The sequence below is a fragment of the Ipomoea nil genome, unplaced genomic scaffold (genome assembly GCF_001879475.1).
Source record: "Ipomoea nil cultivar Tokyo-kokei standard unplaced genomic scaffold, Asagao_1.1 scaffold2653, whole genome shotgun sequence".
NCBI classification, from domain to species: domain Eukaryota; kingdom Viridiplantae; phylum Streptophyta; class Magnoliopsida; order Solanales; family Convolvulaceae; genus Ipomoea; species Ipomoea nil.
The window spans coordinates 1,435,215-1,507,303 of NW_017619081.1; the positions used below are offsets into that span (position 1 = coordinate 1,435,215).

At 39.3% G+C, this 72,089-nt stretch overlaps 5 protein-coding genes across 8 annotated transcripts; 4 read left to right on the forward strand and 1 right to left on the reverse strand.

The window, feature by feature from the left end:
• The first annotated feature begins 16,934 nt into the window (after positions 1–16,934).
• On the forward strand, positions 16,935–24,897 carry LOC109154653 (WAT1-related protein At1g70260-like). Of its 2 annotated transcripts, XM_019302387.1 has the most exons (8): positions 16,966–16,984; positions 17,091–17,341; positions 17,431–17,493; positions 18,072–18,188; positions 21,903–22,152; positions 23,314–23,472; positions 24,224–24,375; positions 24,480–24,711. In XM_019302387.1, the coding sequence occupies exons 2-8, from the start codon at positions 17,127–17,129 to the stop codon at positions 24,634–24,636; spliced, it is 1,113 nt and encodes a 370-aa protein (XP_019157932.1). In that variant the 5' UTR covers positions 16,966–16,984; positions 17,091–17,126; the 3' UTR covers positions 24,637–24,711. The 2 variants fall into 2 exon arrangements, with proteins under 2 accessions (XP_019157933.1, XP_019157932.1); XM_019302388.1 differs by having other exon boundaries at positions 16,935–17,341; positions 24,480–24,897.
• Positions 24,898–29,313: 4,416 nt separating this feature from the next.
• On the forward strand, positions 29,314–30,974 carry LOC109154699. Its single transcript, XM_019302433.1, has 2 exons — positions 29,314–29,863; positions 29,980–30,974. Exons 1-2 carry the CDS (start codon positions 29,314–29,316, stop codon positions 30,972–30,974), a joined length of 1,545 nt encoding a protein of 514 aa, XP_019157978.1.
• Positions 30,975–36,431: 5,457 nt separating this feature from the next.
• Positions 36,432–39,483, forward strand: LOC109154831 (phosphoribosylglycinamide formyltransferase, chloroplastic). The gene is made up of 5 exons (XM_019302576.1): positions 36,432–36,994; positions 37,836–37,947; positions 38,228–38,404; positions 38,604–38,730; positions 39,089–39,483. The coding sequence occupies exons 1-5, from the start codon at positions 36,619–36,621 to the stop codon at positions 39,200–39,202; spliced, it is 906 nt and encodes a 301-aa protein (XP_019158121.1). The 5' UTR covers positions 36,432–36,618; the 3' UTR covers positions 39,203–39,483.
• A 339-nt stretch (positions 39,484–39,822) lies between these two features.
• LOC109154830 lies at positions 39,823–42,932 on the reverse strand. Of its 3 annotated transcripts, none has more exons than XM_019302573.1 (3): positions 42,137–42,932; positions 40,651–40,948; positions 39,823–40,480 (listed from the first exon to the last, which is right to left on the reverse strand). In XM_019302573.1, exons 1-2 carry the CDS (start codon positions 42,817–42,819, stop codon positions 40,684–40,686), a joined length of 948 nt encoding a protein of 315 aa, XP_019158118.1. In that variant the 5' UTR covers positions 42,820–42,932; the 3' UTR covers positions 39,823–40,480; positions 40,651–40,683. The 3 variants fall into 3 exon arrangements, with proteins under 3 accessions (XP_019158118.1, XP_019158120.1, XP_019158119.1); XM_019302575.1 differs by having other exon boundaries at positions 39,823–40,479; positions 40,648–40,948; XM_019302574.1 differs by having other exon boundaries at positions 39,823–40,482; positions 40,644–40,948.
• A 13,566-nt stretch (positions 42,933–56,498) lies between these two features.
• Positions 56,499–59,686, forward strand: LOC109154639 (protein LSM12 homolog). The gene is made up of 5 exons (XM_019302374.1): positions 56,499–56,699; positions 56,842–57,007; positions 57,360–57,440; positions 58,919–59,042; positions 59,146–59,686. Exons 1-5 carry the CDS (start codon positions 56,576–56,578, stop codon positions 59,185–59,187), a joined length of 537 nt encoding a protein of 178 aa, XP_019157919.1. The 5' UTR covers positions 56,499–56,575; the 3' UTR covers positions 59,188–59,686.
• The last annotated feature ends 12,403 nt before the right edge of the window (positions 59,687–72,089 follow it).

The following is a 72,089-nucleotide window of genomic DNA, read 5'->3' on the forward strand; positions in this document are numbered from 1 at the left end:
ATTCAAGGCACACAGGCCATAGCAACTATGACTAGAGCTAACTAATGCTAAATCAGCGGGTCCGTCTAGCGCACTCTGAAGCTACTGATCAGTACCTGAAAAACCTACGGTGTAACAACCGTCAGCGAATAATGCTAGTAACCCACTCCCACGCGTTAAGTACAAAACAGGTATATATAAGAAAATCATTTTGAAACCGGAATACATATATAACCTAAGCAACTCTAGCTTTAAACCAAGATCAAGACTCAAGACACAACAACAGACTTGACACAATATAACAATCATAAAGGCTAGCATGCATCCTAAGAACACGTTACAAGACATAATAGACAAATAAGCTCATAAATAGCAAATAGACACAACAATGGCATTCAAAGACAATCAATTAACAAGTAATCATCAAGGCACACAATCCATCTTCCAACCTTATACCAAGTTCCAACCTTGTGGCTCCCCTTCGTCCTTATATCAGTTCCAACTTATACCTCCAGGCCACCATTATATCTCCTCCCTTATTCCTCCGGGCAACTACATGCCCCCACCGACAAACCACCTATAAACCACCAACATATCAAGATAGCGCCGCAGTGCCATTCGCATGATCCGCACCTCTAGTGCCAATATCAAGGGGTCAGCGCATATAGCCCCGACATGACACCGCAGCACTTATAATCTGACCCATGCTCAACGGCAAGCTAGTCGAAGGTGCGCTTGTACCTTTAGCACAGTAACCGCTAGGCCTGTACCTTTAGTACAATAACCGGGCACTCGTTGTGCCAACCGCCAACAATTCATTTCCACCAATCACAATCTCAAAATCATTATAATCTATCACACCGGCCATTGCGCAATGACCACGATACCCATCATCATTCAATCAATCAACACATAATCAATCAATAACAATCAAGACATAACAATAACGACACGTACTACACATAAACTCCTAGAACCGTATTCAAAGCATCAAACGAGACTCATACCTGACAAACGGGGTACAACGGGACTCAACGGGACACGGGGAAACATCAAACGGGAAAAAGCATCACTGTAACACCCCGTGTTACGGCCTCTAAAACCAATTAATTATTTAATCATTTATCCAAAAGAAAGAATTAAATTTCATTAATTAATTAGGAAAGGTCAACCATAGTCCATGGGCCCTTATCCCTAAAGACCAATCCCTTAGTCCTATAGGAAATAGAATTAGCAAAGCCATACCACTTAGACCCTAATTGGGACTCTTAGATATACAAATAGGGACATAGGAGGCACCTAGAACTCACACCACAATAACTTTCACCACACAAGAATGCCCCAAGAATTCCCATAGGAGAAATCAAGAAAGAAGAAATCTTAAAGAAAGACCCTTCATAGCCAAGGAAATTAATTAAGGCTAAGAGGTAACCCTTGTCTCAACAAAACCTATTTTCTTTGCTATGATCTCCTTCTTTGGCTCCCTCTATATACTTGTGTCTTGATGAATTTCTTTATGATATTTGCGATATAATCTTGATTGATTGATGTGATGATTTTATGAGTGAACTTGATGATCTTGATGTTAAAAAGAGGTTCTTGATATTTATGTGATGATTCTTGATAAATCTTGATGGTTCTTGATGATGAAAATAAAATATGATTTTGATGGCTTGGGAGGGATTAGAGCCCTAGGTTGGATTGGGAATTTGTATTGAGATGTTCTTGATTTATATTTGGGCGGGGATTCGCATGTTCGGGTGTTGTTCATGTTTAGAAGTCATGTTAGGATGTGTTCAATATGATTCTTGCTTTTGATCCATTAATTGCCTACGTGGTGTCGTTATTTACGTTTAAAAGTGTCTAAACATGGTTTAGGGTTCCACGGAGGATCCCGGGACGTTTGTTGTGTTAAGGAGTCAGTGGGGGGTAGGGGAACCCGCCACCTACCCGCTGCCCCAAAGAGCATCACCGGCAGCGGGCAACCGGCGGGCAGGCGACTGCCCGCCGGGCACCCGCTGCCCGGAAACTCGTCGCCGGCGTGCAGCTAGCAGGTGGCCCTCCACCCACCGGCTACCCGCTAGTTTGTCACCCACCCCGGATCTTTTGCTTCCCCGTTCGATGTTCCTCATTCACCGCGGTGTCCCAACGGACCCCGTTTGTCGTGCTTGAGTCTAGTTTGATGTTTCGGATACCATTCGTAGGATAAAAGAGTCTTAGGAATTGCATGTTAGTTGAATCGGTAACCCGTTGACCCAGGTAGAAGTTGTATGAACCCCTTAGGACTACCCTTAGTATGTGAATGATCACATGTAAGTTGTTTATGCACCTCCCCCTTCCCAATGTGCTATTATGTGCTATAATGTGTTATGTGATGCATGATTCCCCAATTTGGTTGCGATCAAATTGGCTATACGGGCAGTTAGATGGGTTGAGAACCATACCAACTGTTAACCAGGCCGGTTGCGATCAGTCAGGTATATAAATATTATATAGGGCTGCGGTCCACTGTTTGGTTGCGATCAAACTGGTTACTTATGAGCTGCGATACATTCTCCTGGCTGTGGTCAGTGATTCACTTCTTGGGCTGCGGTCCACATGGGCCTCGTGTGCTATGACCCACCGAACTGGATGCGCCAGGCGGTGTGTAGGGCCAATAAGCCCGAGGAAGGCTGTAGTCCACCGAATGAGCAATCAGGCGGTGTGTAGGGCTACGGCTGGCTACGATCCACCGAGTGATGGGCCAGCGGTGTGTAGGGTCGTAGTCTCCGAGGATCATCGCCCACCGACTGAGTCCCTCAGCGGTGCGTAGGGCTTGATCCACTACGATCCACCGACTGTGCTCGTCAACGGTGTGTAGGATCGTAGTCCCCCCTTGTAAAGAGGATCACAGTCCACCGACTGAGCGCGTCAGCGGTGTGTAGGACTGTGGTCCGCCGCTGAGTTCGTCAGCGGTCTATAGGGTTGGTTGCGATCAACTCCCTTCATGTTATGGTATGAGGTAGGGTGCTGCGGGGCCGTGTTAGTGCTTTATACACTAACCCTCATGTTCGGGGCATGCGATTGGTCTCGTGGCGCCACCAAAGTATGCTTGTGTGATTTGGAATGATTGATTGAATGATTTTGTGAATGATTTGAAAGTGAACGGTGACCTTTGATACATGCTCTTTATGAGATGATCTCTATATAACTGTTTATCCTCATCTCATGTGTTTATCCTTATCTGTCGAGTCTATCCCTGGTTTTAAAGCTAGAGTCTCCTAAGTATATATCTTCTTGCTTCAAAATGGTTTTCATATAATCTATCTATATGTATTTCAACGCGTTGGAGTGGGTTACCAATCATTCGCTGAACAGATATATTTGGCCTTCAGGCACAGATGAGTAGACCCCGGAGCGCGCTAGAGATCCGAAGCATAGATTAGTTAGTTTCCCTTTCGGCCTGCGTGTCATGATCATGTATTGCATTGAGGATAGTTAGTTAGTTAGCCTGTGCATCTGGGTTCTCCAGCTCAGATGTGGCATAGCACCCCGCACTCTTATGTTTGAGGGGATTTAATGTGAATCCACCTTTATTATATAAGCTTTAAAAGTTTTAAAATTTCGGGGTGTTACAGTTGGTATCAGAGCCTAAGTTTGACCCTAGGATAAGACTCTTAAGAACAGACTTTAAGACATTAGGCTTAAACTCTAGGAGTTCAGGAACATAGGATTTAGGGATCGTAGGACTCGCAGTGAGATTGTGAAACCCCTAAACTTTCCCTCACCCTAATTCGCACTTAATTTAAAAGACCCCCCCCCCCCCCCCCCTACACTCATAGCATCAAGGTAAGGATGCAAAAAAAATAATAATATCGGCCTATGAACCCTCAGGATAGCGCCGACAAGGAAACAGGCAAAAGCACCGGAACTCTCCACACAAGAATCCTTGATTCAGAATCTACAACGTCTGGCCCAAGTTGCCCAGACACTAAGCAACACAGTCCTCCAACCTTCACCACCAAACAGAAACTTGGAAATCCACCACCAAATCTCATAACACCGACCGCCTACCTTCTCGGGGGATGATAACCCCACAATTCTCGAAGAATGGATCGGAACCTTTGACAAAATATTCAGAGCAACAGGATGCCCGGAAAACCACCAAGTAGAAGCGGCCTCCTTCTACTTCAGGCACGAAGCCGACATCTGGTGGGTCCACGAGAAACCCAGTTGCGAACGAAGCCCGGGATTCAACTGGGAGGCCCTAAAAACACGATTACAAGAACGATTCTACCCCAGTCACGTGAAAACAACCATATACGAAGAGTTCCTCCATCTAAAACAAGGAGCAACCCCAATTGCATAATACTACCAGCAGTTTCTCAAGCTAGCTCGCCTCACACCCGAACTTTTACCTACAGAGTCAATCAAAATCGAGAAATTTATAACGGGCCTCAACCTCGAGAACCAGAAGGCCCTAACCATACGAAAACCAAGAACTCTCAAAGAAGCCTATGCCAAGGCATTCCAACTATAACAAACACCAAGCAAGCCACAGGAAACGCACCTGGGACACAAAAGAAAAATCGAAGGAAACCACACAAACCCCCTCCGGGAGCCAAAAACCGCCAGAACCACCTCACCCCATGAAGCCATAACACCAACCCCCACAAGGCAGGTGGGAGCCACTCAAGGAAGGATCCTTACCATAAGCAAAGCCAAAATCGGAGATAGCAACATAGTCTCCGGAACCTTCCTCATACACGCCACTCCCGCCACCGTACTATTTGACTCAGGAGCTACCAACTCATTTATAGCAGCCGAATTCGCCACGCAACTCGGCCTGAACACCAACACAAGGGTACAACTACAAGTCAAGGTGGCGTCCGGCGAAATCATAAAATGTGACCGCATGTACAAGGATATAATGATCACCATCGAAGGAGTGGAATTCCCTAGCAACCTAATACAATTCAGACTAGATGGGATACAAGTGATCTTGGGTATGGACTGACTAGGGAAATACCACGCACAAATCCTATGCAGCGAACAGAAAGTGGTCTTGCGGGGACCAAACGGCAAACGAGTATCCTACCACGGAACCCACAAGAATCCGAAAATCAAATTAGTAAACATGATGAAAATGAAGAAATATCTTACCCAAGGGAACGAGGCCTTCCTATGCTCAGTCAAAGATCTCGACACCAAAATAGCCGAGCCCCAGACCATCCCAGTGGTAAATGAGTTCACCGATGTCTTTCCAGACGAGATCCCCGGGGCACCCCCAACCAGAGAAGTTGAATTCACCATAGATTTGATGCCTGGTGCTGCCCCAATCTCGAAGCCACCCTACAGACTGGCACCAAAAGAAATGAAGGAACTGAAAACACAGCTTCAGGAGTTACTAAATAAAGGATACATACGCATCCAGGAAACTCAAAACCCATGAGGAAAACTACCCCACACACGACCTCGAGCTAGCTGCCATCGTGTTCGCCCTTAAAATTTGGAGGCATTACCTATACGGAGTACAGTGCAAGATTTATACAGATCATAAAAGCCTAAAGTACATCTTCACCCAGAAGGATCTAAACGTGCGTCAACGAAGATGGTTGGAACTTATAAAAGATTATGACCTAGATATTCAGTACCACGAGGGGAAAGCTAACGTCGTGGTAGACGCCCTAAGCCGAAAGAATAACCACTCCCTCAACACTACCTGGACCCTGTCAGACGAGCTATGCAAGGACTTCCAAAAGTTGAATTTGGAGGTAGTGGAGCAAGGACAAACAAATTCTGAGATCCACCTATTCAATGTCAGGATCATACCCACACTACTCGAAGAAATCAAAGCCGGGCAGCAACAAGACCCCGAACTAGATAAAATCCGGCTCGACCTAACTCAAGGAAAGGACGGACCATTCGAAATATGCGAAAATGGTAGCCTCCGCTATCAAGGAAGATGGTGCGTACCCACGACACACCCCCACCTAAAACAACAAATCTTGGAAGAAGGGCACAACTCACCATACTCGGTGCACCCCGGAGGCGACAAACTATACCAAGATGTGAAAAAGATGTTTTGGTGGCCCAACATGAAAAAAGAAATCGCAGACTTCATGGGCAAATGTCTAAACTGCCAAAGGGTAAAAGCTGAACAATGCAAGCCCAAAGGACTCGTACAACCCCTTGAGATACCACAAGGAAAATGGGACTCCATATCCATGGACTTCGTCGGAGGATTACCCACGACACCAACATGCAAAGATAAAATCTGGGTGATAGTGGACCGGCTAACCAAGACAACACGGTTCATCGCCATGAAAGAAACGTGGACAATGACACAACTAGCCAAAGGCCTACCTAAACCGAGTAGTGAAGTACCACGGAATCCCCCGGAACATTGTGTCCGATAGGGATCCCAGATTCCTCTCACAATTCTGGAAGTCTCTACAAACAGCCATGGGGACACAGCTGACCCTGAGCACTGCCTTCCACCCCACTACTGACGGTCAAACCGAGAGAACCATTCAGACTCTCGAAGATATGCTAAGAGCCTGCATGTTAGACTTCCACATGGGAAGAACACCTAGACCTCATCGAATTCTCTTACAACAACAGCTATCACGCAAGTATGCGCATGGCTCCCTACGAAGCACTGTACGGTCAAAAATGCAGAACGCCCTTATGTTGGGAAGACATGGTCAGCCCAGTGGTACTGGGACCCCAATACCTACAAGACACCATAACTAAATTCAAACACATACAAGAAAGAATGAAAGCCGCCCAAGACCGCCAAAAATCTTACGCCGACCTAGGAAGAAAGCAAGTCGAGTTCACCACCGGGGAAAAGGTCTGGCTAAGAATCTCACCCACACGAGGGGTGATGAGGTTCGGAAGAAAAGGGAAACTCAGCCCCCGGTTTATCGGCCCCTACGAAATCTTAGGAAAAGTCAGAAACCTGGCCTACCGCCTCGCCCTACCATCGAACTGGAGCGAGTACACAACGTATTCCACATATCCCAACTAAAGAAATATATACATGATCCAAGCCACGTGTTATAACCCGATACCGTGGACCTGGACGACACACTAACTTACGAAGAGAAACCCGTAAGGATCCTGGACACCAAAACAAGAACCACTCGCCAGCGAACCACAGAAATGGTAAAAATCCTCTGGACCAACCACGGGGCCGAAGAGGCAACATGGGAACTCAAAGACACAATGAAGGAACGCTACCCCGAAATCTTCACACAAGGTAACCAAGGCGAAGGCGTAGGATAAGGGAAGAGGTCAACTCAGCGAAAACCAAAGCTTCGGGGACGAAACTTCCCATTAAGGGGGGGGGGGGGAGAGTGTAACACCCCGTATTACGGCCTCTAAAACCAATTAATTATTTAATCATTTACCCAAAAGAAAGAATTAAATTTCATTAATTAATTAGGAAAGGTCCACCATAGTCCATGGGCTCTTATCCCTAAAGACCAATCCCTTAGTCCTATAGGAAATAGAATTAGCAAAGCCATACCACTTAGACCCTAATTGGGACTCTTAGATATACAAATAGGGACATAGGAGGCACCTAGAACTCACACCACAATAACTTTCACCACACAAGAATTCCCCAAGAATTCCCATAGGAGAAATCAAGAAAGAAGAAATCTTAAAGAAAGACCCTTCATAGCCAAGGAAATTAATTAAGGCTAAGAGGTAACCCTTGTCTCAACAAAACCTATTTTCTTTGCTATGATCTCCTTCTTTGGCTCCCTCTATATACTTGTGTCTTGATGAATTTCTTTATGATATTTGCGATATAATCTTGATTGATTGATGTGATGATTTTATGAGTGAACTTGATGATCTTGATGTTAAAAAGAGGTTCTTGATATTTATGTGATGATTCTTGATAAATCTTGATGGTTCTTGATGATGAAAATAAAATATGATTTTGATGGCTTGGGTGGGATTAGAGCCCTAGGTTGGATTGGGAATTTGTATTGAGATGTTCTTGATTTATATTTGGGCGGGGATTCGCATGTTCGGGTGTTGTTCATGTTTAGAAGTCATGTTAGGATGTGTTCAATATGATTCTTGCTTTTGATCCATTAATTGCCTACGTGGTGTCGTTATTTACGTTTAAAAGTGTCTAAACATGGTTTAAGGTTCCACGGAGGATCCCGGGACGTTTGTTGTGTTAAGAAGTCAGTGGGGGGTAGGGGAACCCGCCACCTACCCGCTGCCCCAAAGAGCATCACCGGCAGCGGGCAGCCGGCGGGAAGGCGACTGCCCGCCGGGCACCCGCTGCCCGGAAACTCATCGCCGGCGGGTGGCCCTCCACCCACCGGCTCCCGTTGGTTTGTCACCCACCCCGGGTCTTTGGCTTCCCCGTTCGATGTTCCCCATTCCCCGTGGTATCCCAACGAACCCCGTTTGTCGTGCTTGAGTCAAGTTTGATGTTTCGGGTACCATTCGTAGGATAAAAGAGTCTTAGGAATTGCATGCTAATTGAATCGGTAACCCATTGACCTAGGTAGAAGTTGTATGAACCCCTTAGGACTACCCTTAGTATGTGAATGATCACATGTAAGTTGTTTATGCACCTCCCCCTTCCCAATTTGCTATTATGTGTTACAATGTGTTATGTGATGCATGATTCTCCAATTTGGTTGCGATCAAATTGGCTATACGGGTAGTTGGATGGGTTGAGAACCATACCAACTGTTAACCAGGCCGGTTGCGATCGGTCAGGTATATAAATATTATATAGGGCTACGGTCCACTGTTTGGTTGCGATCAAACTGGTTACTTATGAGCTGCGGTACATTTTCCTGGCTGCGGTCAGTGATTCACTTCTTGGGTTGCAGTCCACATGGGCCTCGTGTGCTATGACTCACCGAACTGGACGCGCCAGGCGGTTTGTAGGGCCAATAAGCCCGAGGAAAGCTGTAGTCCACCGAATAAGCAATCAGGGGGTGTGTAGGGCTACGGCTGGCTGCGATCCCCCGAGTGATGGGCCAGCGGTGTGTAGGGTCGTAGTCTCCGAGGATCATCGCCCACCGACTGAGTCCCTCAGCGGTGCGTAGGGCTTGATCCGCTACAATCCACGGACTGTGCTCGTCAACGGTGTGTAGGATCATAGTCCCCCCTTGTAAAGAGGATCACAGTCCACCGACTGAGCGCGTCAGCGGTGTGTAGGACTGTGGTCCGTCGCTGAGTTCGTCAGCGGTCTATAGGGTTGGTTGCGATCAACTCCCTTCATGCTGCGGTATGAGGTAGGGTGCTACGGGGCCGTTTTAGTGCTATATACACTAACCCTCATGTTCAGGGCATGCGATTGGTCCCGTGGCACCACCAAAGTATGCTTGTGTGATTTGGACTGATTGATTGAATGATTATGTGAATGATTTGAAAGTGAACGGTGACCTTAGATACATGCTCTTTATGATATGATCTCTATGTAATTGTTTATCCTCACCTAATGTGCTTATCCTTATCTGTCGAGTCTATCCCTGGTTTTAAAGCTAGAGTCTCCTAAGTATATATCTTCCTGCTTCAAAATGGTTTTCATATAATCTATATATATATATATATATATATATATATATATATATATATATATATATATATATATATATATATATATATGTATGTATTTCAACGCGTTGGAGTGGGTTACCAGCATCATTCGCTGAACAGATATATTTGGCCTTCAGGCACAGATGAGTAGACCCCGGAGCGCGCTAGAGATCCGAAGCATAGATTAGTTAGTTTCCCTTTTGACCTGCGTGCCATGATCATGTATTGCATTGAGGATAGTTAGTTAGTTAGCCTGTGCATCTGGGTTCTCCAGCTCAGATGTGGCATAGCACCCCGCACTCTTATGTTTGATTTTGGGATTTAATGAGAATCCACCTTTATTATATAAGCTTTAAAAGTTTTAAAATTTCGGGGTGTTACAATCACGACCCACAACAATTTTCCAGCGGGTGGGCGGTATGTGGTCCTCCACCAAGGGGTCAGCGCAGCACTTATAACCAAGGGGTCAGCGCATATAACCCTGACATAGCACCGCAGCACTTATAAGTTATAACTTGACCCATGCTCAACGGCAAGCAATTCGAATGTGGGTTTGTGCCTTTAGCAGAGTAACCGCTAGGCCTGTACCTTTAGTACAATGACCGGGCACTCGTTGTGCCAACTGCCAACAATTTATTTCCACCCATCACAATCTCAAAATCATTATCATCTGTCACATCGGCCATTGCGCAATGACCACGATACCCATCATCATTCAATCAATCAACACATAATCAATCAATAACAATCAAAACATAACAATAACCGACATGTACTACACATAAACTCCTAGAACGGTATTCAAAACATCAAACGAGACTTGTACACGACAAACGGGGTACAACGGGACTCAACGGGACACGGGGAAACATCAAACGGGGAAAAACATCACGACCCACAACATTTTTCCAGTGGGTGGGCGGCGGGTGGTCCTCCACCAAGGGGTCAGCGCAGCACTTATAACCAAGGGGTCAGCGCATATAACCCCGACATGGCACCGCAGCACTTATAACTTGACCCATGCTCAACGGCAAGCAATTCGAAGGTGGGTTTGTGCCTTTAGCACAGTAACCGCTAGGCCTGTACCTTTAGTACAATGATTGGGCACTCGTTGTGCCAACTGCCAACAATTTATTTCCACACATCACAATCTCAAAATCATTATCATCTGTCACACCAGCCATTGCGCAATGACCACGATACCCATCATCATTCAATCAATCAACACATAATCAATCAATAACAATCAAGACATAACAATAACGACATGTACTACACAAACTACTAGAATGGTATTCAAAACATCAAACGAGACTCGTACACGACAAACGGGGTACAACGGGACTCAACGGGACACGGGGAAACATCAAACGGGGAAAACATCACGACCCACAACAATTTTCCAGCGGGTGGGCGGCAGGTGGAGGACCACCCGCCAGCGGCGGCCTTCCATTCCAGCGGGTGCCAGGCGGGCAGTCGCCTGCCCGCCAGTTTCCCGCTGGAACAGTGTTCTCGGGCAGCGGGTAGGTGGCGGGTACCCGTGCCCACACCTACCCCCACTGATACTCAGGCAACTTTTCGGTCCCGGGATCTCTCATGGAATCCAAAACCATGTCCAGACACGTTCAAACACATAACGACAGCACCACGGATTCAATTAACGGAGTTAAATCAAGAATCATACCGAATACATTCTAACACGATTTTCCTAAACATGCCACGACTCAACATGAATCACATAACGGTTCAGGAGCATCCGGAACCTCAAGAAATCTATATGCAAAGCCCTAAAGACCAATCCTAGGCTAAACTCAACACCCGATCATGCACAAACCCACCCAAATATATCGAGAACATCACAACAACGAGATTCACAATATAAACCCTAGGGACAAGCTCTAGACATAATTAAAATACAGGATCACACATATAATCAATTCACAATATCAAGATCATCAAGATTATCAAATAAACACAATATAAATCCTAGGCAAGGCTCTATCAAGACTCAATCACAGAATCACATATATAATTATCAAAGGAGCCAACGAATAAGATATAGCAAGGAAAATAGGTTTTGTAAGACATGGGTTACCTGGTAGTTTTAATTAAAACTCCTTACAACTTTCTAAGGTCTTTCCTCAATCGATCCTCCCTAAGCTTGGTGATGGGGAACTCCTTGGCCTGGAGGGGATTTCGTGTGGGGAGAGGGAGATATGGGTGATAGGGTTCTAATGCCTTCTAATCCCTCCTTTATATAGGTTAGGATCCCTAATACGAATCTAACTGGGTAAGAGGTTTAGGATTCCTAATTAGAATCTGATTAATAATGGGCCCTCTTTCTTTATTCCTAACAGATATAGAGGTCTAGGATTCCTAATTAGAATCTGAGTAGTAAAAGGTCTACTTTCTTTATTCCTAACATGATTAAAGACTTAATTAGAGATAAGGGTCCATGGTCCATTGTGGACCACATTAATTAATCTAGGGAATTCTAACTAACTTAAATTCTTTTTAACTATTTGTTAACGAAATTAATTCCATAATTAATCTTGATTTGAAGGCCGTAACATGGGATGTTACAATTAGAGCCCATGAGGACTAAGTTATATATGCCAACTTTTTGAAAATATTTTTCTAACTAAACAAGAAGGTGTTCAAACACCTTCCGATAAATAGCCACAATCTAGGAGGTGAACCTCACTTCTCGGATGTGGAATCTGAGAGATGAACCTCACTTCTTGAATGTGCTTTCGAATTTGTAATCTGAGAGGTGGACTTCTTGTATTGCGAGAAGTGAATTCTTAGTGCATTTCAAGAGTCACTTCTCGGTTTGGCAACGAGAGGTAGTTCTCGGTTTCAACCAAGAATATAATTTCACATTTAGTGTTAACCTTCCAAGTTTCACCTTTTGGGTGTACCATTTTGGAAGGTGTTAATTATGATCTTTAATAATAAATTTTGAATTAATTTCAATTTTAATTTAAAGAATTAAAATTTCTAACCGCCTTGTTAATTTTTATATTAAATTGTCTGTTATGAAGGTTACAAATTGATTTTTAAATCAGTGTAAATAACATGATTGAACGCTATTTGACTACCCGGGTTGGACTTCCATTTGAAAGGTTGTAAGTTCGAGCCTCAGTGGAGGCGTTATTGGCTCTTTGTGTTTCAGTAGGTTGAGAAAGTATATGAACAGATACTACAATGTAATAGAGCTAGTAGCATCCAAAAAAAAAACATGATTGAACGCTATTTGACTACCTCTCTTATATATAACGTTGTTGATGAGAAAGAGATTTTACACACACCAAAAAAAAAAAAGAAGCCTCTGAAACTTTGTCTTTCAAAAATTATGATCTTCCTTCTCTAAATTATTGTGTTCTTCCTTTGTTATTGTTTGTCGAATTTAATCGTTGAGTGTTCAATTTTTAAATTGAAATTCGTTCTATCCTGAAAAATCTAGATTATAATGTTCCTAGCTCTTTGGAAGGTAGTAGAAAATTGTGTTTTAGGGAAAGCGTGAGTGTCACACGACTCAAATTTGAACCCGTAACATTTCATTTTTTTACTTGTCGTATTTCAGAATTATTTCGATAATATTCATATAAATTCTGCATTGAGCTTAATCATAAATGATTTTAAAAAATGCGATGACTTTTTCTTCATATAATTCCTCTCATGTGAAATGGTTTTCAAATCGACTTGTCCACACATAAACTAAAAAAAAAAAAAAAAAAAAAAAAAAAAAAAAAAATTGTTAGACCACAAAGTACATTGAGTAAGTCCTAACTATATGAGACACATTTAAGTTCATACTATACATCATTACACACACCAACAAAATTGGTTAGTGGTGAAATCTTTACAATAGTCTTTTTAGTGTATTATACTCCGTATTGTATATATTTCATTTTGATTAAAAAATAAAAATATCCGTAGTACTTATAATTATATTAGCCATGAGCCCATGAGTGATGACAAACTCCCTCAACCCCACCCCCTCTAGCAGTTCAAACGTCACCTATATATCCACGCAGCCGCATTCATTCTCCACCTAGTAATCCCTAGTATGTATATCATAGCGACCAATAAGTGGGAAGTATTTGATTTCTAATACATCATTATCGTATTCTAGCTAACCTTGATTAAAACACTAACCAAGGTTTAGAAGGATGGAGTGAGTAATGATATGTCCTTTAGTGGGAGTGAGTGATCTTCTTGGGTTTTACGTAAGCATTTGGGTCCCAACAACTTTATTTAGATATCATTTCATGCAGGGCCATCCACAATCACAACCACAATTTTAGTTCCTTGATGTGATCTTGGATCCATATATATTTATATAATACTACAAAACCTAATTATATGTTAAATTCTTACATTTGTCATGTACTCATAATATCAAGTTAAGCAAAGTATTAAAAAACAAAGAGAGAGATAAGAAAAGTTAAAGTTGATCTACGCAATGGGTTGGTACATGTCACTTTATAGAAGTATGATGATCGGTGAAGAGTAAAAATATCTAATAGTTGCAAATGAAAAATAAAACCACTATGAAGATATTTTTTTGGGTCTACACAAGATTTTTCACCGTTTTTGAGTGGGACAAATGGCTTAGAGATCCCATCTTTAAATTGTAGACACTTCTTTTAGGTGGAACAACTAGCCTGGAGATTCAAGGCTGCTCCATATTTAAAGTCAATAATCGAACCTTTGAGCTTTGGTTAATGATGAATGAATTCCTTCCACTCAACCACACCATCCAAGTTCGGACTAGGAAGAATGGAAGATACTGTGCAACGAACTAGATCAAAATAGTGTTGGTAAGAATTGAACTTGTGAGTTTTAGATGCAATAATTATATCTACTCACTTGGCCACCTTTTTTAAGCTAAGTTACTGCTTATTATAAATAGTGAATTGATTAAGATGCAATGTTATATGCATTGTTGCAGTAGGCGCTAGTCGGGCGGCCGGGCAGTGCCTAGCGCCTAAGCGGTCTAGGCGGAATCTAGGCGGCGCTAGGCGGGCACCAAAAAAATTAAATAAAATAGTGACAGACTTGTAGTTTGACAATTTTAATGAGCTTGTTTTCAACCTTCAATCAAATAACACATCTAAATAAATGAAATAATGATAATTTATAAGTCATAACGTCATAATAATATTAAAATCAATAATTAATGAAAGACGACATCGGTGAAAATTGAACAAAATCGGTCAAAATCAGACAAAATCAGTCAAAATTGGACGAAATCAGTCAAAAACAGACAAAATCAAACAAAATTGGTCGACTCGGCCGAGTTGACCGACTCGACCGAGTTGGCCAAGTTTGGCCGCCTTTAGGCCAAAACGGCAAGGCTCGGTGCCGCCTAGCGCCTAGGCGGCCGAGTTTTGCAACCCTGGTTATATGACATTGTAGAAATTTTTAATAAATTAGTGTTTGAATTATATCATTAAACTTTAACAAAATATTTATTTGTCCTCACAAGTGCATATATTTTGTGAAACATACTTTAATTAGTATATGTTTAAGTGTTTTTGCATGAGGGAGATTAGATTCTTCCACACCTTGCGTGAGACGGATGTAAGGTGCATGATTTTTGTGAGTAAGGTGCAGTGATGCATCTGATTAGTGGTGTTGTGATGTATATTTACTAGGTCAAAAAAAGTATAAATCACAAAATCAAGCAAAATCAACAGTACAGTGCACAATGGTACACAAATTCACATGTTAGCAAAGATTCTCATTTGAAACTAAATACACGCGCGCGCACACACACACACACAGACACACACACACACACACACACACACACACACACACACACACACACACACACACACACACACACACACACACACACACACATATATATATATATATATATATGTAGAAAGGGGTTCCTGTGTGGTTGAGGGTGCCAAGTGCGGTTGTGCGGTGAAAGGAGAACCATTGGTTTTGCTTAAATCAACATTTATATTACTAAAATTAAATAAAAAAAATGCAATGGCATTTTGGTACTTTTTTACATTTAGGTCAAATGTATGATGCATTATTTTTGTGAGTAAGGTGCGTGAGTTTTGTATATAAGGTGTGTGAGTTTGTGCTTAAGGTACGTGAGATTTGTGCTTAAGGTGCGTGAGATTTGTGCTTAAGGTGCGTGGGGTTGTGTACTTAATGGTAGTAGTTGTTGAAATTTAAGGTGCGTGAGTTTTATGCTTAAGGTGCGTGAGTTTTATGCTTAAGGTGCGTGAGTTTTGTGTTTAAAGTGCGTGAGTTTTGTGCTTAAGGTGCGTGATTTGTATGCTTAAAGTGCGTCAATTATGTGAAACTTAAAGTGGACCGTTTTTAAAACCTTATATGCGTGATTTGTGTTCTTAAGGTGCTTTGTTATGTGGGCTTAAGATGCGTGGTTGGTGTTCTTAAGGTGCGTGATTTGTGTTCTTAAAGTGTTTTATTTATGTGTTTAATGTGCGTGTGCATCAGTTTAATGCTTAATGTGTGTCCAACCACACAAACGCACGGGAAGCTATTCCTGCACATAATCCCTTTGATACATATATATATATATATATATATATATATATATATATATATATATATATATATATATATATATATATATATATATATATATAGAAAAACGCTCATATGTGGTTATGCCGTTAGGTGTGGTCGTGTGGTCGTATCTGTGTCGTTGAATCAGTTTAATCTAAAGGCTGTGGTAATTCTGAGGATTTTCGCGCGTTTTAGTAAGTGGGGGTGTTATGGTAATTACAGTGACCATTTATAGCGGGCGGGTTCCAGAATACACCAACAGTGTTGACAACACACACCAATAGTGTAATAAAACACACCACAGTGAAACACACCAATGGTGTATTCCCGTGTTATGGTAATTACATTGGCCATTTATAGCAGTCGAGTTCCAGAATACACCAACAATGTTGACAACATGCACCAATAGTGTAATAAAACACACAACAATGTGATTTTCCTTATTCTGGTGTTTTATGACAAGTTTACCCTTACAGTTCGCTTGGTAGAAGAATGTGCGCGAAAATACTGAAAAAATCTTGATTAATATGATTCATTAGATCTATCTAATCTAATGGTCTATAATTGACCATATGACCACACCTAACAACATGGCCACATGTGATCACTCCTATATATATATATATATATATATATATATATATATATATATATATATATATATATATATATATGCCTTTTTGGAAATTTAATAACAAATTAAATGAAAAATGAAAGGAATACGTGTCTGCTTCTCATTTTTGTTTTAGATTATTAAAAATATTTCCTAGAATATTTAATGCAATAAACAATTATCGTATGGTTCCCCTTCCACTACATGCTTGGGACGTACACTCGAGTTGCTCATTCCCTTCCCAAGTAGCTTCACCTTTCGTGAAAGGTTACGCTCTATTCATTCTCTTTTTCCTTCTATTTTTTTATTCTTTTTAACCTTAAAATGCCATCATAAATGGTGGAAACGTCCGGCGGCAAAGCAGCACCAGAAGCGCAACCAGTGATCTAGCCGCCGCCCGCCGGAAAAAATGTTGGCAGCTATGGAGGTTAAGGCCGCGTTTGGCGAAGTGGTGCCTTGCATGGCCATGGTTATGGTAGAAGCTTGCACTATCTTCTTGACTATCATGGCTAGCACTGCCATGGCCAAATTTGGGACCAACCCTTTCGTCTTCGTGGTCTACACTAATGCCCTTGCCTCCATCTTCCTTGTTCCTTACTCAATCATATATCATCGGAGAGACAAGTACGAGATTAACATATGTACTATGTAGTATATATATATCCTTGTTTTTATCTATAACATCCTAAGGTAAGTACAAATTCCTTTTGCAGGGCTCAAGAACAATTGTTCACCTTTCCTCTTCTCTTGCGCTTATTCTTCCTTGGCCTAATAGGGTTAGTGATCTCTCTTCTTCTCACATCTATCACTTGTTTAAATTTATAAATAAAATGTTTTAAGTGCATATTCTTTGAATGTATTATCATATATAGTGTGTAGAGAATTATATATATTTTTAGCTATATCATTATAATTATTGTTAGGCGGAGGCTAGTGAAGGACCAAGTCCAGCACCAGTGGGTAGGGGATTGTTGGGCCGAGGGCTAAAGGGTCAAGTCCAGCATCCTGCCTCTAAAAAATGTGGTGGCAGTAATAATAAGCCCTTGGTCTAAGAAGTGGTATCAGGTCACTGTGCAGCTAAGGCTAGCAGGTGTTGGGGGGATTGTTGGGCAAAGTCCGGAGTTCACTATTGGCTATAGTTTTTGAGGTAGTTAAGGCGGAAAGGTATTAGGGGATATATTATTAGGCAGAGGGCCGGTCGGAGAAGGCCGGGTTCCCTACTAGCTAGCGACAATTTTTGGTGCAGTTAAGGTTGTCAAATATTAGGGGATTGTTGGACAAAGCTAAGGCCGGTGATGAGTTTAGTACTATTGGTTATAGTTATATCTAACAATTATTGTTTGAATTTTTGCAGTGTAACGATAAGTCAGAACCTTGCATTTGTTGGTCTAAGTTACAGTTCTCCGATCGCTGCTTGTGGAACAGCCAATATAGTTCCGGCGTTGTCATTTATTCTGGCCATCATTCTCAGGTTATTTATTTATTTATTTATTTTTACATGCATGGAAATTTATCTTTGAGTACAGTTTCTAGCTTTTAGCATTTTAGTTGGGATGCTCAATGTTGTTGCACCTAAAACAATAATTAAATGGCATAATAATAATATACTAAAAGAGAAAGATTGGTGTCTCTTTAAGTTTTCAGTAGGGCAAACTATGATAAGCCTAAGTGCTTGAATGAATAATGGTGAGACCTTGTTAATATTAAATTGTCAAATTCAAATTCTACTTTAGTTAGATGGTTAATCTATGTTCAATTTGCTTTAATCATGTGATCAACAGTAGTAGATTAATTTCTAGTTAAAATTATATATAGATTATTTAATTTGTGCATAATTACTTTATCATCAACAACTGCCAAAGACCTTGTGGTCAAACAGCATAATTGTGACTTTTCCAAATAGGAGGTCACAGGTTCGAATTGGGGGTTATAGGTTCAAACTCCATTTTCAATTTGCATGGGTGTTGTATTGTACATGAAACAAACACGGGTGGTTACAGATGTGTGACTGTATCATGTACAATAAGGGCAACCACTAGTTTTTGGGTGATTTTTGAGGTTGTAATGCTTATGTGGAGGAGAGAGGAGAGATGAGACGGAGTGTTTTGAGTTCTTGCACAAAGATCAAGGTTTTTGTCTCCTTGAGTGGACCCCATAAAAAAATTATTTTTTCTTCGCCTGAAGTGCACAGAAGTGCCCAGCCGGATGGGTGAACTACACGTGCCCGTTGGGCACTTTAACAATAGTTTTTTTTTCTTGACAACTTTTTTTTTTTTTTTTGCATCCCTCCTTCCCTCCTAGTTGATCCCTAAAAATTTAACAAATGAGAATGCTCCAAGACACCGCTACTCACTGCTGGAAATTATGGAATTTCCAACCACCTGAAAGTGATCTTAATTCAAGTCGAAAGCCTTGTTCCGACCATTTTTGGTATCCGGAAAAACCTTTCTTGCTATTTCCGACCACTTTTTATTTTCGAATTGATTTAAAATCACTTTCACGTGGTCGGAAATTCCATAATTTCCAGCAGTGACTATTTGACACGTTGAAGTTGTTCGTATATATCTATTTTATAAAAACCCACAAAACAGTTAAAAGAAAGGTTAACTTGATCATAAGGTCTTGAGCTGCAAAATTAACTTCTTAAAAACACAAAACAAAACTACTAATTATGTGTGGAAGAAACATTGTATTTTCCAAATCAATTAAGGTGGTGAAGAGAAGAAAGTTATGGGTTATGGTGATGTTGGGAGTGGAGGGTAAGAATTGAAGTTGGTTTAAAATATAAATATATAATCAATCAAGATCAAATTTAATGACCACGACTATATGGTCTAATGGTACTCGGGTTGGACTTCCATTTGGAAGTTTGTGAGTTCGAGCTTCAGTGGAGACGTAGGTTGAGAAAGTATATGAACAAAAGATCAAATTTAATGGTTATTGTCTAAATTTCAAAATACATACAATGAACTTTGATGGGGCACACCACTTTGGACCAAAGTTATTTTAATCCACAGATAATTTCAGACTTTGGACCTACTCACAGCTACTATTGTACCACAAATCGATTCCTCTTTTCTTTTCTTTTCTTTTTCTTCCTTTTTTTTTAAAAAAAAAAGTATATATTTTTATTATTGTATTTTGACCCTATAGTGACGATTTTTTTTTTTCAAGGTGAAATTTTTGAATTTTTGAACTAATGGAAACGATTAATCTAATTCTGTCAAATGATCGATAAGCATCAACCTGATCGACTTATACCCACATAAAATTCTGTTTTACATTAACAAAATAAATGACGGAACAACCTTGTCAATTCAGGACCAAATTTGTTACTTTGCAAAAAAATAAAGGTTGAAAAATGATTGCACTTAAAATAAAAGGCTATAGAAATGATATCACCAAAATACAATAATCAAAATCATGAATTATTATTATTATTATTATTATTATTATTATTATTATTATTATTATTATTATTATTATTATTATTATTATTATACACAAAAAGATGAATGAAAATTAATAACAAAATCACGAATACAAAGGTTCAACTTGTGCAGCTGCTAGGTGTTAAAATGGACAGAGGAGAGGAGAATAGACCCAACCAAAACTTGTGTCCACTACCTCTTTCACCACTGCTGCCACCCTACCGACACCACACTGCACCCATTAACTTCAATTCCCTTACAATGAAATCATCTATTAATAAATGCAATGTATTATATATAACATATGTATTTAAGTAATTATATATATATATATATATATATATATATATATATATATATATATAGGCACGTTCAGGCGAAACGGATGTCCAAGAAAGAACTGAGAACCAATCGCAATCGTCCACGTATCCAAATTTAACGGATCAGATGTAATTAAAAAAAAAAAAAAAAAAAAAAAAGGTGCAGTGGCATTTTCGTAAATAATTTGAACTTAAATAACATGTGTTAAAAATGCAAGTAAAATCACTTAATAGTGCAAGTAATTTACCTTTATAACATTGGTGCACTTAATGATAACGTCTTTCACATTAGTGCACTTAATGATAACGTTTCGTGCAACTAATGATAACGTTATGTGCACTTAATAATGATGCTCAGTGTACATTATTTGTTGCACTTTTAATACATTTTACTTGGCACTTTTAATACATTTTACTTGCACTTAGGTGCATTATATGTTTAATACATTTTACTTGCACTTAGGTGCATTATATGAAATTGTTACTTACATTTTTAATACAATTTACTTGCACTTCAAAGTTCAATTATTTACGAAAATGCAACCACGCTTAAAAAAAAAAACAGTGTTTTTGATAATACGTTAGATCTGAACACATGAACGGTTGCAATTGATTCTCAGTTCTCTCATAAGCATGTGGTTCTCACCTGATCCGTCTCCTATACCATTTTATACCTGCTCGTGCAATAACATGTACATAATATGCCTAATATATATTAATATATCATGTATTAATATTGAGACCAAATAGTAGTTACTATAATTCAAATAACATAGTGACTGTACTTATACAAAAAGAGCCATGCTATTACCACTGGTGTGTGTGTGTATATATATATATATATATATATATATATATATATATATATATTAAAGATAGATCCGACTCGGGAAAAAGTAGAGGCGACCCGGACTAGGGGTGGCCCCCAACCCGGGGCAGCCTCGGCCTAAGGCGGCTTCGGTCGACCTCGGCAGAAAGTAGCCTTGCAGTGGCCTCGGGGTGGTCTCCGGTGAGAGGTGGCCTAGGAGTGGACTCGGTGAGAGGTGGCCTCGGGGTGGCCTCAACCGGGGTGCCCGCCTTGTGCACTACATGCGCGGGCGTGGTCAAGGAGGATCCAACCGTCCATTCTATTCTCATGGAGTGGTTAGGAGGAAGCTTAGTATAAAAATGCTCATTATTGTCTTGGTTAGAACATCTATTCACATGTTCAATCATTACATCTACTTGTAATCTTCCTACAATACTACTATTAATACAAGAATTGTCTCGCGCGACATATATTCATTGTCTTTTAATTTCCCTTTTTATTATCCATTTATTTATTTCCTTTTATTAATCAGGTTTATTTCCATCAATATATATATATATATATATATATATTATTTTCTTTGTATATATATGGCTAATATAAGCAGAATTAATATATATATGCAGGAGAACAAAAATTGATTGGGAGAGTGGAGGAAGCCAGGCAAGAATGATTGGGGCCTTGATATGTACAGTGGGAACAATATCACTTATTTTTTACAGGGGACCAGTGGTGAACAACTATTCCCCAACATTCCTACACCTATCCACCACTCAATTTGTATTCTCCTCATCAACAAACCAACAAAATTGGGTTCTGGGTTGCCTCTGCTTCATAGCTGCTTCATTAACTCTTTCTATATGGAATATAATTCAGGTAATTTCTACTTTATTTCATCACAATCAATTACTTAAGCCCATACTCACCAAAAAAAATTACTTAAGGCCATCTCCAACCAGGCGCCAAATCACCAAAGTTGGAGGAAAAAATAGCGTAGTAGTGCTCCAACTAAGACGTCATTGCACTAAATTTTTGGTGTAGCATGAATAATGTATGGCGCTGCACTATTCATCCTAAGCTATTTTTGGTGTAGATTTATTTTTCCATTTGCGTTTGCTTTTTTTTAATCTTTTTTTTTTTATAACTCTTTTGTATCCTTTTTGTTATATATATATATATATATATATATATATATATATATATATATATATATATATATATATATATATATACATATTTTGTTAAATATTTAAACATATATTATATATATTATTAAAAAAATTTATATCATTTGAAAGATCTCATCAAGACAATTAAAACAAGACTAATATTAAATATAATTTAATAAAAAATTAAATTACATAAAACATAATTAAAGTTTAATTTATTAAATTACAACTATATGTTATATTAAAATAATAAAAGTATAAATAAAAACTTTTAATTTATATAAATTATTTTAGTGTAGGAATAAAAATGGGTGTAAATGGGCTGGAGATAGAAAAAAATTTGGTGTAAGAATATGCTGGGAATATTTCTTTTGGTGTAAAATTTAGTGCAGAATTTGGTGTTTTATGTAGAAGATGGTCTAATACTCCATTTAATGTAATAATATGCCAAAATTATATCCTACTATTTTTAATTATCTCATGAAAAAACAGACTTTTTATCCCTTAATTATTTTGCGTGTTGAAACTGATATTTATTTGAGTTACTTTTATTTTCTATGTGCGATGCGCAAAAATAAGTGCCCAATATTAGTTCTTTATATTAAAATCTTAGATTTATTTAGATTTTAGATATTTATATTATTGTAAACAATAATAATAATAATAATAATAATAATAATAATAATAATAATAATAATAATAATAATAATAATAATAATGTAAAACATTTTTATAAAATTAATTACTTTCATATATATTGATAATTTATATTTCGTTACAAATTAAAGGCTATGTTATAATAATTTCAATATATATAACTTGCATAATAATTATTTTTGGAATTATTATTTTTCTTTTTTGGGGTCAGGTGGGAACAATCAGAATATACCCACAAGTAATGAAAATAATGTGTGTATATAGCTTATTTGGGACGGTCCAATCTGGAGCACTCTCTTTGTTCATAGTAAGAGATCTCAATGCTTGGAGGCTAGGCCTCAATTTCCAACTCATCGTCATTCTTCTAACTGTAAGTATATTAGCTTGGAATATACAAATTTGCTTTAATTAGTTTTTTCTCTGACGGGTATCAACAACTCAATTGGTCACAAAAATAAAGTTTAAAAATAATAACTTGGGATCAAGTTTTATCAACAACAATTCATTTGAGTTATCATAATTTATTTACATCCCTTTCCACATGCTCTGTTAGGCCGACACTTTTTCTCCCTGAAAAAGTGGCTCAAATCCCCCACCCCTCCTCCAATACGTTAAATGGGCATTTGTACTCTTAAAAATAAAGGTAAAATAGGTATTCTAACTTACGTTCATTCTCCACTAAATTATTGCTTATATATAGGATTCATAATAAATGCGGAATTTTAAGATAATATCAGTAACATAACTAGCTAAGACTTACCACAAAATCAACATTAATCAATATTAGCTTACAATCATAATTATAAGATTTACAAATGGTGTAGGTTCTTTTTTCGCATTCCACATATAAGCAATAATTTATTAGAGAAGAAATACTAAATGAAAGACCTATTTTACCTTTATTTTTAAGAGTACAAATATCTATTTATATATTTAACATAAAGGTGAAAAAATAGTCACTTTTAAAATGACACACGGATAATGTGAATGCATAAATAATTTATTTTAAAAAGAGTGTTATAAACATATAATTCAGAAGAAAAAAAGGATCATTTTTCAGTTTTTTTTTAATAAAACTCGTAACTTATAATTAATGTATTTAATATTATAATATATTGTAGGCCATTTTTGGGAGTATAATTCGTAGCAGTGTGCAGTTATGGTGCATGCGCATGAAAGGTCCATCTTTTCCACTCATTTTCAAGCCTGTAGGGATTGTTGTTGCCAGCTCTTGTGGCTGCTTATTCTTTGCTGATACTTTTCACTATGGAAGGTACAATTTTTATTTCTTACAATACCATGAATTAAACTTACTGCATATATAAATTGTGCCTTTTTTATGTTTTACTAATTAACTGAAAATAATGAAATGTGCAGCATGTTTAGTGCGTTTATATGTGGAATGGGTTACTACACTACGATTTGGGGGCAATTAAAAGATGAAGAAATACAACAGATCAAGGGCAGTTCTGTTTCTTTACCTGATGAAAAAGTCCCACTTCTCCAGCAGTCGCAAGATGATTCACCGGTTTAAGGTTGTATGATCCTCAAAACGTTAAATTGTGATTTTTTTTTTTTGTATATAAATTAGGAAATGGGTGTGATTTTCAAAGCCCTAAATCCCATGCATGTTGAACAATATAATATATAAGTATAGAAGAGGTTGTTCAACTATGTTCTGTGTCTAGATTTTGGTTAGTGTTAGTTTGTGGATGTTCCTCTTGTAATTAAAGCACTGTTGAGTTGAGAGTAAAAAAACAGGTCTTTGTAATTAAGCATCGAGTATATTTGGGTTGGTTGAGAGTAAAAAAACATGGTCTTTGTAATTAAGCATTGAGTATATTTGGATTTAAAATTATTGTTACATTGTGTTATTTTGAGGCAAATTATGCAGTGCATCCGTATGCACCATGCATGGTGCATACGGATGCAAAAACGACATCGTTTTAATAAAACGCGCGTCTCCCTTTAAAAAAAAAATCAGGTTCGATTCCCAGCAACAACATATGAACTAAAATTCCATAATCAATGAACTATAATTCCATAATCGATGAACTACAATTCCATAATCGATGAACTATAATTCCATAATCTAATCTATGAACTAAAAATTCCAGAATGAATGAACTAAAATTCCATAATCTATAAACTAAAATTTCAGAATCGATGAACTACAATTCCATAATCGATGAACTATAATTCCATAATCAATGAACTATAATTCCATAATCTATGAACTAAAATTCTAGAATGAATGAACAATATAATGTTATTGCTGGGAATCGAACCTGAATTTTTTTAAAAGGGGAGACGCGCGTTTTTTAATAAAACAACGTCGTTTTGACATCCGTATGCACCATGCATGGTGCATACGGATGCACAGCATAACGATTGAAGCTGCCAAACAGGCCAACCTGACCTCCGGAAACGGGTCGGACCGTTTTTTACACGGGTTGAGTTTTTTTCAATCCAATTCGCGTTGGGCGAGTTGACGGGCTAAACGAAGTATCCTGTTTATTTATTTTATAATTTATATTGTTAATTTTTTTTTTTTGTATAACTAAGAAAATCGCCATAAAATTTTGAAGTTGATAGTGAACGATGTAAGCTTTTGTCCACTATCCGTTCCCCCTAGAACATAAATGAATGAAAAAGCGTGAGGATAATTCTAAACTTGAGATGGACCCATACGAAGTCGCGAACGCTTTACATGATATCTTTGTTTCTGTGGCTCTCCAGGCGCCACAGTCAATTATAATTTTATCAAGTTTTCGCATGAGCCGCATGATGGGACGCTTAACCCCTGTGAATTTACAATAGAGGGCCCATGAGGTGATCTTTTTTTTTCTTAAGCACTGTGGGGTTGAGAGTAAAGAAAAAGGTCTTTGTAATTATGGAATGAGTATATTTGGCCATTTGGGTTTATAATTATTGTTAAATTCTGTTATTTAGAGCTGTCAAAACGGACCAGGTCAATTTCCAGAGAAACAGGCTGGGACGATTTTTTCACGGATTGAGATTTTTTTAAACCAACCCACATTTGGCGGGTTGATGGGCCAACCCTTTTATTTATTTTATAGTTTATATTGTTAATAAAATTTTTTATTTTTGTATAACTTAGGCTCTGTTTGGCAGAGCTTATTTAGGAGCTTATAGCTTATTTTAAGCTACTAATGAGCTATAAGCTCTGTTTGGTAATGTTCCCAAAATAAGCTCCTAGCTTAAAATAAGAGCTTATTTTGGAACGCTACCTTAAGTAGCGTTTCAAAATAAGCTCCTAGCTTCCTAAGTTTTTTTCCATCTTTATCCTTATTATTTTAAAGAAATGACATAATTTACCCTTCCCAATTAAAACATTTTTTCTCTTCTCCTTTATTCGCAACTTTCACCACTTTCACCGCAAATATTATAATAATAATAATAATAATAATAATAATAATAATAATTATTATTATTATTATTATTATTATTATTATTATTATTATTATTATTATTATTATTATTATTATTATTATGAGATTTGCAACAATATTGCTACTTCATTATGAGATGCTAGATCATGATTATGCTAATAGTTTTATTTTAAAATGTTGATTTTTTAAAAAGACAAAATGTTAAATTTTAATATGTAAACAAACTAATTTAAATTTTATGAAGATGTCCTTTTTAGTCTTTTTACGTTTATCAGCTTATCCAAAAGCTAATTTTACCATCAGCTTATCCAAAAGCTAATTTTACCAAACACTTTCAATCATAACAGCTAGCTTAACAGCTCTTCAGTTTTCAGCTCCGAGCTTATAGCTTTTCAGCTAGGTTTGCCAAACAGAGCCTTAATAATCAAACCCCAACTTCCAAATTAAATCAACACTATTTCCAACCAAACACATTAAGCTTTTTGAACAAATACCATGTATATGTATACACACACATATATAAAATTAGATTTTTTATTTTTAATATATAATTATTATTTATTTAATTTATATTTAATACTAATATATATAGTTTACATGTAATTTTTTTATTTTGTAATTATAATATTATTAAGTTATAAAATATATAATTTATAACTTTATATAATTTATATAATAATAAACTTTATAATAATATTTATATAAAGATACAATTAATTGTATTAATTAATACTAGTAATAAATATAATATAAATAAATTATATATATAATGCTTGTGTGAATGAATAAATATATAATTATATAAAAATATAATGCTTGGTCCACCGTTGGGGTGATTGTTGTTGTAATATCCTTCAATGCGGTTCTAAAATGTGTCACCCTTTTGCTCATTGCCCTTACTTGAATCTTGTCTGATTTTGGTGTAAGCACGTGTCAACATTTTGTCATCCTCGACATTCCATACTTGTCGACGACTCTCTGAATTTTTTGGTGGTGGATTAATTGTTACTTCATTTTCGCTTTGTGTAGGAAAAGGCGAAAATTGAGTAAATTGTATATTACCCGGAATTTGGCCACTTGGTATGTTGATAGGAAATTGAGAAGACTCCGCAAATTGAGAGTTTTGAAATATAGGCGGAAATAAAGAAAATTGAATATTACCCGGAAGTTGGGCATTTTGTGGAAATTGAGAGTTTTGTAAAAATTGAAAATTTGGTGAAAATTGAACATTTGTTTGAAATTGAGAATTTTGGGAAGATGGTTGAGAAAAAGGAAAATTGGATTGTGAATTTTAATTGGAAGTATTATCTTTTTCCATTATGATAAAAGAAATTGAGTAGAAATTGAGAGAATAATAGAAATGAATTGAGAGTGGATAAAATGTAAAAAAAAAAAAAAAAAAAAAAAAAAAAAAAAATTGTGAAGACAAGTGGTATTTATAGATACATATATATTATATATATATTTTTTAAAGTATCCGTTACCAGCAACGACCCGAAATGTGACCGTTGCTGGCAACGGATAAATTCTGGTCGTTGCTCGGCCAGCAACGGCCAGAATTGTATTCAATTGAGAGTGGCCGCCAGCTCTCAATCGCCCAGCCGCGACACGCGCCCACTGGGTGGTCAGTGAGACGCAGTTGCGTCTCACTGCTTTGTTTTTTTTTTTTTTTTTAAATTTCTGACATGCTGGTCCGCAGTAAAATTTGTCATTACGGCCAACCCGCTAAAATCCCCATAACCATATTAAAATAGAGCAATATTGCAAAATGAAACTAAAATGTAATTAAAATGCTGGTCCACAATAAAATTTGTCATATACAGCCAACCCGTTCCCCACACCTGTTATACAGGTTGGGTTGAAAGCGGGTTGTTTTTGAAAATTCTCTAATCCAGTTTGTCTAAAATACGAGTTAAATAGGTCAAACTCTACGAGCTGGACCCGTCTAAAATATGAGTTAAATAGGCCAAACTCTACGATCCGGACCCGTTTAAACATTCTCTAATCCAATTCGTCTAAAATACGAGTTAAATAGGCCAAACTCTACGAGTTGGACCCGTTTAAACATTCTCTAATCCAATTCGTCTAAAATACGAGTTAAATAGGCCAAACTCTACGAGCTGGACCCGTTTAAACAGCTATAGTGTTATTTCAAATTAATTAATATTATATATTGAAGATAGCATCAGCCCTCAAGTGAATTTGAAAAGTACATATAACTTGTTCATTTAGCTTTTTGCAAAGAACAACATAACATATATATTTAACTTCAAAGGTACAATCTAGTTCCTTTACAAATGAAATAATATGAGCCTATAAAGAAACAACAATCTTAACTATTCAATTCGTTTCAACTTGACCCTTTTTTTGTCTAAGAAATAATATAATTGGGATAATAGTCATACATCAATAAAATATTTAAGATGTCTAGAGTGATCAAGATGAGATCCCCCTTGTGAGGAGGGTCCGTTCGTTAGAGTATATTCCGAGTTCCCCTCCTTCATGATTTAAAAACTATTAATATTAGAGAACAAAGCAGAAGCAGACGAGCAAAGAGAAGGAAGGAGATAGCCAAGTCTGTTCAGGGGTGTTGTTGACCTTTTTTACTCTTCTGGATTCAGTTGTAACCACCCCTTCCCGCCATTGTCTTCTATATATATATATATATATATATATATATATATATATATATATATATATATATATATATATATATATTTGGTTGTAACCTTCCAAGAAAGTAATGAGAAAATATCTTCCCTTTCAATACATGCCTTTCGTTTCTTCATACTCTGAACATGTCTTCGCCGGCTTCCGTCATGGTATTAGAGCCACAGCGAGGTAGTTACGCCGCCGTCGTCACCGATTCCGGCGAATCCAGTCAGGGGACTCATCCTGCGTCTCCGATCAATAGATCGCCTACGCGACCGTCTCCGATGAACAATCCGCAGAGGAATAATGACACGGAGAACATCGAGAATCTGTTGTTCTTGAGCGCCAATGAGAGTCTGAACACCATCCTCGTGAGTCCACCGCTTAGCGGCACTGCGAATTATGGAACATGGAGTATTTCCATGCGTGTCGCACTGGAGGTGAAGAATAAATGGACGATCGTGGACGGGAGCTACGAAGCACCAGACAGAGCTCAGCCACAGTTTGCAGCTTGGAGAAGGTGCAATCTCATCATATGTGCATGGATCCTCAAATCAGTTCACTCGTCCATCGCACAGAGCCTCATGTACATAGACAAGGCAGAGCAAATGTGGAATGATATGAGGAAGAGGTTCTCACAACGAGATCCTCACCGAATTTCATCTCTACAGAACGAGATATACTCGTTGAAGCAAGGTAGTTTATTAGTGAATGACTATTACACTCGATGCAGGATCCTTTGGGAACAGATGAATGAATTGAGGAAATCCGAACTGAGCATGAAATTGACCAGATAATCAGGTTCCTACAAGGTCTCAATGAAGGATATAACTCTCTGAAGTCTAGTGTTCTGGTGTTAGATCCCTTACCTGACATGCACAAGATATTTGTCATGGCTGAAAAATTTGAGAGACAATTAAACATTGCAAATATGAATCTTACTGGAATAGAACTCAATCACGCAAATGTTGTCCAAACTAATCAGTTTGCCTTAGAAGATGTGGTGGCCGCTGTTAATCAATACAATAACCGGAAGAATTTCAGTAATGGTGGTGGAAACAAATCTGCTAAGTGCACTTTTTTGCGCATGACCGATCACACAATAGAGAAATGTTACAAAAAGCATGGCTACCCACCCGGTTGGGTACCAGGCTATAAATCCAAGGGAAAACAGCAAGCAATAGCAGCTACTGCTAGCCAAGAAGCTAGTATCACTCATGAACAACTTCAGAAGTTAATGTCCATGTTGCAAAATCAGATGGGAAACAACCTGCCCTCCCCTACAACTGCTGCTGTTACCCTCATTCCAAAATTCAATGAAGCAGAATCCCAGAAGGAAGGAAAGTATTATCCTACTACTCATATAAACTCAGTTTCTTTACATTCTTTCTCTTGGATTTTGGACTCTGGTGCGACTGATCATATAGCATGTTCTCTGGATTCTTTTGATGATTATTATGTGGTTGAAGGAACTATGGTTAATCTGCCAAATGGGAAACACATTAGGGTTGAACATATGGGGAACATAACACTTGGGGATGGCATATGCTTGAGAAATGTGTTACATATTCCCTCCTTTAAGTTCAACATCATATCTGTTAGCAAATTGCTCAATAATTCTCCTCACCTCCTAACTTTTACCAATGATCAGTGCCTTCTTCGGGGGAGCCATGGGAGGACAGTTGGTTTTGCTAAAGAAGAAAATGGTCTGTATCTACTGCTTGAACCACCTCAGATTACTGTTAATTCATGTAAACTTTCTATACTGCCAAAACTTGGCACCAAAGGCTTGGACATTTTCCCATGAATAAAATGAGCCTTCTATGTGATATTTCTATTCCTCACAATAAGAATTTTGCATGTGATGTTTGCCACTATGCGAAGCATAAAAGGTCCCCATTTCCCTTAAGTAATACAGTATCAGATATTTGCTTTGAACTGGTGCATGTTGATATTTGGGGCCCTTTCTTGGTTCATTCCTTGGGAGGGGAACGTTACTTCTTAACCATGGTAGATGACCACTCAAGATATACATGGATACACCTAATGAAGCACAAGTCTGAAACACAGTCCTTGATCAAGAAGTTTCATAAATATGTTCATACTCAATTTGGATTGCCTATCAAGACTATACGCAGTGATAACGGTTTGAAGTTTAACATGGTGGAGTTCTTTGCTGAGCATGGTATAATACATCAAAGGTCTTGTGTGAACACCCCACAACAAAACGCAGTAATGGAACGTAAACATCAACATATTTTGAATGTAGCTAGAGCCTTGCGTTTTCAAGCTAATCTCCCATTATTTTTTTGGGGGCAATGTGTGTTGCATGCAGCTTTTCTTATTAACAGACTTCCTTCACCAGTTATAAGATGGTCCAGCCCCTATCAAAGATTATATGGGAAGCCACCAGATATCAGCAATTTAAAGGTGTTTGGATGCCTATGCTATGCGTCTACATTGCCTCAATCTCGCCACAAGATGGCAGCTCGCAGCAGAAAGTGTATTTTTGTGGGAGTTCCAGCAGATATTAAAGGTTACTTGATGTTTGATCTTCAAGAAAACTCTACTTTTATCTCAAGAGATGTGACATTTTATGAGGAACAATTTCCCTATGCTGAAGGATACAAGAACAAAGATGAGATTGAGCCTGGTCCCCCCCTGCCTATTATTCCCATTTCTGGTTGTGAAGAGTTCAATTTTCAGGACCATTCTGGTGTCCAACCACAGTCCTCAACCACACATATTAATGAAGAAGGATCAGTTCAGATAGTTGTTGATACCAGTAGTCCCTCAGCTGTTCCAATTGACAACACTAGCAGTTTCCCATGTCAAATTCTGAGCATAACGAAGCAGGCAACATAGATGCAGATAACACGAGCACAACTTGCTCAAACCCTCCCATGCAGCCTCGAAGATCAGCCAGGGAACGTCATATGCCCAATAAACTACAAGATTATTACTGTGACATAGTTGCTACAATTGGAACATCACCACATCCTCTATCAAAGGTGATATCCTATAATGATCTTGAGCCCATGCACAGAGTTTTTTCCATGGCAGTAATCAACAATAGCGAGCCAAGAACTTACAGCCAAGCCATCAAACATGATTGCTGGAAGAAAGCAATGGAAGCGGAGATTGATACCATCAAAAAGAATCAAACATGGGAACTGACACAACTCCCCCCCCCCCCCCCCCCCCCGGGAAAGTTCCTATAGGTTGTAAATGGGTATATAAAGTGAAGCTCAAGGCTGATGGTAGTGTGGAAAGATACAAAGCAAGGCTCGTGGCGAAAGGCTATACGCAACAACTAGGCATAGACTACCTCGAGACGTTCTCTCCAGTAGCAAGGATAACTACCATCCGAACTTTCCTTGCAGTGGCAGTTTCCAAAGCCTGGCACATCCACCAAATGGTTATAAACAATGCCTTTTTACATGGTGATCTAAATGAAGAAGTATACATGGTGCTACCACCTGGATTTCAAAGTGAGAAACCGAATCAAGTTTGCAAACTACTACGATCCCTATATGGCCTCAAGCAAGCGAGCAGGCAGGGGAACGCTAAATTGAGCATGTCTCTGATTCAAAATGGTTTCAAACAGTCAAGCTCTGACCCCTCTGTTTACAAAAGGAGCTGGGGAAAATTTTATTGCTCTACTAGTTTATGTTGACGACATAATTGTGGCTTGTGCTAACATGGAACCAATTCGTCAACTAAAGCTATTTCTGGATAGCACTTTCAAGATAAAGGATCTGGGAACTCTAGGATATTTTCTGGGGATCGAGGCTAAGGCAGAGGCAGATGGATTAAATATTTGTCAACGCAAGTATGCATTAGACATACTGGAAGAGACTGGTTTTCTTGGTTGCAAGCCTGCAAATACACCAATGGTGCAAGGCCTTAAATTAAGTCATGGTGATGGCATACCTCTTGAAGATATCAATAGCTATAGAAGGTTGATTGGGAGATTGCTATATCTCACGGCAACAAGGCCTGATCTCACCTTTGCCATCCAACAACTCAGTCAATTCATTGATGCTCCTACAGACAAACATATGTCTGCTGCTCATCGTGTGCTCATGTATATCAAAAAATCTCCAGGCCAGGGACTTTTCTATCCTGCCAACATGAACATAGAGCTCAAAGTCTTCTCCGACTCAGATTGGGCAGCCTGCTGTGACACACGAAAATCAGTAACTGGCTACTGCATATTCCTAGGTCCTGCACTGATTTAATGGCGTGCCAAGAAACAAGTCACTATATCTCGCTCATCCTCCGAAGCCGAATATCGTGCATTGGTTGCTGCCGTATGTGAGGTTCAATGGCTCACACTTACATTCTACGTGACTTACAAGCTGCATTAACCAGACCAGCGACAGTGTTTTGCGATAACAAGTTGGCTATTGCCATTGGTGAAAACCACGTCTTTCATGAGCATACCAAACACATTGACATTGACTGTCATATAGTACGCGAGAAGCTGAGCCAAGGATTAATTAAACTGCTGTCTGTTCCGACAACCAGCCAGGTTGCTGATGGCTTTACAAAGCCTCTACCAGTAGCTCAATTCCAACATTTCATCTCTAAGCTGGGCATACAAGACCTGCATGCGCCAGCTTACAGGGGGTATTAGAGAACAAAGCAGAAGCAGACGAGCAAAGAGAAGGAAAGAGATAGCCAAGTTTGTTCAGGGGTGTTGTTGACCTTTTTTACTCTTCTGGATTCAGTTGTAACCACCCCTTCCTGCCACTGTCTTCTATATATATATTTGGTTGTAATCTTCCCAGAAAGTAATGAGAAAATATCTTCCCTTTCAATACATGCCTTTCGTTTCTTCATACTCTGAACATGTCTTCGCCGGCTTCCGTCAATTAACTTTGTTAATGTGTTTATTCTTCTTCTTCTTTTTTAATTAAAATTAAAATTAAAAAAATCCTAAAGTATATCATTTTAATCCAAAAAATTGATGATATTAATGCAAATTAGTACGCAATAATTAAAGGAAATAAAGAGTAAAACAAGAATGGTTATTGAATGGAATGAACTGAGTTCAAAAAGTGAATAAATGTCTAAATATTATAACTTATGAACTATTTAATACTAAACAAATACGGAGTAATGAACAACTAAATAGATCACTAAGTAATCAATGATCTTGTAGTCTAGTGGCATAGAGTGATGAAGTGACTCTCACAAATAGGAAGTTATGGATTTGAACCCTAGTGGAGGCTTATATAAACCATGAATACAATATACATTTTTAATATACTAATTATTTGTGTATTGAATGTACATTATTTGATAGTATACAAACAATACACTTTCAATATTTAAATAATGTACTTTACGTACACAAATAATGTATTTTTGGTATATTAAAAATGTACTTTTTATTTATAGTTCATGCAACTGTATAGACCATGGTCTATGGAATAATGATTCATTATTGCATGGACCACTGTCCAAAAATGATGTCGTTTTCTGTAATTTTTCTTTTATCACGCGACCCATTGCAACATACATTTTTATAACTCATAATGTACATTATTATAAAGCATAACGTATATTATTTTAACTCATAAAGTACATTATTTTATCCTAGAAGTTTCATTATTCAACACATAATGTACATTATTCTAACACATAATGTATATTAGTCTAACATATAATGTACGTTACTCTAACACATAAAGTACATTATTCTAACTCATAATATACATTATTTTAACTCATAAAATTCAACGACGTAATTTTGGACCGCGGTCCACACAACTATGTGAACCATGGTCCACACAATAATTTGTCATGCAATAACTATTAGCAATTATATCGTGGACCATGGTTCAAAAACAACGTCGTTTTTTTAAGTAAAGAAACAGCTGCCGTTAAAGCTTAACGGTGCCCGTATTTTTGGTGTGTTAATTACAAAATGAAACTACATTGTATCTAAAATGAAACTGTCTCACATATTGTTTTTATATTATCAAATGAAATTGTAGTTGTGTTGAAATGAAACTTTAGTGTATATAAAATGAAACAGGATAATAGTTTCACATATTTGAATGTATATTATCCATGAAACTGTATTATATCGAAATAATATTGTAGTTGTGTTGTAATGAAATTGCAGTGTAGATAAAAAACTTAATATGTTATACAACAAAACTAATTTATGTAGATCGGCGCGAAACAAATGTCGTTTCTTTTCATCGTTTTTTTTACCATGGACCACAATGTATTGTGGATCGCGATCCACACTAAAATTTGCCAATAACTATTGGATTGATGAGCATCAGTCATTCTTCCAAAAGGCTGAACCCCAACCCTAAGGCCCCCCACACCCCGGCCCGACAGAGCATTTGGGAGGATGTAAATCATGGTGACTCAACTGAACATTAATCACAGAGGCTAGACCGGTGCTCACTGCGCACAAGGAACCCCCCTCACTTCCCCCCTCACTTTGAGAGGTAGGCTAGACCGGTGCTCACTGCGCACAAGGAACCCCCCTCACTTTGAGAGGTTGCTACCACACTGCCGCTGGTGAAACTCGATCCCTGGTCATTCTTCCAAAGTTTCACCTCTATGACCAGTTGAGCTACCCATGCGGGCTGATGAGCATCAGTCATTATATCGTGGACCGCAGTGCATAATCGATTATGCACCGCGCATCAAAATAGCGTCGTTTCTTTAAGTAAAGAAACGACGCGTTGTTAGTGTTAACAGAGTGACACTACAATGTATCTAAACCGACACTGCCTCACCTATTATTTTTATATTATCAAATGAAACTGCAGTTATATCAAAATGATACTGTAGTTGTGGTGAAAAATGAAACTTCAGTATATATAAAATGAAACTGAATAACATTTCACATATTTGAGTGTATATTGTATAATGAAGCTGTAATTATATCGAAAGATCATGTAGCTGTGTTTTAATGAAACTATAGTGTATATAAAATAAAATTAAAATAAATAACATTTCACATATTTTGGTGTATAAATATTGGATGAAACTATAATTATATCGAAATGAAACTGTAGTTGTGTTGAACTGAAACTGCAGTGTATATAAAATAAAACTGAAGAACAGAGTTATTTTTTGCGGAACGGTGCGGAACAACGTGAAACGGATTTCATTTCTTTTCATTAAATAAAACGGGACGTCGTTTTGATACGCGGTGCATAATTGATTATGCACCGGTGCACGATATAATTTGCCTATGAGCATCCAAGAATTACGAAACTTTTCGAGTTTTGGTCACAGCCCATCTCGTCTAGCCCAGCCCACTCGCCAACATCCCTAGCCATGGCAGCTTGCCAGCTTCAGAGAAATCAAACATCATTGTTTCTCGCCATAAACCTTTAATCCGATTAAACCCTTTCTCTTTGGGCGAATTTTTTACCTGTATCCGATTAAACCCTTTAATCCTAGCAAGCTTTTGAATGGAAGCTCAGAGCAGGGTTTTTAGGCTCTCTTCGCCATCACCTGCAAAAAACCCAAAACTTCCATTATTGCATACCCATAACTCTTCTTATATTCCATCAAATATTCAATCTCCTAAATGGGTCTCCCTCAAAACCCAATTTTCTCCCGCTTCACTTTCTTCCTCGCCCAAGAAAGGCTCCTCTACCAGTTGCGTAAAAGCACTGGAAACAGAAACTCTATCCACTCCTCGAAATGATTCGAACGCAACAATCAGGAAGAAGAACTTGGCGGTTTTCGTTTCTGGTGGAGGCTCAAACTTCAGGTCAATCCATGAGGCTGCCGCTCAAGGGACCGTTCATGGAGAGGTGGTTGTTTTGGTCACCAATAAACCTGGTACCCACTATTCCGTTCTCATTTCTTTACTGTATATGTTTGAATTTTATTTATTTGTTCGGAAAAAAAGTGTCTGATAGGTCATGAAATTATGGTTTTTGTGCAATTAGGTCATTGAACAAGCAAAATATGTGTAATAAGACATTTTTTGGATTTCTTTTAATGCAATTTGAGTTGAGAACATTTCGATTTTTCCTTGGTAATGGCAAAGGAAAGGGGGATTCTTAATATATATACCATGTAAGTAATATGATTTGGATTTTACCGGAAAAAAATGAAAAAAAATAAAATAAAAATGTCCCAATGCATATATTTTCCTTGTTTGATTTATTTGACATTTTTTCCTATTTATTTTGTAGTTTGTAGCCTTGTGACAATGCTAGTTATGTTATAGATTTGCAAAGTTCATAACTTTACTACAGAATTATTTTAAAAGAAAAAAAATTGGTTCAATTAGTTTGTTTTTATGTTTTGTTTTATTGTTTATGCAAAATTCTGTAACTTTACTATTGTAATGGAATGGAGTATGCTTCATGAGCCCGATACCTCTTAATGGGATATTTGAGATCATATATTCCTAATGTATTTTGTTCAAGCATATCTTATGACTAGTAAAGTCTTAATATATGAAGTTATTAAGTGAAATATTCAAAAGTTATTTTTGTTAGGAATAAGTCTCCTGGTCTTTTGGAATTTCCTCGAAAAGGATCCGTAGTTTTTGTTTAGTAGTTTATGATGTTGTTAATGTGCAATTATCTCTTCAATCTTTCGGCATTTGCCAGCTGAAAAGACCTCATTGCTCATTATGCATTATTGTCATTTATCTGGATATGCAATGCAGATTGTGGAGGTGCGGACTATGCCAGAGATAGAGGAATACCTGTGATTGTGTTTCCGAAACCAAAGAATTCAGATGAGGGGTTTTCTCCCGAAGATCTTGTAGCTGCTCTAAGGTGTAGGTTTTTTTTTTCCCCTGAAAGAATAACGTAGATCTTTTTGTACTGTGTGGAAAGCATTAAAATATCTTTTCGTTACCAATTTCTGCTATAGAATTGGCAAGAGGAGGGGAAACACTCAAACACACACACACGCACGCACGCATATTTCCTTTGAACAAGTTTTAGTCAAATTCTTTTTCTTTGTATTGTGTCATCATTAGAGACTATAGAATTCTGTCATTTTCTTAATTCTATATCTTCTAATATAAATTACCTATCCTTATGTTTCATGTAGAACGTACAATGTCGACTTCATTCTTTTAGCTGGGTACTTAAAGCTTATACCTCCTAAGTTGATTCGAGCTTATCCGAGGTCAATATTGAATATTCACCCTTCACTTCTCCCAGCTTTTGGAGGCAAAGGTTATTACGGGATGAAGGTGCACAAAGCAGTGATTGCTTCTGGAGCTAGGTAAAGCCCGTACCACTAACTAATCCATGTTCGCACCAGGCAGGGATAAAGTACTGGCCATATACAAGAGGGGGTTTGAACTCCCGACCTCTCTTAAGTGATAAGAGTGCATGGCCACTCACGCCAACCAAGCTGGTTTGGATACCCCTTCTTTAATCCTTATATCAGCATGTATTAAGCTATAGTGGCCAATACGCAGATATTCCGGTCCCACAATCCATTATGTTGACGAGGAGTATGACACGGGACGTATCCTTGCTCAAAGGGTTGTCCCTGTGCTTGCCAATGACACAGCAGAAGATCTGGCTGCAAGGGTTCTCCATGAGGTTAGGCACTTACGAAATTTTACTTTTGCAGTTCTTACAATTCATATTTTCTGTGAGGATTTCGATTTGACATCAATATTCTCAATCATACTTTCGAGATCCACATTGTCTTTTTCTAGAATGTCAGCCTCCTTTAAAGATACATCTCTCGGTCATCATCTAATCACGCCTCTTGCTCCTTAAAGTGATACTTATGACAAACGATATATACAACATGAAAAGGAAAGCAAACCCGAAGTATCTAGACTTGGATACAGTGAATTGCTAAGGGAACATTTTGAAACCTATCAGATATTTACTTGCTTGATTTTTGCATCGTGTATATATCGTTAACACGTATACTTTGTATGTATAGCAGGAGCATAAATTATATGTAGAAGTAGCAGCAGCACTATGCGAAGAAAGAATACTTTGGCGGGATGATGGCGTCCCTCTCATCCAGAGTAAAGAAAATCCAAACCAGTACACATAACCCAAGTTTCCTTTTAGCTGCTCGGTGCCTAACATGGTTTCATGCTAACCAACAATTTCTGTAAGAATCACTGCTGTAGTTCATGTTTTATGTATCTGCAACAATCATCCTACACTTGTATAATTGACTTGTTCCGATTTTTTTCTTGTTTTTTGAGAGTTGGATTGAAGCATATAAGCCCAGTCATATATACTGGACAATTCTTGTGATGCAAGATTTATCTCTTGATATAGTAAAATCTTGAGGGATGGATTAAGAATGCCCTTTCTTTCCTAAGTTAATTTCAATTTTAGTCCATCAATTGTTGTTTTTTCTTACTTTAAACTTTTGATTTTCAAAATTTGAGTGGAAAGCTTTCTTCTCAAATTCACAGAACCACTTATTGTGCAGAGTACTTGTACTCAACAAAAATCAAATTGTAGAGGCAACTTCAACTAAGTTTACTTGGTTAGGCTGTTGGTTTGATAATTACAAGGTTTTAATTCCGATTACTAGTAGGAGTAGCCTATTGGTTATCTTGCTTTGAACTGGTTAGTTAGGGAGTTTATCCCGTGCACACCTTTAGGTAATGGCTGTGGGTTTGGAACAACGTTTCAGTCTATCAATGGTTTTCTTAGAGGTTTATGAATATGAAACAACCTTAAAATCATTGTTTACAAGTCAGATGGCAGACATGGAAAAGTCACCAAAAGAGTTGCTTCAACCAAATGGGAAGCCCTGAACACAATAGAAACTAGAAAACTCAAGAATGTCTTGGCATAAAACATTGGTATCATTCAAGTGCTTACACACATCATAATCTCTAATTCCAACCTTTTAGTAAAGGGAAAAAAAATGGCATGAAATACAATAGAGATTTCTTAGGAATCATGATTTAACAGAAATTTGGAATTCTGATTCTATTTCAACTCGACTTCTCTCACTAAACAGGACTTCAGTTCCAGAATATGATCAAAGGTCTCAAAAACAGGCATTTGGAGTACTCATAAGGAGAGTCGTCGTCGTCGTTCATTTTGGTAGTCACAGTGCGGAACAAGCAGCAGAGATGCAACTCTGAGGATCAAGATCGATCCTCGTATACTTCTCTGCTTCTCGATTTTTTGCTTTCACCTTTATATTTCGCAATGCTATCATCTCTAGTTTCAGATTCATATTTCTGATTTTCAGAATTGTATGCAGGTTCTGCAAGTGTTAGTGTATTACCAATCAAATTGCATGCTTCCTTTCAGGGATATATAAACCCGAGTAATGTCGATAAATTGATGACTTGAATCCATCTGCGAAAGCACACCACAACTCGTCAGTTACAGGTGAGTGATAAAATGGATGAAGTGACAAATTCTTCTTGGCAAACAAAAATTTGGTCGAGTTTATATTTGAGAGGTATGTACGCCACAAAGATTATTGATAGGCCATAATATAATAGAAAGTAATGAAGAACTTACCCACCCCATCGCTTGTTTCTGTTTTCACATGAAGATTCATAGTGTGAGTTGGTCTACGGGTGTTTCAACTTCCGAGGGGCTTTCGATGTCTTGAAGATATTTGCACATCAAGTGTTTACGCCTCTGCAACGTGAGCAGGACCAAGATACTATCGGTCTTTACAATGCTATAACCTGCCTTGGTATACATGTTGTATGGTCCTGCATCGATCATTCGACAGTGCAAGTAGACCGTTTTCGAGGCACTCATTTTAGAAATTAGTTCCTCGCTTGCTTTCAACAGGTGCCAACCTATGCCCCTCCTGGGAAAAATATATATATATATTGATGCAACATAAAAAATCAATCTTACACAAACCAAACATAACAGATTACAGGTACAGACCTTTCATCACATCACTAATCAAGCTCCTCTAACTAGTTTGAACATCTTTGGCCATTGCTAAACAATATATGGTTCCAATCATCATCTTACTAATACAGTAATACAGTATAGTAACATATGCTCATTTGAGAAAAATCTCAAAATAGATTATTGTATATTTGTCGATTACCACTATGCCAAAAACTATAATGGTCTTTTTCGAAAGGCAAGATGCTGGACAATCCCCCTAGTCATATGGTGTTGGGACTTGGTCTAGCACCTGTTAGTAGCCACTTGGTGCGCTAGCACCTCCCTGCCGTGACCCGACTCTGATACCCTTTGTTAGGATTAACTGATTAAGTGCTTAAAGCTATAGCTCGTAGCGAAGGATCAACTTTATTTCCTCATACCGCCACATTTTCGAGAGACAGGATGCTAGACTGGACTTGACCCTTCAGGCCTCCGCCAAACAATTCCCTCTAAACACCTCATGCTGGACTTGGCCCTCCACCAGCCTCAACCCAACCGTCTTTAAGTTTAATGTAAACTTAATTTTACTCTCAAGTCTAATAGCAATTAGCAAGCAAACCAACTCTTGAAACATAGTAACTCAAAGTCCCTGTTTGGTAAAATAATTAGCCTATAAGCTAATTTTGGCTTATTTGACCACTATTAACAGTTTGACTTGATTAAACAATCAATATGAGTGTTTGATTAATTAGCTCTTTGTAACAACTTATTGCTCCAAAATGTTGAAATTCAAAAAACTGCTCAAAGTAACTTTTTTCGATAAGTTTGTTGAGAGAGTCATTTTGCATGTAATCAGATAATTTACCAAACACTTTTCTATAATGAACTAATGATATTAACTAATCAAACCCACTAATCCAATCAGCTAACAACTATTTACCAAACACTCCCAAAGACAAAGCAACAGAGGTATTACAAGTAGAAATACAACATCCCAACATAGAGTGGACAAATCAACCACAATTAACAAAGTCAAGATGTTTCCTTCTTCTATGAACTATAAACCATAACTGTCTAAATTAACCAACTTATTCTATATCCTTGTATGATATTGATGCAGATAAGTCTGAGACAGAAGATGTAGCATAACACTTACCTCCTCAAAGATTGCCTGACAGCCATATTGGATATGTAAGGTGCATTCTTGGGAGCAGTAGGTGTGTGAGGACTATCATTAGCACCCCTTCTGTCAAAACACACCTCCACAGTCCCAGCCAGCATCAACTCTCCCTCCCCATCCCCATTTTCTCTGTAGAATCCAACAAGTGTTGCTGTGTGAGGCATCAAGCTTCTCCTCTCAATCAAATACTGCTTCACAAAAAACTCCAAGAGCTTCAAATACCCCAAGGATATCATCATGGACTCCGCAAACGACTCTGCCAACAACCTCACTGTCATGTCCATCTCCTCTTGCCTCATCACGCTCACCCAGAGCGACCCAGACTCCAATTCTTGAGAATACGAGTAGTTGTCGAGGAACTGGAGCTTCTCGAGGTCTTCATTGGCGAGAAACCGGGCTGTTGGGAGAGGGTTTTGAAGGGATAGCGGCGGTGTGGTTGAGGAAGAGGAAGAGGAAGAGGAAGAGTTGGAGGTTGAGAGTAGAGGTGAGATGAGATTGGGAGAGCTGAAATTGGAGGAGATGGCAAAAGGGCGAGTGGGTTTTGGGGTAAAGGTTGAATCTTGAGGGTAGTTGAAGTAGGGAATATGGTGAAAAGAGTGGTGGCGGTGATGGTGAGTTCGGGGATCGAAGAAGAGGGAGCAACAAATACTAGCGGCCATTTCTGATGAGATGAGACAGGAGAACGTGAACGTGTTCCGATGATTTTCTGGGAAAAAAAACACATAGATAGGGCTATCTTTTTTCTTTTTTTCTTTTTTTCTTTTTTCTTCCCCTCATCTTCTCCTTTTCATATTTTTCCTCTAAATTATTATTTATTTTCCGAAATCTTAAAACACAAATTTATAATTTTATAAGGAAAGTTCTAATAATTTTTTTTTTTTTGTTAGACCATGAAATATTCATACGAGATGAGGTTTGAACTCTCGATTTTTCTTAGAACATTCCAATAGAGTTTTTGAAATGATTTTTGGAGGGGTTTTTGAAGTTTGGAGTCTAATGTAGAAGTGATGGAAGGAGGAGAGAGAGAAAGTTGGGTTCTTGTAGAAAAGATATGTTTTTGTCTCCTAATGTGAGCCCTACCAAATAATTAAAAAGAAAAAAAAAAAAAGACAGTTAATGCGCAATAAGCGCACCAACAACGTCCAGTGGACACGTGTAGTCCGGGGATTATTACTTTTCTTTTCTTCATTCTCTTTCCTACTTGGCTCCTAAAAACTTGTGTAAAAATTAAATTGTTAAAGATGCTCTTAAAGAATGAGAGTGTACGATTACTCACGCCAACTAAGTTGGTTTCGAGCATATTCTACTCAATGAAGGTTTTTCATGGGGGTTTAGCACATGTGATAAAAAGAGAAGCTTATATTAGCAAAGGATGAGAGAGAATGAGAGTTTTTTAATGTCAATTCTATGATTTTTTGAAGAAAGAAAAAAAAAAAGTTGTGCCTTAGTGCAGAGCAAATGCCCAACGGGCGCTTAGGATGGTCACTGGTAGAATTGATAATTGAGTTAATACCCAAAATCGTCCTCGACTATAGTGGTTTTTCTCAATTTCGTCCTAAACGACTTTGGTGACCTAATATCGTCCCAGACTTTTGTGTTTCGGGCAATTTTGTCCCAGACTTTTGTGCTTTTGCTCAATTTAGTCCATCATTTGTTATTCTGTCCATTTGGTGTTAAATAAATAGACAATTAAGTAATTTTAATATTGACATCTCTTTACTCATAAACATGTGAACTGCGAAATCCCTTTTTTTTTACGAATTACTCCCAGAATTACTCCTAAAACTGCGAATATAAAATTTGATTTGCAAGTCCGGGAGTAATTCTGGGTGTAATTCGTACAAGAAAGAGGAATTTCGCACTTCACAAGTTGAAAGTAAAGAAAGATCAATATTGACATTACTGAATTGTCCCTTTATTTAACACCAATTTGACGGAATAAGAAATGGAGGACGAAATTGAACGAAACACAAAAGTCTGTGACGATATTAGGTCACCAAAGTCGTTTAGGACGAAATTGAGAAAAACCACTATAGTCGAGGACGATTTTGGGTATTAACTCATTGATAATTTGTGTAAACGAGTTTGTTAATAGGTTAACATGATAACAACACAAACATGATGGGCTAAATAACACGTAAATGACTTGTTAACTTTAACAAGATAGAGTTCTAAACACTAACATAAACATTATTTTTAAATTTAAACAAGATAATTGACGCATTCAGTTAACAAGTTTCAGATCTATACACTATAACATGATAATCCCTTTAGAACTCAGGCCATCCATACCAATGGATATTGGACCGGTTTTTGAAGAAAAGCAAAGTAAGGTGGAGTAGAGAGCTGATGGAGAGAGAAGATCAAAGTTGCTCCTGCAAAGAAGGAAATTTTATCACAAAAATTGGATCCCATCATAGCATTTACTCCTCCCATATGGCCGTGTGCAAGGCAACTAAGGCTATCATCATCTCAAAAATGTTAGCACTTGCAAGATGACATGGCCATTGAAGTGGCATTTTAAATTTCTTTTTGTTTTAATTTTCGTGCCATATGTCTAGCAAGCTTTCTTAATTGGAAAGCTTGCTAAAACTGCATGGCAGCCTTTGTGTATTTTTTTTTTCTTTATTTATTATTTGTGTATTTCAGTTATTTATTATATTATTATATTATTATATTTATAATATAATATGAAAGTGGGACAATTTTAGAAAGTGAGAATATTGCAAGGATGTAGAACAAATAGTTGATAATTTGTAAATTTGATGATAGGGAAGTTCCACCCATTTTAGAAAGTGAGAGAAATTTGCTGGGATAAGGATATCATAATGCGCCTTTTTTTTTTTTTTTTGAAATCAGATTTGTTATATATATATATATTTTTTTCTTCCCCCATTTTCTCTTTCCTATTCACACTTACAAAAATTCCTCAAAAATCACAAAAAACCCCACTATTATGGATGATCTCACTAAACATGTTAATTTTATTTTTTAAAAAATAAAACTAAATTTTTTTAATTAAATTAATAGAATATTAAAGATATTTAATTGTTTTTTTTTTTTAAAAAAAAAGATATTTAATTCATAACATACCATAATATTCATAAAATGATAAAATAATATTTAAAAATCATAACTAATACTAATATTAATGGCCTAAACAAGTTCTTTACAGAATAAGCGAGTTGACTTGTTAAGACACGAATTTAAATGAATTATTAACGAGTTAATTTATTAATATCCCCGAAACACGCTAAGGGTAAACACTAATCCGTTATTTTTGTGTAAATTTCATTGAGTTTTAACAAATTGTGTTGCAAATTGTTAGGTTTAGTCACTAGCTAGCGATCCGACTACCCCCAATTAATTTTTTAATTCATATTTTGTGCTAACTTGGCCAACACAAAAACTCCATTGTTTGGGTTAGTTTCGCAATCTTTAAAACTAAGAATTTTTTTGTAATACATCATTTGTTTTTCAACCACTCCATACAACTAAAAATCGCACTCTTTCTATTTTTGGAAGTAAATTTTGCAATAAGCAACATCTTAAGAAAAATGAATTTTCTTAATTAAACTATTATTATTAGCTGACAATATATTTAAATAAATAAATAAAGAAGAATATTAAATAACTTATCAAATAATTGGTTTTCAAATTAAATAACAATATGTCATGATATTATTAGTTTTCAACAATTTATCTATTTATTTTTTTTTTTGAATGTTACTGGCCCTATTACATTGTAGTATCTGTTCATATACTTTCTCAACCTACTGAAACACAAAGAACCAATAACGCCTCCACTGAGGCTCAAACTCATAACCTTCCAAATGGAAGTCCAACCCGGGTACCATTAGACCACATAGTCTTGGTAACAATTTATCTATTTATAATTACCATTTAATTAAACTAATGGCTTCTTAAGATTATCGGTTTAGAATCTATGATTATAAAAGGAGAATGAATCTCTACACCATTACCACTACAAAGTGATTTAAAAAATGTCATGTCACTTTCTCTTTACCAGAACTAGAGATGACAAATTGTTCCGTTCTCGATAGGGATCCCTGATGGCTGATCCCCGACCCGTCCCAATGGAAATAAAGACATGGATGCAGATACTCCTCCTTGAGACACACACACACACACACATAATTGAGATCAAATGAGAACTACCTCTTATGTGATGAGTGTGAATTATTTATTGTATATCTTGTAATGTCTGATTGTGCAGTTCTCATGTGATAATGTTTACATATCTTAGTTAAAAAAGGCACGTGATTACTCCTACACTTAAACAACACCACCGAATGCTAATATCTATTACTCTTTAATCTGAAGCCCAACATTAATTTTCATTTTCATCATCTTCATCTTGCTCTCCTTCTTCTTCTTCCTTATTTATTTTTTCACACATGAATGATAAATCGCACTGGAAAAATCTTATAAGATAAACTTGACTAAAAAAGTATTAACAAAAATTTAACTCATGATCTTAAAGTACAAGAATTATGTTCTACCTATTTAACCACCCTTTCGAAGCCACTGTCTTTCAATTCGAATAGTGGGTGTCTCTCTTGTAGCAATTGATTATATATTCAAACCATTTAACACCTCTCACTGCACTTATGAGTGCAGTATCCACTGATTGTGAGTGTCAACTTTATTTTATTGCTTTAATAATTGATTCCCATATTATTTTTCTTCAACATTATCTTGTGAAAATACTTAATTACACATTTAGATTTTTATATATTTTGGTTTTCATTTCTGGATATGGTTTTGACATTCTTAATTAACTAGTGGAAGACAAATGGGATAACATAACTCAAATTGTAAATGATGGCTACACTTGCTTACTATTTTAAATCATATATTATTTCGGGTTAGGTATTAAACATGTTTTAATCAAGTTGTTGGTTCTAAAGGGTTAGTTAACATTTTATACAATATATGGTTTATTTAAAAAAAAAAAAAAAATTAAAAGGTTCATGTGTATTGTAATTTTTTTGGGTGATGAGAGAAATCTATAGCCACTATTTTAGCGTGTATATTGGGTAAATATCGCTCACGTGTAATAGTCCTCAGATCATGCAAAATAAGTAAATCACACTAAGAAGACCATGTGCCACAAACTCGATTAAGTGAGTATTGACAATAATCGAACTCGTAAATTTTAGATACAAAAATTATGCTCTATTTATTTGATTATCCTTTTCAGGGTAGGTGTCCTACCATTTTAATATAGGGTTTGGGCTTGCTAGGTGGAGAAAATGTTGCAGAGATATCATTCTTGTTTACATCCTTACTAATTGTGTCACTTTGTTAATAATTCAATTCCAACTTAAAAACTAAAAATAGTGACACCAGTAAAAATGGACTAAATATGCTATTTTACTATAACCCAAAAAATATAACCCAACTTAGGGGTGCCTAGGTGGCCTTTTTACAACATTGCTCACAATTCCTAACAAGGTTTGAATTCATGAATAAAATTTTGATCTCAAGAATCTTGCAAGTTATAGACTCATGTTAAAAAAAAATAGTTATAATTTTATAGGGTTTTGACTTCAATAAAAAGTTTTAGAAGGGTGAAATAGATTTTTTCTTTTTTGTTCATTTATTTATACAAAATAATGATTTTAATAATTTAATTGTTACATAAGTATCATTAACCTTCTAACTTTTTTATGAGACGACAATTTTTACAATTACATTTTTTGACCACTAATGGAGATCTTAATAGTTCAGAATTACAAAATTACAATTCCTTATAGGGACCAAACTTGTTACCTCGTGAAAAATTTTAAAAAATCAATAATGCTCATATTAACAATTTGATGGATTTAATTAATCCGGGGTGGACCTGAATCAATAAATCCGGATAAGAACGTAATATAGAATAAATAAATGTAACGCAAGGATATCGTATGGTCCGTGGCTGGGCTCGGGTCGCGGAGACTTGGGTCCGTCTCTCTGGATCGGTTCGTTCCGGGTCCAATATATCCATCACGAGTCCCCACTCTCTTCGTTCTGATGAGTCGACAACGATAGAGAGTAACACATTCCGAGCCGACTCCTACGCGGTTGCCCCAAGTCGATAATTAGCCGACCTCCTCCAAGTAAACTTTTATCGCGGATAGAATTTTCCTTCCGAAAAATCCTCCCCAGATATGGTAGAATCCCTATTAACATGCAATTCCCTCCTTATAAAATCTTGAGAATCTCACCCATCATATCCATCAAATCTTCCTCCCATCCCCATCACCTTTTCCTTTTCCCCATACACCTTTTCAAATTTTGAACTCTTGGTCAACTCTTCCCCTTCCCCCTCTTTTCCATCATCTATCTCCTATTTAAACCCCCCATTCTCCATAATTTCGGCCATCCCACCATATCACCACACCAAGAATCTCTCAAGCTCCTCCTAGAGTCACAAGCTTTCTTCCGAGTCTCCAAATTTCATCCCGAGTCCGGTTAGTCGTTTCTTCTTCTTCTCCTTCTTCCTAGTGTTCGAGTTGCATAATCTCTCTCTCTTTTTTTTTTTTTTTTGATAGCCGTTCGGACCGATCAGTCCTTTGGAACTTAGGCCGGGGGACTCTTCCGTTGGGGTTGGTGCGCGAGGTCGGGCCTCGTGCCCCCTTAGGGTATGCTAACCGCGACGGTATAGTCTCGTGAGACTAGACCGCGGGGTTCCTCCGTCGGGGTTGGTACGCGAGGTCGGGCCTCGTGCCCCCTTAGGGTATGACTGGGGAAGTCGGGTAAGAAATTGCCTCCCTTCTTGAGGAGTGAACGAGAAAAAATGTTCCGTAATACAAAACTTTATTATGTTTATAGCAACGGAGGGGGCCTGCCGCCTCCTGTGACATTATTTGAAAAAAGGGATGAGATGGTCATAACGGCCGTGAGATGGTCCGCTTTCCATGCGGGGGTGGATCACTGGTAGTACCTCAACAAATGCTCCGAGTTCCAAACTCTGGGTATCACCTTTCCTTTGGGGTTCTTGAGTTTGTAACTGCCCGGACGGATCACCGCTGCCACAATATAGGGGCCCTCCCAGTTCGCGACGAACTTTCCTCCGGCTTGGGGTTGGCTTGCCTCTCTCCTCCTGAGTACATAATCTCCTGCCTGGAAGTAACGGGGTTGTACTCGTCTGTCGTGGTAGGACTTAGTCTGCCTCTGGTAATTTTCAGCTCGGATGGAGGCTGCCTCTCTTCTATCGTCCACCAGGTGGAGGTCGGCCCTATGGTGCTCCTCGTTGGCGTCGGGGTCATATTCTTTTTCTCGGCGGGAAGGTATGACCGCTTCTGCAGGGGCTCGGGCTTCAAAACTGTAGGCTAAGGAAAACGGTGTTACCCCCGTGGCCCTTCTAGGGGTGGTGCGATAGGCCCATAGGATGACGTCGAGCTCTTCTACCCATGCTCCCCCTGAGGATTCAAGTTTCTTCTTTAGGCCATTCACTATGGTGCGGTTGGCGTTCTCCACCTGCCCATTGGCTTGTGGATAGCATACGACCACTCGACTATGGTTGATGCGACACTCGGCGCAGAATCTTTCAAACTCTTACCCTTCGAATTGGCGTCCGTTGTCAGTAATGAGTTGCATCGGGACCCCAAAACGGCACAAAATGTCTTGGTAGACAAACTGTTTTCAACGGGCACTTGTGATGCTTGCCAGCGGCTTCACCTCTACCCATTTGGTAAAGTAATCAACAACCACTATGAGGTACTTTCTTTTTCCCGACCCCATAGGTAGAGCCCCTACTATGTCCACCCCCCACCTGGACAAGGGGATGACCAAGCTGATCGGGGTGTAGTTCGTGGCGGGTCGGCCGGGGCTGACCTGAAAGTGCTGGCATGTCTCGCAGCTCCTAGCGTAGTCGGCGCACTCTTTGGCCATTCTCGGCCAAAAGTACCCTTGCAAGATAGCTCGGCGGGCCATCGTGTAGGCGCCCTGGTGGGCAGAGCAGGTCCCTTCGTGGATTTCTTCCATGACCGACCTGGCTTCGTCCGAGTACAAGCAGCGGAGCAGAGCGCTGTTGTACGACCTTTTATAAAGCGTGTCCCCCATGATAACATATGTGGGGGCATGCCACTTCACTAGCTTGGTGTCGACCTCATCAGGGGGTAGCGTACCTTTTTGTTTGTACTCCTTAAGGTAGTCCAACCAGCAGGGGGGTCGGCCTTGTATAGGTAGGACTGGGTAGGCTTCCAAACTTGACCTTTTAAAATCTTCAACTCAGGCAATTTTGGAGATCTGTTCTGGGGCTCCTTGGCTGAGTTTGGATAACATGTCGGCATCCGTGTTTTGATCCCGGGGTACCTCAGCTAGGTCGTTTGTGTGCAGGTTGGCTTCGGTGCTCTTCACAATCATGTCGTCGACATAAGTCTGTAGGTTGCGGCCGAGGACTTGTTTGAACACCTTGGCTACCATTCGGGTGTAGGTGGCACCTGAATTTTCAGCCCGAAGGCCATGACCTTGTAACAGTAGACCCCTTCCGGTGCGGTGAAAGCTGTCTTCTCCTCGTCGGCCTCCTCCATGAAGATCTGGCGGTACCCTCTGAACGCGTCTAGGAAGCTCATGAGGGCACAACCTGCTGTCTCATCCACCAGTTGGTCAATGTTGGAGAGTGGGAAGGGGTCCATAGGTAGAGATGACCACGGTTCCGGTTCGAACCGTACCGGGACTGTGCAAATCGGAACCGAACCAGAACCGTCTGTACAGTTCCGGTTCAGGTTCTTAACCGGAACCTTATAGGTTCCGGTTAAGGTTTGTAAAATCTTGGAACCGGAACCGCCACCGAAAAAAAACAAATATTATAGTGTTTTTTTTTTTAATTTTTTTTTAAATAATTCCAGTTAGAACCGGCGGTTCCAACCGGAACCGCCGGTTCTGAACCGAAACCGGAACCTTACTATAAGGTTCCGGTTCCGGTTTCACCATCCACGGAACCGAAATCGGCGGTTCCGAACCGAAACCGGCGGTTCCGAACCGAAACCGGCGGTTCCGAACCGGAACCGTGGTCACCCCTATCCATAAGACAGGCCTTGTTGAGGTCGGTGTAGTCCACGCACATCCTCCAGGTGGGCGGCTTTGGGGTGAGGACCACATTTGCTAACCAGGTGGGGTATAGGACCTCCCTGATGTGACCTATCTCCAAGAGGGTGTCGACCTCTTTCTTCACGAACTCTCTCCTGTCGGCGGAGAGGTACCTCTTGCGTTGTTGGACTGGCTTGGCTGCGGGGTCCACGGCCAGTTTGTGTGTGATCACCTCGCAGCTGAGACCCGGCATGTCTTGGGGGCCCCATGCGAAGATCTCCTTGTAACTTCGGATCATGTCGATGATGCGAGCTCGGAGCTCATCCGGGAGGTCGACCTCTACCTTCACGACCCGATCGGGGTGGTTGAGATCCAAGACGACTTCTTCCGACTCGACTATGGGCTCGGCCCGAGGCTGACCCGCCTCCCCTTGTAATGCTTTCTCAGCTATGGTGTGGACCCGGAGGTCCTTCTTGTCCATCTGGCGGCATGCTCGTAGGTAGCAGCTACGACTCACTCTCTGGTCCCCCCGGGCGGTCCTGACCCCGGTTGGTGTTGGAAACTTGAGACACAGGTGCTCCATGGAAATCACGCACCTGAGGTCCTCCAGGGCAGGTCGACCGAGTACCATGTTGTGGGCGCAACTGATTTTTACGACCACGAACTCGACTTTCCACTTCTTGAGGTGAGGCGAGGTGCCTATCTCCACTTCCAAGCTAATCGATCCCTCCGTCTCGATCGAGTTCCCCGTGGACCCGGACAGGGGGGTCCTAACTTGCTCCAGTTGGTCTCTTGGGAGGCCGAGCTGGGTGAACGTGTCGTAGTACATGACATTTACCGAGCTGCCCGTGTTTACGAGCACCCGGTGTACCACCACGTTGTTGATGTCCAGCTTGATCACCAAGGAATCCCGATGGGGAGGGGGCCGTCTGGCAGGTCGTCATCGGTGAAAGTGATGGGTTTCCTCCTCAGCTTCTTCTCACGAGGAACTTGTGTCACCTCCCCGACGTACAGGCTCCTTACCCACCTCTTCTGCTCGGCTTGGGTGTCGCCGCCCTCGGGCCCTCCAAACATGACATAGATAGACCGCTTCTTCGGGGGCTGGGAGTCTTCTGTCGTCTTGTCGTCCTCTTCAGAGCTTTGGCCGAGCTCTCTTTTGCAAGGTGCCGATTTTGACGGCGCGGAGCCACCACCCCCTTTCCTCCACACGTTGTCCCGGTTCTGGCATTGGGGTTGGCTAGTCCGTTTGATGAATTGGCCCAGGTAACCCATCTGGATGAGCTCCTCAATCTGCTTCTTCAGGAGGATGCACTCATCCGTGTCGTGACCCTTCTGGCGGTGGAACCGGCAGTACTTCTTGGGGTCGCCCTTCGCTGATATCTTCATGCATTCCTCCTTTGAGAACTCGACGATCCCATAGTCCTCCGCGTGGGCTAGGATGATGCTCACGGGGTGTGTTAGCGGGGTGAGGAAACGTGTGGGGTTCAGTGTGGGCCCCTCGGCATATTCGCGGTGGTGTTACCGTGGTGCCCTGCTGCACTCCTCCTGGGGAGCTTTGTCTTTCCGACCTCTCCCTTCCTCCTGATCATTTTTCCTCTTCTTGGCGGCTTCGGCGTCAGCATACCTGGCCGCCTTGTCCATCAGGTCGGTATAGTTCTTGGGGGGTACCGGATGAGGTCCTGGTGAAAAGCACCCGACCTCAGATTGTTCCTGAAAATCGGCATGGCCGACTTACCATCGAAATTGGCGACCCCCAAGGCCTCTTTCTTCCATTTACTGAGGTACTCGGCCAGCGATTCCAAGCTTTTCTGTTTCAGGTGGCACAGGTCGGCGATTTGCTTCTTCCTTTGGATGCTGGTGGCAAAGTGGGACAGGAACTGTTTAGTGAGGTCTGTGAAGGTAGAGATGGACCCCCCGAGAGGGACCCGAACCAGTCATGTGCCTGTCCGTCTAGAGTAGCAAAGAACCCCCTGCATAGGATGGCATCGGTAGCCCCGGTGATCATCATGGCGGCCCTGTACCTGGTGAGGTGCGACCGAGGGTCCGTGGCCCCCGAGTACGCCTTGATGGTGGGGAAACGGAAATCCTTAGGCAAGGGTTCCTCCATGATAGCACCCACGAACGGGGTGGACAGTACGTCTTGGGGCTCCGGGGACCCGTCCCTCTCGTGGATCTTCTTCTGGAGCTCGTCCATCCTCCCCCGTAGCTACTCGACCTCGTCCCGATGAGAACTCGGGACTCTACCATTCGTCTCACCTGTTCGCTCTACCCGGTAGGCCTGCCCGTGCCGTGGTGGAGCACGGGTCCCACGACCTGGTGACCTACGCGAGCCTGCATCCTGTTGCGGCCGGGCTTGGGGTCCGTGGCTTGGCGACCTCCGGGTGCTCGATGCTTGCTGTGACGGCCTGCGGGAGCACGATTCTGCTGCTGGTGGCTCGTTGGCGGCCGGCCTCTGACCCAGCCTGTCCCGAGTCGACACACGATCGCCCAACCTCTCCAGGGCGGGCTTGGTTTGGGTTGGTGCCCTTCCATCATCGTCGTGCTGACGGTTTCGGTGGGAGCCCCTTCCTCCTCGCCTATCCGTTGGTCGAGGCGAGTTGACCTCCCCCTGTGTGGCGTGTGCCAAGGGTGGCCGGGTGCTCGGCTCGCTGCGCCTCTTGGAGAGAGGTGGAGGTGGAGGTGGCGCCCAGGTTGGCTTGTTCCTCTGCCCGGAAGCCCATCGCGACACGTGCGAGTGCTGTGGAGGCTTGTTCGAAGACCGCCACCCCCTCCTGGAGGAGAGCGCGAGCTGGAGTAGGGGTGGCAGGGGGTGGTGCACCACCGCTACGGTGGTTGGTGAGCTGGGCCCTCAGATCTCCCCCCGACCTGGCGGAGGTGGCCGGTTGGATGCTAGGGGCCCCATTTGGGCCGTTCCCGGTTGCGACGAGCTAGGTACCGCAGGAACTGTTGGTGTGGCGAGAGTTGGATCTCGATCTTGTCATGGTAGCTGGTCGCGGTAGATCACTGAATATAGAACACGCTTGAGCTGGTACAGCAGTTCTCAACAAGAGCTCCAATGACCGAATCAATAAATCCGGATAAGAACGCAATATAGAATAAATAAATGTAACACAAGGATATCGTAAAGTCGCGGGGACCGTATATTATATTAAGTATCGCTAATAAGCTATTACAAGGCTTGATTAGGACAATAATCGGGCTATAAAGTAGTAGTTTAGGAATGGAGTGTCCTTGTTAGGACAAGGTGGGGTCTTTTATATCAACTAAACCCCCAACCGCACCCCAAAAAACGGGGGTGGTTAGATCGGGCCGCTTTGACCGCGTCGTCTCCGGGACCGGGTCCAAAGCAAGGCCACTCGGCATGGCCGAGCTGGTTATGTACCGAGCTCGGCCTAGCCGAGTCCACCATGGACTGACCCGGCAGTAGCCGAGGTCCATGGTGACGAGCTCGGGTTTACCGAGCTCGTCCGTGGCTAGGCTCGGCCCATAGCCGAGCTGCTTGGGCTGACCCGGCCACGGCCCAAGGGTTTGGGCCGAAGCATCTCGGGTCGCAGCGATTTGGGTCCGTCTCTCCGGGTCGGTTCGTTCCAGGTCCATTATATCCATCACAATTAAAAAATTAAAATTACTATTTTGTATAAATATAGAAAAGGAAAGAATTATTTTCCCTTTTAAATATCTTCTCCCAAAAGGTTGAATCCCCATTCCAAAAGGCCTCCCCACACCCCGACCCGACAAAGCATGTGGGAGGATGTAAATCACGGTGACTCAATGGTTCAGCAGACATGGCCAAATGCCGGTGCGCACAAAGAATCTACCCACTTTGGACATAATTCCCACACTGCCGCCGCCGAGGTTCAAACCTTGGTCTCTTCTCCCAAATACTACTCACTAAACCATTGAGTTAAACCCGTGCGGTCCCTTTTAAATATCACTCCGTAATGAACTTGTAACTACTATGATTTTTTAATTTTATTTATTTATTTTTGTTTTAAGATTACAAATTCACTTGGCAAAGAACACACTAACAACTTGTAAAAAAAATTCAAATGGTTTGGGTTGTTGTAAATAAATTTTTTATCTGACAAGCACATTATTCTCAGATGGCACCCCTCTGCATCTTCTCACAAATTATGTTGTGGACTCGTGTTCACAATGCATTATGGACACAGGTCCAAAACGACGTCGTTTTCATGGAAAACGCGGCATTCCAGTTAAAAAAATGACATTATGAATGTATAGTTATGGAATTATGAATGTAAGTTATAGAATTATGAACAAGAGCTCTGACATTATGAACTTACAATTATGAACATAGAGCTTCGAAAATTATGAATGTACAGTTATGGAATTATGAATGTACAGTTAGGGAATTATGAATGTACAGTTGTGGAATTAGGAATGTACAGTTATGGAATTATGAATGTACAGTTATGGAATTATGAACACCGAGCTCTGACATTATGAACTTACAATATGAACATATAGTGATAAAATTATGAACATAGAGCTTCGAAAATTATGAATTTATAGTTATTGAATTATGAATGTACATTTACGAAATTATGAATGTACAGTTATGGAAGTATGAATGTACAGTTATGAAATTATGAACACAGAGCTCTGATATTATGAACTTACAATTATAAACATATAGTGATAAAATTATGAACATATACTCCTATAACGAAGTGGTCTTAATTTTTTTTTTTTTTTTTTAAAGTGGAAGATAATGGTGCCACTAACGGCACCATTACCGTGTCTAGCATGCATGCTGGACACGGGTCCATAGCATAAAGATGTGCCTCTTCTCTATACTACATTGTAATAGAGGAGAAATTATACCATGGATCAGGGCCTATCTTGCACTGTAGACCTTGGTCCAAAAATAACCTTCAAACTCTGTATTTATAGTTGACAAATTCTGTACCTATAGTTGTACCTGTAGCTATCCTATTATGTGTCATCAATCATCCAAAAGTAACCTTCAGATTATGTATCTATAGTTGACACATTCTGTACCTGCAATTGATAATTTCTGTACATGTAGCTATCATATTATGTGTCAGCAATTATCAAATTATTTGTTTATATGTGCAGAAACAACTAATACAAAATGTGTTAATTGAATGTACAAAATATGTATAAAATTTTTATATCAGGATATACAATGTATAACAATTGTCTTTAAGAATCAACAATACTCCTTGCTTTGTTAGTTTAGTTTTGGGCTTAGGTTTCCATTTCCTCCTTAGAGCCCAGTGGATATAGTTTGGACTTTGTCAGTTTTGAGCTTCGAAAGACCTCTCATAAGCAAGAGAAAAGAGAGAGAGAGAGAGAGAGAGAGAGAGAGAGAGAAGAGGAGTGGCGTCCATGGAAGCTCACAGCAATGAAGATTTCGCGGTCGGGTGTATACTCTCCATCAAAACCACTTTTGGTGAAGAATTTGAAGGCCAAGTGATCACCTTTGACCGCCCCTCCAACATCCTTGTTCTTCATATCCTTATAAAGATTCAATTTTTTTTAAAATTTTTTATTCTTATTTTTTCTGTTTTGTTGCTTTCTTTTTGTGAGTAAAGCATAGGGTTTGTGTAATTATTTTAAAATTCTTTTTTCCTTGACTTTGATCTTGGAATCACAAGAAGGAGGGAATTCAGGGTCAGGACCCAAGAGGAATTTACGGCTATTGAAAGCTAACTATATCAAGGATTTTGCTCTCCTGGGTCATGGAGAAGACCCACTTGATGCCAACAAGTGTTTTCTCGATCTGGATACTCTAAAGGCTAGGGAGGATTCTGCAATCAGGTTGCTAAAATTTTGAATCACTCAATTCATTTATGTGTTTATTAAATACCCATTTCTGAAATTTACTTTTGTTTCTTTTTCTTTGTAATTTTGGATGCCTATCATTTTTGTTGGCTAAGACCGGTAAGGGCCAAGTCCAGCATTTGGGTAGGGATTGTTGGGCGGGGGCACGAAGGGCCAAGTCCAGCACCAGTTGGGCGGAGGCCGGGCGGGCCAAATCTAGCACGTGCTTATGGAAAATGTGGCAGTATAAGGAAAAAAAATTGGGCTTTAGCTACGAGTTATAGTTTTTGGTCGTAGTGGTATGCTTTGTCCTAACAATTTGATGAATGGAAATTGGCTTGTGTTGCAGACAAGCCGAGTTGGATGCAGAGAGATTTGGGGTTGGTGTCACATCTGAGGCTCAGAGTATATTTGATGCTTTGGCTAAAACGTAATGCACCCTTATCCTACTCTTTTAGTTGCCTGTTCCTTTACAGTTTACATACCCGTTCTTGCTTATGCTTTGGAACAGCCTTACACTCTTATTATTGAATTGCATTTCCAATCAATATGACATTCTTATCATAATGATGATGATATGCCATTTTGCAAGATAGCAAAGATTCTGTTTTTATGTTTGTAAATACTAATGCGGAGTACTCACTAATAATTTTTAGATTGAAAGAATTATTAGATATTGTTGGGCAGAGGCCAGGAAAGGGCCAAGTCCCGCGCACAAGGTGGTTAGGGGATTGTTGGGCGGAGGCTCCAGCACCCTGCCTCTCGAAAATGTGGCAGTATAAGGAAATAAAGTTGTGCCTTCGCTATTAGCTATAGCCTTTGGCGAAGCGCTTGATCCACCAGATATGGTTTGCGTTAAAGTTGCATTAGTAGGATACATGGTTTTGTACTAAATAAATTTCATTACTTTGCATTTATGCTAAGTACATTATAAGTTTCTTCATATTCAAGAGAATAGGAGCTTTATTAAGTAATGACTGCATATACTAACAATTATTGTATTGTAAACCAAGTAGCCTTCACAATGCCATCGGAACTTCATATGCCTAAAAGTCATCATGCTATTTTCTACTTGTCTTTATATCTTGGTGAAACTTCCTTCTATGTTGATTACGACTTTTCGCCAATGTTGAAAAAATCGCTAGGCGCCATCTAGGCGCCTGAGGACCGCCTAGGGCGCCTAGAGCGCCTAGGCGGGCGCCTAGAACGCCTAGGCGGGCGCCTAACGCCTAGGCGCGATTTTTGCAACAGTGCTTTTCGCTACTAGCTATAGCTTTTAGTGTAGTGGTAAGCGCTTGATCTTAACACTTGTGGAGTCCATGTGTGAAAACAAAGAAATACCAAAGACCCATAGATTTTATGGTCTGAAATGATCTATGACTGGTCATGAATGAAGATGCTTGGAACTATATATCTATTCGTAAATCTTTTAAATCCACAATTCATTCATTTGATTTCGGGAAAGAGATTTATTGTACTTCAGAAGGTGAGTTAATACTAGTGTCCTATGATATTACAGTTTCAATGCGATATTATGTTCTAGTTCTGTATCAATATTTGTCATAATAGTAACCAGCTTGGTTGGCGTGAGTGGCCGTGCACTCTTGTCCCTTAAGAGAGGTTGGGAGTTCGAACCTCCTTTTGTATGGAAAAACTAATCTGGCCAGCACTTTGCCCCTTAATTGGGCCCCGGCCCATGCGAACGTGGATTAGTCTGAGTATGGTACAGGCTTAAAGGTGCCTCCTACAATTAGGGCCGGCTCAGGACACCTCGTGGTCTAACCCAAAAAAATATTTGTCATAATAGTCGTCCAATTTACAGATAGAGCGTACATTTGGTGGTCTTAGGATATCTTTCGATGAGAATATGTCATATATCAGATGCTAATCTAATTGTTCTTGTAACAGGCATCCAGTGCGCTGGGACAAGACAGTCATCGTTGTGATGAATGAGGTGCGTGTTAGCAGCCCCTACCTTCCCGAGTCTGTGAAAGGAGGTACCCCTGCTGCAAATGAAAGGGTGCGGAAAGTGGTAAGAAACTTCTAAATACCACATCCCTCTCGAGGGGTATTTTGCCGACAATTTGATGACAAAAAATAATCCGTCTCCTTTGTTTGCTATCCTTATTCCTTAGCTTGAACTCGAGAGGAAGAAACTGCAAGCTCGTAACGCTTGACAGTGGCGTGCCTTTGATCCCGTACTCCCTTCATGGGAATGCATCTGAGGTCTTCCGGGGAAACGCTCCACTTACCTCAGTGAAGAATTCTAGCGTTCATATTTGTAAGAGATTCCGGGTTTTATAATGCTATAACTAAAACCCTCGTACTCCCGAGTCCCGAGTTCCACCCCCTGCCGCCATGCACCTTATACTGACCCGTTTTTCATTTCATCTTTTGCTGTACCGTTGCTTTCTGGATGTGCCAAGAGACCTGTGTGTTCTGAAACGGCTAACAGGTCATTCAGTTCTCTCTGTCAATCCTCGACTTACCATTATGTTTCGTGTTTCGTATCAATGTTATAAAGTTATCAGTGCAGATTTTGCATATTTTACCTCCCTTAGTACTTGTTACATTCTTCTTTTTGATTAATATCACTTTTTTTTTTGCCCCTCGGCACGACCATCTGATTGATATTAGTTCAACTTCATTTTTACATCTCCAGAATTTTTGCTTGTATCTGATTTAGTTCCATTGAACTGAGGAATAGGAGTTGTTTTCAGTGGTCATTGGTTCATCCAATCCTCTTGTGATGTTTGTGACAAATGGGTGGTTTAACTGAGGATTAAATTCTGGGTTTTCTGCTAAATCCTTTGTTTGGTAAAATCTTAATTCTTTGCTTCGTTAGGCCCAGAAATGTCAGTCATCAATGGAGTCTCAAAATATTACCATCAAGATCCAACTTGGTTGGCGTGAGAGTGCACACTCTCATCCTTTAAAAGAGTTTAGAAATTCAGAACCTTTTCTTGTATGAAAAAACTAATATGATCAGCACTTTGCCTCTTAATTGGGTCGGTCTGGTGCAAATGGGAATGTGGATTAATCTGAGTATGATACGAGTTTAAAAGTGCCTCCTATAGTTAGAGTTTATGTCATGATGTAACAAAAAAAAAATATTAGCACCAAATAGTTTTTACTCATTATAGTATTGGTAATAGTTCCAATTATTCATATAACATCTCAATTATTAACCTTTTTGAATTTAAAAAAAAGTTACTTAAATTAGCTCATGATCATGGAGCAACTTTCAAGGTTGTGAAATTAAAGTCACTGTGAAGTTTGAACCAAAGGTTATTAAGAGTACATTACATCATTAGCTGGCCTAGAACCCATCATTACATCATTTTGATTGTTGGGGAATTGAAAAAGGAAGGATGAATATATTCAAATGGTAATTTTGAACTCTAAATTTAAGGATCCCTCGCGCTCTTAACCCTGAAATAGTGTAAAAAAATGTTAGTCGTGAGATATGTTTTAGTAATTGGAGTGCTTGCTCAGTTCTCGTCATCTTCACATTGAGAATTCAAACTTGGGTTTTTGCTGATCGCTATAGTTACACTCAGTCGAACCCCAAATTTAAGAATTCCTTATGCCCCTATCCTTGGGATAGTGTAAGAAAATGTGAATTGCGGGATATCTTAGTAATATGAGTGCTTGCTCAGTTCTCATCATTCCCACATTGGGAATTCAAACTTGGGTTTTTGCTAGTTGCTAAAGCTACGTTTAGCCAAACCCCAAATTTAAAGATTCTTCAAGCCCCTACCTTTGAGATCGCGTGAGGAAATGTGAATCACGGGATATGACTTAGTAAAAAATCTGAGTGCTTGTTTAGTTCTTGTCATCCTACACTAGGAATTCAAACCTAGGTTTTTGTTGGTTGCTACAGCCACATTGAGCCTTTTGATCACTGAGTTATGTCTTGGGGGGTGAATATCTGCAACTATGTCCTCAAACATCATGGGAAGAACTAGATAAAACCAAACCAGATTACAATTGAATAGTTTAAAACTAGGTTAGCCAGCCAAAGCAGACCAAATAGTTTTTGCTAAAAGCACTGGGTTTAGGTTGATTAAGCATATTACAGAGGTAGGTCCCCAAACTCCAAAAGATTCCAACTTTTCTCCTCTTTTTCCGATCCTTTCTGCATTCCACCCAAAACACAGGTCTAACTTCAACTATAGCTGATAAAAACTAAAGCTGGAAAGCAGTCCAAAAAAACAAAAGAACCAAACATCAACAGAGAGACACCCAAACTCATGTTTTAACAAAGACAAACCAGATTTGAAGCAACTAAGGAAAGGGATTCACCACATTTGCATAAATGTTGCCATGGTGGCTATAAAACCCACCCCACCATCAAATTCTTGGCCCAGTTTTGTCTCTAAATGCTGAGGCTCTGATGTGAACCCATCCTCATCATCCTTGGCGGTTTGGGAGCAAGGTGGACACCCCAAGTCCGCGTGGCAGTTTCCCATTGGGTGTCGTCGCTCAAAATGTCCTTGCTCTTTCCATTTTGAAACAACCCACCAGACAATTTAGGTTTCGTTGTTTTCGTACGTTGCATGGGAACCAAAGATCGCTATCGCTCCCATGTAAAGTGTGAGAAAGTGGGTGGCTTTTTATCCCATTATTCATGCATGAACTTGATTTGTGATCCAAATGGTGGACATACACTCAACTTTTTTTTTTCTTTTTTTCTTTTTGGTTATATCAATACTGATTCTAGACACAAAAACACATCTTGCAAATGTGCACCTTAAGAAGGTGTGATTGGAGAGTGATTCTCTTATTAATGCTTAAGAGAATATAATTAAGGTGAAGTTGATCAAGATCCCAACCACAACCTTGTTGAGGTTTTTTGTGGTCTCATCTAGTACAACGAGATATCTTGTATAGTGCAGCATTATATCATGAGATACCAGTATCTCCTAACTCTCACTATTTCCTCAGAGTGAATATTACCAGGGTTACTAGTATATCTACTAAGTTTACTGTAAGTGTAAAATTATTTACACATTAGATTTATTGGCTATTTTATTTAGTAATAGTTTTATTAGTTTTTAATTAAGCAATTAATTAGAGATGTTAGAATTTGTTCTATTTTGGACCATGTGTTATTTAAGTATGTGGATGAGATGCATTGATAAATGAAGAAGTCAACAACGCATGAAGTCTTCAAAGGAAACAAAAGATGTGGCTGTGAATCATTCGAACAAATGAAGGCTATGATTAAGGATCACTAACGAGGCTTATCATTTAGTATTTAAGGAAGCTGTTCGAATGAAGAAGATTGCCAATTTTGAGATTAACATTAACGAGCGCACATCTGATTTACAAAGCTTTACATTTTAATGTGGTTTATTATTTAATTATTAAGAATATTTAATCTGTGCTACATGATCAGTACGTGGTACTGCTGAAGTATCTTGTGAAGATTGTTCGGGTATTCGTATGTCAGTCCGGGATAGGTGTTAGAAAGAGTGGTAGTGGTAAAGGCTGGAGGCCATCTACATTTACCTCTTGTAATACTCCTTTTGGTGAACATCTATAGTGGATTGGGTAGACGTGGGTTGCCCCGCAGACGTAGGAGAAGGAGCTCCGAACTGCGTAAAAATTTCTTTGTGTTTTTAAATTATTTTTATGCTTTCTGCTGTTATTATTTACACTTGCTTAAACGAGTTTAATTAATGAACGCAACTGGTGCATAACTTAAATAACAAGTAAAAACACAGTGCTTTTGGTTTTCAAGTGTCACGTTGCAATTTCAATTGGTATCAGAGTGTGTAGACTTAATTTATTAGTATATCGATATGGCGAATCCGTGCCTCTTGAACTCATTTCTTCAGCGGCTATTTTTATTTTTATCTGTTTATTGCTTATTTGTTTGATCTCACAGGGTGTTAAGTGTTACAGAATGGATCGTACTAAAGTCATTCCCCAGTTGGCAGGCGACAACTATGCATATTGGAAGGCTTGCACCCATACGCATCTAAAAGCTCAAGGTGAAGCCGTGTAGCGGTCTGTGGTGGCAGGTTGGACACATCCCACCAAACCCAGTTCCAGCACTGACGGAACAGAAATAGCTAAGCTTGAGACTGAGTGGACTCAAACAGAGATAACCAACGCTGGAAACAATGATAAGGCTTTAGACACAATTTATTCTCTTATGCATGAAAGCCAGTTCTCAATTGTTGCAGGTATTCCTTCAGCTAAAGGTGCTTGGGAGGCTCTTGAGTCTACTTACGAAGGAACGACATGGGTAAAACAGTCAAAACTGCAACTGGTCCAGTCAAAATTCGAAGAGCTTCGCATGAATGAGGATGAGACAATCATCGACTTTCACACACGCGTACAGGATCTGGCGAATCACGCAATGGTTCTTGGTGAACCATTCTCGCAAGCAAAACTTGTTAGCAAAATACTGAGATCTCTACCTCCCAGGTTTCGAATGAAAGTCACAGCTATCTAAGAGCATGATGGCTGGGAGAATAAATCGGTCACTCAATTAATGGGAAATCTTTAAACATATGAAATGAAAATCTTAACTGATCATACGAAAAAACAAAAAAATGTTGCATTGCCGCTGAAGAAAATAATGTTGTATCCGATTCAGATGAAACTAGTGATGATACAGTTGTATTCCTGACTAAACAGTTTTCCAAAATTTTGAAACAGGTATCCAAAAACACACGCAACAGAAATTCACAAAGGGGAGCAACGTCGTCCAAAACTGCGCCTAGGACAGGGGCGTCAAACTTCAAACAGTCTGTTTCACGTCCAGGACAGTCCAAAGAAAGAGCCAACAATAAAGGAATCAAGTGTTATGAGTGCGAGGGCTTTGGACATGTACAAGCTGAGTGTGCTACCTATCTTCGACGCAAAAAATCTATGTCAGCCATTACCTGGAGTTATGACGAGTCTGACGTTGAAACAACTGGATCGGATGTCGAAGAAATCTCGGGTAACTTTGTTGCATTTACGGCAAGAGTCACTGGCTGTTCAGAACCCATTGAAGACTCAAAAGGTGGTGAATATGTCTCTGCAGAAGATGTGGAACTAAATACTTTATCTTTTGAAGCTGAGTTTAATAAGTTGTATCCCAAATGGGAAGCCTTACGAAAAATGAACTGCAAACTAGCTAGTGAGATAGAGATTGTAACCAATGCCAATAAAGTATATCAAACTCAAGTAGCTGATAGAAATGTCTTACTTAAAGAAGCAGCTGATCGAGAAAAAAAACTACAAAACAAAGTACAAACTAGCAATGTACTACTGAAGGAGGCAGCCGACCGAGAAGAAAAACTCCAGCAAGAAGTACATACCTTGAAACAGGAGCTCAGCACCTACAAACGGCAAATCCAAATGATGGATACCACTTCAACACTTGATAAGATTCTTGATTCCGGCAGAAAATCTTCTGCAAAATTTGGTTTGGGCTTCACTGGGAGTAACTCCAAAGATAAGACAGTATTTGTCAAAGCATCTGGACCTGATCCAGAGGACATCCCTGAATCCAGCACAAGGAAACGCTCCTGTGGTAAAGTAAGCGCAAATAAGATACATTATAAACTATATAATCCCGTTTGCCACTATTGCAGGTTACGCGGTCATACCAGACCTGAATGTTACTATTTCTACAAGGATCAAATGATCAAGAAGTTCAGGCACAAGAACATACAACCCTTCACAAAACAAATTTGGGTTAAAAAGACTGATTATATTTCGTTTGTTTCGTTTCACTCTAAAAGTGCAGGAAGAGAAGAAAAATGGTACTTTGACATCGGATGTTCCCGTCACATGACAGGAAATATCAAATTCCTTAACAACGTAAATACCAGTAAAGGTGAAGTTACCGTTGGTGACGGTGTCAAAGGTCAGGTGACTGGTGTAGGCACACTAAATGTAGCTGGTTTGCCAAAACTGGACAAAGTGTTGCTTGTCCGTGGTCTTCATGCTAATCTTATCAGCATAAGTCAATTATGCGACTAAAACTGGAACGTATGCTTCACTAAAAATAGCTGCAGTGTGATGGACAAAACAATTCAATGTATCATGGAAGGTAAACGGTCAACTGATAATTGCTATATTCTAACAAATAATATGCTATGTTGCAGGTCCAGCATGAATGAAGTTGAGCTATGGCATCAAAAATTAGGGCATCTAAGTTATAGACTTCTCGATAAACTTGTAAAAATAGAAGGTGTTCGTGGGTTACCAAAGATGAAAGTCGAGTAAACTATCTGTGGTGCCTGTCAAGCTGGGAAACAAATCAAGTCATCTCATCCAGCTCAACACACCATAAACACAAGCCGGTGCCTAGAGTTGGTTCACATGGATCTCGTTGGTCCAACTCAGACAGAAAGTTTCGGAGGTAAGAAATATATACTGGTATGTGTTGATGATTTTTCTCGTTTTTCTTGGGTTATGTTTCTCAGGGAAAAGTCAGAAGCGCTTGAGGCATTCAAGACACTGGGGTTAAAACTTCAAAAGGAAAGAAATGAATCCATCAGTAGAATCCGAAGCGATCACGGCAGAGAATTCGAAAACAAGCTGTTCGATGACTTTTGTAATCAATCAGGGATTACACATGAGTATTCAGCCCCAAAAACTCCACAACAAAATGGAGTGGTGGAACGGAAAAATTGGACCATTCAGGAAATGGGAAGAGTATTAACTCAACGCCAAAGGATTACCACAAAAGTTCTGGGCTGAAGCTGTAAACACCGCGTGTCACATCATCAACCGAGTCTACCTACGTCCAGACACAACACAAACACCGTACGAACTGTGGAAAGGTAAGAAGCCAAACATTACTTATTTTCATATTTTTGGCTCATGATGTTTTATTTTAAAGGATAGGAATCCTGTTTCAAAATTTGAGCCAAAAAGCGACGAAGGAATTTTTCTCGGTTATTCCTCCAACAGCAGAGCCATTGAGTATATAATAAAGTGACCAAAACCATCATGGAGTCCACAAATGTCGTCATCGATGATCAACCCAGTGAGATTGCGAAAGTTATCCAACCTGACCCAGTGACAGAACCTGAGACTAATCGTCCTAAAACCCCTAACGCTAGTACTCCAGAACCAGACCATGAGTCACCTACCTCATCGCCCATATACAATCAACCTGAATCTGAACCTGAGTCAGAATCAAAAAATGATCAAGATGATATTGATATTCCAACCCGTATCCAGAAAAATCATCCGATCCAAAACGTGATTGGAGATCCCAGTTCAGGTGTGAAAACAAGAGGTAAACCAAAACGCGACTATCTTGAACTAGCTGGATACTCTTGCTATACATCGCAGATTAACCAAAGAATATCAAAGAAGCGTTAACCGATGAACACTGGATCAAGGCCTTGCAAGAAGAATTGGGACAATTCGAAAGAAACAAGGTATGGACTCTAATCCCTAAACCGAATAACGTAAATGTTGTAGGTACCAAGTGGATTTTTCGAAACAAAACTAACGCAGCCGACAACATCGCTCGAAATAAAGCAAGACTGGTAGCTCAAGGGTATTCCCAAATCGAGGGAATCGACTACGACGAAACATTTGCTCCTGTAGCTCGCCTAGAATCAATCTGACTGCTTCTCTCCATTGCCTGTGCTTTAAAAATCAAGCTCTTTCAGATGGATGTTAAAACAGCCTTTCTAAATGGCTATCTCACTGAGGATATATATGTTGCGCAACCGAAAGGGTTTGAAGACCCACAACATCCGGAATATGTATACAAGCTTCAAAAAGCTCTGTACGGGCTAAAACAAGCCCCAAGAGCCTTGTACGAAAGACTCGCCCAATATTTACTTCAAAATAATTACAAACGAGGGGGATCAGACAAAACCTTATTCATAAAAAGATCAGGTAAACACATAACTATTGCACAAGTTTACGTTGACAATATTGTGTTTGGATCCACACAGACAGGTGAAACGGATCAACTGGTCAAAGTCATGCAACAAGAGTTTGAAATGAGCATGATCGGAGAGCTGACTTACTTTCTCAGATTATAAGTAATTCAATCAAAAGAAGGGATATTTATATCTCAAACGAAATATGCGAAAAATCTCATATCAAAATTTGGTCTTGAATCGGCAAAAGATGCCCGAACACCTGTCTCAACGACTACAAAATTATCCAAAGACGACAAAGGAACTTCTGTTGACTCCACCTTGTACAGAAGTATGATTGGCAGTCTACTATACTTAACTGTTAGTAGACCAGACATCATGGTAAGTGTTGAAATGTGTGCACGCTACCAAGCAGATCCAAAAGAGTACACTTGAAGGCAGTAAAACGCATTATAAAATACGTTAAAGGTACACTCAATTTTGGCATTTGGTATTCCACTGACACTAATCTCAGTCTTACAGGTTTTAGTGATGCTGACTGGGCTGGTAACGCCGATGATAGAAAAAGCACGTCAGGAGGATGTTTTTTTATCGGGAAAAATCTAGTTGCATGGCTGAGCAAAAAACAGAATTCAATATCGCTCCGCACTGCAGAAGCTGAGTACATAGCTGCGGGTAGTTGTTGTACTCAACTGCTCTGGATGCGTCAAATGCTCTCTGACTATGGTTTTGATCAGAAAAATATGACCCTCTTCTGTGACAACACCAGTGCAATCAACATATCAAAAAACCCTGTCCAACATTCCCGGACGAAGCACATAGACATTTGTCATCATTTCATTCGTGAACTAGTCGAAGAAAAAGAAATAACGCTAGACTATATTTCTACTGACAAAAATCTTGCAGATTTATTCACAAAACCATTAGACAAATCCAGGTTTGAACTACTTCGAGCAGCTCTCGGAGTTTGCACTCTTACTGTCTAATTCCCTCACGCAGGTATTTGTCTTAATTTGATTTTTTTTTCTTTTTTTTTTTTTGTGATCTAACAGTTTAATTTTTTGTTTGTGTTTGTGTTACGTACGTAATCTTTACAGGGACAATTTTTTTTTTTTTTTGGCGAATCCTTCGACCTTAATTGCCCTTTTTTTTTTCTCTTAGATTTTTTTTTTTTTTTTTTTTTTTTCGTTTCATACTACTCCTAGAAGACCCATTCAAGTCAAACACCACCATCTTCTCCTAATTACACTCAATTACCTACCTATTAATATTCACATCTATCCATCTTCTCCTAATTACACTCAATTACCTACCTATTAATATTCACATCTATGTCTTGTAGCCATCAAATCCACACGCCTTTTCAAGGGAAACATCACATCACACATTTATTGTTGTGTCTTCTCCTTGTCTCCACTAAGCCGAAGTCATCCCCTCCAACCCATCATCTTCCGCCATTGTTTCTCACAAAAGATCCTCACATGGAGAATCCTTTTCTCTCCTTCGTATCTCGATATGAAAGGGCGACTCTCTTTCGCAAGATAATTGATGACGAGTCCCCCTTATCCCCTGAAGCTACTGATAGGGTTCTTGCCACAATCAAATCGGATGTTTTTCTCCTTGAAGGGCTCACAGAAAAAGAACATAGAAAAATGCTTGCACTGGCTTGGCATATCACCGCTACGCCCTGGACTATTCCACCTGTGACAGCCGCTGTCTCATTTTCTTCTCTATCGGAACCGGTGTCTCTTGCATCTCCTCACAAAGTGGTATTTCCCGTCTCTTCTTCTTCTTTAGACACTGTGCCCTATCTATCTTCATCTAGAAAAATAGATTTTAATGTTTCTTTGCCTGATCAATTCGCGTCTCCCGTATCTCATGATAATTTTGACATTCAAAATCTGCCTTTACCTAGTGATCCATATGATCCTTTAACTCACAATTTACCTAGAAGTTCTGAAAATTTAGTCGCTTTGTCTGATTTGGTGAATTCCTTGCCATCTACTTTTGCTATTCGAAATGTTGCTCAACATGTTTCTGTTCAACCCGTGTCTTGTTCGGTTTTTTCAATTCCCATTACTATTGCTGCTTCTAAAACTCAGTCTGAGCTTGCGCCCATTCTTGTTTCACCTACCCAAGACTCGGTTCCCATCATCTCTGTACCTCTGTCTAAAACTTCCCGAAAGGGAAAGGAGAAAATGTCTGTTTTAGGTACTGCAGAAAAGAGGAGGTTGTCTCATTTGGATGATGTGGAAACTCAATCTGACCGTAAACATCAGAAGAGGGGTTCCACACTTCCACCCAGGATTACTCGGTCACGAACTCTTGCTGAATCACCAACTGTACCAGTTCCATTTGGCTCAAAATCAAAGGGGTCCCGCAAACCTTATAAGCCGAAGCTTCTATCACCTGATTTACTAGCTGATTGGGAGGTCCATGTTAGTCGAGACTTCATCCTTGAAAAGTCTATTAATGAAGAGGAATTGACCGCAAAATGCAATATTATACCTATTCTTCGTGATCAGAATCTGCTCGCATCTCTTAGCCACGTTGGTCCCTACTCTGCCTGGTTGACAGCCGAGTTTTATACCAATCTTACCACGGACACTTTTACTGAAGGATCTGCCCGGTTCCATCATGTCTTCATTCGGGGCAAGTGGTACCCCTTCGGGCCTACGGAAATCAATGCTTACCTCGGTACTCCGAATCACCCAGCTGCTCCGGATCCAAATCCACATTTATTGGCTGCTGCACTGACTCATAACAAAGACATCTCTTGGCCGAGTGAAGGGATCTCAAGCTTGAAACTCACTACTGTCTACTCAGTGTTTCTTCGGCTTGCATCGGCAAATTGGATCCCGGCTGTGCGTCGTCATCTTGTTTCAGAACAACTAGCTGGACTGCTCTACAAAATCAGAAACCGTCTCCCTTTCAACCTTGGGGTGATTATTTTCTCTCACTTGATGTCTTTTTTGCAGAAGAAAGAAGCTAAGGTCCATCTACCGTATCCAAGTTTAATATTTGGGGTGCTGCAAGAGCATGGATTTAGGCCGTACAAGGAGGAAGTCATTACCGCTCATGACAATGTTTATCAGTACGATGATCGTCTCACAGAAAAGGGCCACTATGATGATCGAGCATCTCTCAATACGCTTCCTGATGTTCCACCTCCGCCTCCGCTGGTTTCTGCTCCAGTGTCATCTACTGACACGGCGTCTGCCTCACGTTCGGGTTCCAGACCGGTTCCCAGAGAACCTCAAACATTGCTTGATCGTAGACAAATCATTATCACTCTTGAGGCCTCGATTGCTCAGGTTCGCCAATCAGTTGCTTCCCAACAAGCCACCATTTCTGGCCTTGAAAACCTGCGGGATGCACAGCTGAAGGAAGTTGCTCGCATGGAAGCCATTCACGCTCAAATTCTGGCTGACACTGGTGCTGCTTCTTCTGGTTCAGATTCTGAAGATGAAGATGATGATTCTGACTCGGGTACCCCGTCTGCACGGTAAATCTAATCCACTATTATGATGTTCACCTTCCTTTGTCATTTATTTGGCAAAAAGGGGGAGTTTTTGGAGTAAGGGGGAGTATATTCGAATTTTTTGTCAATGGTTCCTTTGGAAGTTTCGTGTTATCTTTGGGATTATTTTTGGAAATAATTGGGATTATTATGGAGTGGTATATTTTGGATCATTATGAAGTGATATATTATTGGAAGTTTTTATCCCATATTGGAAGCTTTGTTCTATCGTTTATGGAATACATAGGATTATTATGTTAGGGGGAGTAGTAGTCCTTTTTGTGCTCTTAATGACATTTTGTATGGGATGTTACTACTACTCACATGAACAAGGTGAATTCGATCCCACTGTGTGCAATCCACGGCTTGCAGTTCTGTTTAATCAGGTACACTATTCACAAATGGTCCAAAAAGAAATTAAGTCTATTTTTTGTTTTTATCTTGTCATGTTCAGTACCTATACTAAGGGCCATTAATAAAATTAAATTGATTCTCAAGTTTTGCCCAAAGTATTTGATACTTAAGTTTTACCAAATAAAATGCCAAAGGGGGAGATTGTAAGTGTAAAATTATTTACACATTAGATTTATTGGCTATTTTATTTAGTAATAGTTTTATTAGTTTTTAATTAAGCAATTAATTAGAGATGTTAGAATTTGTTCTATTTTGGACCATGTGTTATTTAAGTATGTGGATGGGATGCATTGATAAATGAAGAAATCAGCAATGCATGAAGTCTTCAAAGGAAGCAAAAGATGTGGCTGTGAATCATTCGAACAAATGAAGGCTATGATTAAGGATCACTAACGAGGCTTATCATTTAGTATTAAGAAAGCTGTTCGAATGAAGAAGATTGCCAACTTTGAGATTAACATTCACGAGTGCACATCTGATTTACAAAGCTTTACATTTTAATGTGGTTTATTATTTAATTATTAATAATATTTAATCTGTGCTACATGATCAGTACGTGGTACTGCTGAAGTATCTTGTGAAGGTTGTTCGGGTATTCGTGTGTCAGTCTGGGATAGGTGTTCGAAAGAGTGGTAGTGGTAAAGGCTGGAGGCCATCTACATTTACCTCTTGTAATACTCCTTTTGGTGAACATCTATAGTGGATTGGGCAGACGTGGGTTGCCCCGCAGACGTAGGAGAAGGAGCTCCGAACTGCGTAACAATTTCTTTGTTATTTTAAATTATTTTTATGCTTTCTGCTGTTATTATTTACACTTGCTTAAACGAGTTTAATTAATGAACGCAACTGGTGCATAACTTAAATAACAAGTAAAAACACAGTGCTTTTGGTTTTCAAGTGTCACGTTGCAATTTCATTTACTAACCGCAAAGACAGTATACGGTCTAGTACAACTCATTAGATATCTTAAACTACCAATAATTCTAGCGTATTCTATTTAAGAAGTACATTCTCCGCAATTTTATGATATATGTATGTTAGTATCAAACAACGTGGCGTCATTGCTAATTGATTATTATCCTTATTAAATTTTGCAAGGATTTTATCAATATAATGAAATTGACTTAGCACAAGACCATCCGATCTTCTAATGATTTTAATCCCAGAGATTAAATTCGTCAAACCATGTCCTAGATGTCAAATCTTGAATTTAACATTTTTTTTGTAGATTTGATTATTTGATTTACAAATAAAGAACGGCATAACCGTCTATTGCATCATTTACACAGAC

Coding starts and splice junctions, on each gene's coding strand:
- LOC109154639 (XM_019302374.1), top strand. CDS start 56,576: ATGGAAGCTCACAGCAATGAAGATTTCGCGGTCGGGTGTATACTCTCC. Junction 56,700..56,841: donor CTCCAACATCCTTGTTCTTC/ATATCCTTATAA, acceptor TCTTGGAATCAC/AAGAAGGAGGGAATTCAGGG. Junction 57,008..57,359: donor AGGGAGGATTCTGCAATCAG/GTTGCTAAAATT, acceptor CTTGTGTTGCAG/ACAAGCCGAGTTGGATGCAG.
- LOC109154653 (XM_019302388.1), top strand. CDS start 17,127: ATGTTGGCAGCTATGGAGGTTAAGGCCGCGTTTGGCGAAGTGGTGCCT. Junction 17,494..18,071: donor TTCTTCCTTGGCCTAATAGG/GTTAGTGATCTC, acceptor GAATTTTTGCAG/TGTAACGATAAGTCAGAACC. Junction 18,189..21,902: donor ATTCTGGCCATCATTCTCAG/GTTATTTATTTA, acceptor ATATATATGCAG/GAGAACAAAAATTGATTGGG.
- LOC109154699 (XM_019302433.1), top strand. CDS start 29,314: ATGTCTTCGCCGGCTTCCGTCATGGTATTAGAGCCACAGCGAGGTAGT. Junction 29,864..29,979: donor GATATACTCGTTGAAGCAAG/GTAGTTTATTAG, acceptor GGTTCCTACAAG/GTCTCAATGAAGGATATAAC.
- LOC109154830 (XM_019302573.1), bottom strand. CDS start 42,819: ATGGCCGCTAGTATTTGTTGCTCCCTCTTCTTCGATCCCCGAACTCAC. Junction 40,949..42,136: donor GTCAGGCAATCTTTGAGGAG/GTAAGTGTTATG, acceptor TATTTTTCCCAG/GAGGGGCATAGGTTGGCACC.
- LOC109154831 (XM_019302576.1), top strand. CDS start 36,619: ATGGAAGCTCAGAGCAGGGTTTTTAGGCTCTCTTCGCCATCACCTGCA. Junction 36,995..37,835: donor TTTGGTCACCAATAAACCTG/GTACCCACTATT, acceptor TATGCAATGCAG/ATTGTGGAGGTGCGGACTAT. Junction 37,948..38,227: donor GATCTTGTAGCTGCTCTAAG/GTGTAGGTTTTT, acceptor TGTTTCATGTAG/AACGTACAATGTCGACTTCA.